The following is a 72,089-nucleotide window of genomic DNA, read 5'->3' on the forward strand; positions in this document are numbered from 1 at the left end:
TATGATAGGTTGTAAGCCCTCTTGTGGTGGTAGGTTTGGGTTTTCTTTGATTGTTGTATTGGCCTTGTGCCTTTTCTGCCCGTCTGGGCCCCCTTTGTATTCCGTTTTATTCTGATTTTAGATATCTGGTTGGGGTCCTGCCTAATCCCTGCTTGCCCATCAAAAAAAAAAAAAGCACAAGTGAGATGGAGAGAGATTTTACCCAAAAATAATGGCCAAATGATTTTCAAGGGTTTACTAGAGTTGGTGTGTGTTCATCAAGTATTTTGGACCCTTTGAATGGGTATATATGAAGTCCCAACTCAATATGACCATTTCAGGGGCAAAACAGTCATTTTCGGGTCAAACAGTCAACTAGCGGTTGGGCCACAACGGCTACTTTTTTTTTGTTCTAGGTTATTTTCTCGGAGTTCCAAGAATAATTCTCGGAATTCCGAGACTGGTTTTCCAGCAATCTGTGTCCGACTTGAAAAATTCATATCTCCTTCGTTTCTTATCGGATTTCGACGTTCTTATACTCTACGGATATGAGAAAAATGAGAGCTATTTGTTGAAAATAGTCTAAAAAATATTTGAAAATATTTTAAACAAGGTTTGATAGGATTTAGTTGCTGGTCCAGGTTATTTCTTCGGAACTCTGTTTTTCTCAATTCTGTGTTGAATGCCATATGGGTCCCAACATGTTGGTACACCACCATGGCCATTCACTTACCATTTAGGTCCTTAAAGGGTGTGTTAGTCTCTTTGAAAAATATATTTTTAAGGGGTTTTTAGATGTGCCTTGATTAAGAGAAAATACAAGAGAGAAAGATGATACATACTACCATTCTAAGTATTGTCTTGAACTCCTCTTGAGCCAATCTTCATTTGATCTTCAATGGTGTGCTTGGCTTGCTTTGGGATCTTCAAGGTTGAGCTTCTTTGCTTGACATCTTCCAAGGATGATGCCACTATTTTGGTTCAAGCTCCTTTGCAAGTTGTTGATCCACAAGCTTTGGCCTTTATTGATCTTCATTTGTTTATTCAATGCTTTGAGATGGTTGATGTTGAGCTTCTCCATGGTTGACCCTCCAAGGCATAATTGATCCATTTATGCTCTAGCTTCTTGGCTCTGTGTATGGTCCATCTTCAAGCATAGGCCATCAATGGTGCGTGCTAGCATGGATCGACCTGTGAATTACATATCTATAGCACAACACTCAAGGCAAGCAATTAGTCCATAAAAGACTAATCAATTTGTGTTTGTTAATCATCAAAACAAGGTGATTGAATTAACCCATGGGGAACCCTTGGGCTAACAAATTCCCTAGTGGGAAGCTTGATGTATGCCATGTTGTGTACAAGGGTGGATATTTGTTTCTTTGTAAGTGTTGTGAGTAAATATCATTCAAACGCAGGGCCATAGCATTGGACGGCAGTTAAGCATATGTTTAAGTACCTCAGAAGAACTAAACATTACTGTTTAGTATTTGGAGGAGACGAATTAGTCATTTCTGGATATATTGATGTGGATTTTCAGTCAGATGTTGACGACATGAAATCCTCATCAGGTTTTGTCTTCACCTTAGCTAATGGAGTAGTTTCATGGAGGAGTTGCGAGCAAGACACCACGGCGGACTCCACAACTACAGAGGAATACATCGCTGCGAGTGATGCGGCGAAGGAGGCGGTATGGCTGCAAAAATTTATAGACGAACTTGGACTCCTGCCTCTGTTGAGAGACCTATTACGATGTATTGTGATAATAGTGGGGTGATCACTCAAGCAAAGGAACCAAGGTCTCATCAGAAGTCAAAGCACGTCCTTCGCAAATATTATGTGATACGAGAGATTATCGACAGAGGGGATGTGACCATAGCTAAAGTAGCTTCAGTGGACAACGTGACAGATCCTTTGATTAAGTCCCTTAGTCAAAAGGTATTTGACAAGCATCTGAAAGGAATGAGTCTAAGATATATTCATGACTGGCTTTGAGGGCAAGTGGGAGATTGTTAAAGTATATGCCCTGGAAAGCCAGTAGAATGACATTTTCTAATCAATAAATATTTATTTCATGACTTGAATTAAGGGTGGCCAACCGGTTCGGTTCTCGCTCCTTGGTTACTTTTTTGTTTGGTTCCCGGTTCCATGAACCGTAGGACCGAACCGAACCGTAGTACATAGTAGGACCGAACTGAACTAGACCGAACATAATCGGTTCCGTCCGGTTCGGCTCTCCTGTTCTAATGGCTAATTACTAATTATAATTTATAAAAACTTTTAATTAAAGTTATAATATAAGTTACTTTCTTATTATACGAATAGTATTAACTATTACTTATTAATATAAAAATATTATAAGTAATTTTTATTAATAAGTATATGTATAATAGAAATATAAAAAATATTATATATATATATATTCAAATAGTTTGGTTCTTCGGTTCCAGAACCGAACCAAGAACATTAGACCCGGAACCGAATAAGTTCGGTTCTTCATCAGTGGAGCCGACCCATACCCAAAGTATTTTCGGTCCGGTCCGGTTCGAGTTTTTTATTCAGTTCTGGTTCGGTTCTTCGGGTCTGATTCGGTTCTGGCCACCCCTAACATGAATGGGTATTTACATTTATGAATGTGTGTGATGTGCTTATTTTATTTACACATGTTCGTCCTTAGGTAGCATACTAGAAACGCCATGCTCAAAGGATTCACAGATCTAAGGCAGCAAGGAGATATGGCATCTCGGTTCTATGCAAGCCTTAATAGTTCCTAGTTGGGAAAGAGACTGGACATCTCTTTTTGTATACAACTAGCACCAATCTTGCCTACATGCGCGTGACGAGAAGTGACTTATCTCGGTCATCTGGGTAGTGGACCCTAAGCAAGAAGAGTGGGTGCAACGATTGGATTGCGTAACTGAACTGGATCAGAAAAAGAACAACTTCTGGACAAGAAAGTATAAAGTTGTTCTTCCAGACAGGACCCTTCATAAGTCCTTAGACCTGAGGGATCTTATTGGTCTGCTGGTCCGTTCTAAGGTCTTAGTCTCTCTTATAGTGATTCTATTTTTAGAGTCACATTCGGATAGAGCCATATCCTAGAGCAAACCCCCGAGACCAATAGTGATACTCAACAAGGGATTCTTCACTCTAAAATTTAGGATTTTTCAGAGCGGTAGGCCTATTAAATAGCTTGGCCAGACGGATTTGATAAACAGTTTATCAGAAAGTTCTATGAAACATTAAATTATTTTCAAAGGATTTTACAGATGCATTTGGAAGCCGAACACCGCTTGACCAAAATGGTATACCAAGAGTGGACCAAGGGGGTAAATGGTGTCCACCTTCCATATGACTCAACTCAGTAGATGTGGTTACGAAGAAAGGACTTGCACATACATGATGTGATTAGAGGACACTGACCTAATGCGAGTGTAGTTTAACTACAGAGCGAGATCGCAGTGGGGCCTACCATAGTGTTCTACGGGATTGATCGTCGGATCCCTGCGACGATCCCACTCACAACTCGAATGACGCGGTAACATCTAAATGGATCAGGATTCCGCATTTTATGTAATTGCACGGACGGATATGATCTGTTAGATTAATGTGGATATTAATTATATATATATATACATGTCTTTGTTAGTGTGGGACCCGATCCCGCGAGAGGGGTGGGGCGCGAGCCGTCACGCTCTCTCTTGGTCTCTCGTACCCACGCGAATGGCGTGTGCTTTTTATTATTGATTTTAATTACCCAACCAAGCAGGCAGCAACCAAGCCATAGGGTGCAAACAAACGTGCAACCCAGTACCCATAAGGGCAGGGGCAAGCCGCCGAGCCTAGCAAGGTGTGATTTAATTCATCTTTTCCGTGAACTTGGGATCACTAAGGCAATCTGAATTCCACGCAAAAGAGAGTGACAGAGTCGCCACCTAGATGAGGGATCTAGGACCCATAATTGACCAGAAATCTAGACTCGTTACCTGGTTACGAGAATGGAAGGTATGGGGAGTTACCACCACATGCACCATTCCTGCCCGATAATCGGTCTTCAATTCCAAAAGTTAACTCTTTTGAATTTCTTTTAAATGGCTCATTTAACTCTATATTAATGTGCGAACTATGTGACATGCATCATAAGATCTAATTTCAATGTAATTCCTAAATGTGTATCTTGATTTTCTTAATTTGTTTGAATTCAATCTAAGTGAAAGTTCTCCTAAACTTCTAATTTCATGGAAAATCCTAAGTGATTTAATTACTTTTAATTTAAGGATTAATGTACAAAACCCCACTTATGTGTGGAGCCGATTCGTGATTGGTATGCCATCAAGCATCCAAGCTGCCTACGTACCCAAGCCTCACTGGGATCAGAGTCGACGTAGTTCGGTGCACCTAAGCTAAGCTACTTATGCCTAACTCATCTAGGACACTGATCTAGACTGGATTGACTGTTTCAACAGTTTTAAGAGAAGTTATTTAATTCAAGTTGAAGATTTTATTATCCTAGGACTTCATCTAAGATGCTATATGATCCTATCTAAGTGCAAGTTGTCCCTTAGACTAATGCAGGTTAACCTACATCCTAGGTAACTAGGCTTATCCTATGAGAAAAGAGGGTAACTAGTGTAACTAGATCTATGGCACGGTTGCTATCCATAGCAAACGCCCGTGATGAGGCTGGACTCCTAACTCTAGGACTCCCTAAAACTTAGGATACAACATGACACAAGTGTTCCTAAATTGGGCTCTAATGGTTCCTACGATGAAAACCGCAATCCAACGGTTCTGAAAGACATGAGGTAAATTGATTCAAGTTGTTGAAGTTAATGATTTTCAGATTTCAGGGATTTTCAGTTCCTAAACATCTAAGGAATACCAAAGGCTCTATGGTTCGCAAGCTTCAGCCTTGAATCGCATCTATAGAAGGGAATCGTGCGCTCTTCCCTTGCGCAATTTAATACTTAAGTTATAGCACCTTATTGCCTGGCATATTTCTCAGGATTTCCGTGGACAGTAGACCTTGGAGCCAATAACATGCTATAATTTAAATACTCAAATTGTCAAGGATCAATTGCAATTGGGATAGGATTATGGATGCGATCTCGGCATCTAAATTATCCTAGCATGGCCATTTTACAAGGGAAATCTAAGACTCCTAAGATTTCTGTTTCAGCGGCTTAAGAAATGAATACGTGACAGAAATTTAAGGTTCCAAGTTTCAATAATGATTTTGGTTAATTTTAATTTTTAATAGATTTTATCAATTTCAGATCACATGAATGATTATACAAATGAACTCATTGCAAAAAAATTCGAAATAAATTGAAATTTCTCCAGTAACAAGATAGGAATGAATATAGCTTACTGGAAAACTTTCATAGATTTTTATATTAAGTTGTTATTAATTTTTGATTTTTCAAAATCCAAATCAGATTATAGATTAACACAGTAACCTATATCATATCACTTTTAAATTACTCCAAAATTTTACAGAATAAAGATATAGATGATTAAAGCTTACTGAAAAATGTGCATGAATTATCATTAAGATTAGATATCAATGTCCGATTTTTCAAAATTCAAATCAGATTATAGATTAACACAGTAACCTATAGCATATCAATTTCATATCAACTTAAACTCTTACAATATAAAGATAATCATGAGATTAGACTACTGTATGACTTTCATGAATTTTTATGACGATTTGATGCCCATTTAAATTCACACAAGAATCAGATAAAACCAAAGAATTACTTAAAAAGCAAACCTAATGGTATCTTAAAATCAAATGAAAAATTTCAGTAGATATATAATAGATTATAGAATTTATTATCAAAATTTCAAAACTTAAAACTTAAATCTCCTCCATAAAATTGGTTTTTAAATATAAGAGATCAATTTGTTTCCTAGGCGTTAAAACCCGTTTATTAAAATAAATTGTAAAACATTATCAAATCTTTGAAAAATTAGTTAAAAATATTTCTCTAACATTCCAGTAACCAAAGTTACTGGTTTGTAAAGAAAAATTTTGAAAATATATTAATTTAATAAGAAAAAGAATTCTGGCACGTAAAACGGAGAAGCGATTATAAAACAGTAAAACCCATATTTGTTTTGAAATATTTTTTAATGGAAACTTTCATTTATTATTAGGCTTTAATTCTGGGAAGTTTCATCAATTTTTAAAATGATTTGATATTTATTAAAAATTGCCAAAATTTAAAATAAATAATAATCCGATTAAACAAACTCCAAAAAATATGAAAATTTTTGGGTGATCTAAAAACCTTGTAAAACTACTGGAAACAAACTTTCACTAAATTTGAACATGATTTGATATACTTTTGGCTCTATTCATCAAGAAATAACCCTTTTCGGGGTTATTCTTTGAAAAATAGAATGAAAAATAAAACGGCCGAACCACGGTTGGAAATTAAGTTTCCAGTAGTATTTAATTTTATAGAAATCCCCAAAAATATCATTTTTTAAATAAACCCACGTTTTCTGACACTTGTTTTGATAATCCAATTGAAATCCATATTGAATAAAAAACGAAAGAAAATCATTATTAAATGGAGGAAGTTTAATTTTTTGGTGAAATTTTGAATTTTGAAAACTTATAATCTATATTATAACATACTGAAATTTCAAGGAAAAATTCATTAATTTGATCTACCAAAAGTAAAACCCTAGCATGCTTTTCTACTTTTGATATTACAAAGATAAAGATCCTACCGTTGATCGCGCTCCTTGTCTCTAGGGTACGTAGATCCGAGGTATACGCTTTGTCGCACCTTTTTATATGATGAAGAAGACCCAAAGAACACCCCAAAGATCCTTGATCTGTGATTTGTTGAAGAGGAAAAAGGAATTCAAGAATTTCTTTTGTGAAGAACTCTCTTGAGCACCGTACAAATACGATATCTCATTCTTCCTTGGTCTATTAAAAAATAGTCTCTTATTCTTCTTTGGGATCCATAAAAATATGGTTGTTCATTCTTTGGGAAACCATACAAAGTCGGTGTCTCATTCTGATATCTCATTCCTTGTGGGCCTGTACAAATACGAGGCCTCATTTTTGTTGAATCCATTCGAAATGATATCTAGTGTCCTTTGAATCCATATATAAATATGTCTGAGCTCATTAAAAAATGATGTATGAACACACTTCAAGAGAGAAAAGAAAAAAAAAATTCTTGAGAGGAGAGAGAAAATGGACGAATTTGGATTTTTTTCCTCTTTTTTTGGATTGTTTGCTTTGATTTTTATACAAAAAAAGTTAGGGTTAAGAGAGAAATAGTAATTTCCAATGTGAGAGCTCCCTTTTTGGCTTGTTTCCAATTTTCCCTTCTTGCTTTCTTTCTTTCTTGTTTCCAAATTGGATTTGATTCCAATCTTAATTTCTTGTCAATCAAGACATGTTATTCTCATTCCACATTGCTTCTTTGGAAGAAAACCTTTTTAAGCAATCATTCATCTTTTCCTTCTTTCCTTCTTTTTATTTTTTATTCTTTTTATTTTTCTTTTAACAAATATGATGTCACCATTGTGACATCATCAAGGTTGGGTGCTCAACTCATGTGGGTCAACCATGTGGGCCGCCCACCATGGTGGTTGACCCATATGGGTGAACCCACATGAGCTCCATCTTTGCGGGCTTTAGCCCAATGGGCCATTTCACACGGGTTTCGGGTTTTTCCGTAAAAAATCAATAAAATCTTTCTAAATTCAACATTCTATATATGGACCCAACCCATTTGACATTTATGGTGCATCCCTCACACATGATCCGACCATCTTTTTTGGGAAATAACTTTTCGGACCAAAATGCCCCGACTTGACTGTTAGACATCCAAATGCGACCAAAATACCCTCGATTGGTCCACCCCTAAAGGGAAAAATTAAAAATGGAAAGTCTTTGTGGTCAAACTTCAAAAATAGAAACTTTTAAAATTGAGTCCTTTCAGTGAGCAATATTAAACATAATCATTTGGTATCCCCTGAAAATACCAAAAATGCCCTCAATACTTAGAATTTCCAAATTAAGTGAAACTCCTAAGTAATTCTAAATTTAGCAGGTTTTCCAAAATTCAGGAAATCATTCATAATCTCTCAGACATATTTCGGGGATCAAAAAAAATACACAGGAAAAGACCAAATTACCTCGAGGTGCTAGAATTTGGCGAGACTAGGGAAAACCCTGAGAAATTCTAAAAATAGCAGATTTTCGAAAATTTATGAACGAACTCAAGATTTCTTAGACACAACTTAGGGACCAAATATGATATGTTTGGAAATGTCTAAAATACCACTGAAGTGCAAGACTAAGAGAAAATCTTGAGAGATCTAAATTTAGCAGGTTTCCCAAAACTTACGAAATTACTCATAATCCATCAGCCGTACCCTCGAGATGGTTTTGGACATATGAGAAATGATTGAAATATCCATAAGATGTTGAAAATGTGGAAGCCCCATGAGTTTCTAAAAATAGCAGCTTTTCCAAAATTTGTAAAATCACTCAAGATTTCTCAAATATAACTAGGGGGTCAAACGAGACACATCGGGAATAACCAAAATACCCCTGCAGTGCAAAATAGGCAAAAATGAGAGAAACTCTGAAAATTCTAAAAATAGCAGGTTTTTTCATTTGCTTGGAAACTTAAACTTTCATCTTCCAGAGGCCAAATGAATCCCCTAGAGACCTTCAGGATCGCGAATCAACTTCAAAACTCCCATAATGAAATGAAATCTACCCTAAAATGCATGGATGCCTAATCTAATGCTGAATACGGATTCAAAACTCGATCATACTACCGAATCTTTTGCTTTTTAATGCGTAGGAAAATGGGGGTGTCTACAGTTAGGAAAGTAACAAAAGACAGTAAGAGAATTTTTCGAAGACAAATTGGAGCCGAAATAACTCCCATTAGATGTGAGTTATTAATCGATTAAATTCTTAATTAATTTATTAATTAATTCTTTAATTATTATACATTATTATGTATTATTAATTTGATTAATAATTATCATAATAATGTGTAATCCAAATGAGGATAGTTATTCCCAAACCGGTTTTGCAAAAGTTGCGGAATTGGAACGAACTTGGGAATTTGGATAGGGCTACATATTTGGATAAGGTTTGGGGGGCCCACAACACTACTAAATCAGTTGGAGAGCTGGGAAAAAGAGTCCCAATTGCTCAAGGATTTTTAGTTGCACTCAAACTCATTATTGGATAAGAATTGCTAAATTGTAGGATCTACAAAGCAAGCAATTTATTTCCAGCACCAACTCTTATGAGATAAGGCCAAAAGGGCTGGAGGGAGGCCTCTATACACGTTCTCCCATTTATCTTTAGTGTCCCCACATAGCCTTGGAGGTTTGGGAGAGTCTCATTCACTCGAGGAGTCTCAATTCAAGTCGGTTTCTCAATTAGATTGGAATTGGAAGAGCGAAACAAGGATTTATGAAACCAAAAAACTCTACTTTATATAAAAGAGAGAGGAGAGAACGAAGTTTCAAGTGTGGGATACTCAAAAATTCGTTCTCCCTTGCTTCCCTCTTTTGGAAAATAGTTTTCCATCTCTCTCTACCTCTCTCTCTCTTTCTATCTCTCTTCCAATTGAAATAGTTTCAAAGAGAAACGCTCCAAATCAATTTCTCTATTCTCTACAACAAAGGTACTGATTAGATCAGACCTTAAATAGGTGAATAAGAGCTATTCACACCCACAATAGTCTAAGCAAAGAAAAAGAATCCATCGATTCAACTTCAGGGTCCGCGGCGTTTAGAACGATCGCAACCGTTCGAGGAGTAGATCAAGCAGCGTGATTCCTTGATTTCTTCTTCAAAGAGGTATTTATTTATGTTTGATTAACTTAATTAACTAATCTAGACTCTAGTATTTTGGGCAAAAGCAAGATCAAAAGAAAATTTTAAAATTCTATGCGATTTTTGTTCCGCTACGCATAGCGATCTTATCGGAAGGGGATAACCTTCCTTCAGGGGGTGTACTCTATTACCGAGACTAGACAAGTCTCCTCGGGTTTGAATGCTAATAAGACTTAAAAAGTCTCCAAGGAGATGACTCCCTAATGAGACTAAGATAGTCTCATAAAGGGATGGGCTCCATGTGTCCATATCGTCGCCCCTACAATGATAAATAGGAATAGAGCATCTAAAAGACTAAGTTAGTCTTTAACTTAGTAGGGGATAATGTTTTAATAATGAGGCTAGGCAAACCTCCTAGGGGTGACTTGCTAATGAGACTATGATAGTCTCCTAAAGGGGTGGGCTCGAGATAACTCTTTCATTGCCCTTGCTATAATAGAGGAACTAATATCTAAGGGTATCTAAGAGACTAAGCAAGTCTCATAAAAGAAAAAAGGAAGAATTGAAGAGATTCATCTATGTCTTAGGAAAATGAATTAAAATACACAAAGGACAAGAGCATACCCCATTCTGGCTCTATCAATATAAAACAAGGGAACTATTTAATCACTTCCTCAACAAATTTATTTCATTTACAAACTCTATTTTTAACAAGTTTATAATGCTCAATATATTAAACATAATGTCTTAATATAATTCATCAATCATAAGACAGAATATCAGGTTCATTTTTATATGATGCATACCTTTTTATCCAGGAATGCAAATAAAATGTAAATAAACATAGGTCACTCGAAAATCAAACACAGCCAAATCACATCATTTAATAACCTAATACTGCAAACCTTCATTGATCCATATCTGAATAATATAGCTTTCATCATCTGTCCATCTCGGTAGAATTAACAACTTAAGAATCATTAGGTATACTTATCTCAGAAAGACTAATTCAAGAACTCAAATTGTAGATTTTGCCAATGAAAAATCAAGAGATGATATCAATACTGCCATGTAATACTTACCAAAATTCATCTTGTTGATGACACAGTGTAAATGTGGTGTGCTACTTGATGACAACGATGGATTTGTTCTTTGAATGAAAAGTAATTGATTATCCTATTTACTAGGCAACACATAATCATGCAAAATAAACTACAAATCCATAGCATGTTTTCTCATGGTACAGTACATAGGCAATTACCCTAATGAATAAAAAAGTATTAGATCAGCTCATCTATTTGGCTATGATTACACATTTATCATTTGAAACATGAATATATCAATTAACCTGAAACATCATCCCTAGAGTCCAAGTAAGTGAAATGACATCCAAGCAGCTGAAGTATATATTTTTTTTTAAAATATCATGTACAGGTTCTGACCTTAATGATTAAGTATATGCTGATCTAATTTTACTAAATATTCATGATGAAATTTACTATGTTGATGGAGAATAAACAAGGATGAATTTGAGAATCTACACAATAATCGGTTCACACAAGAACCTTTAATATTTAAGAGGTGAGAAACAGTTTGAGAAAGCGTTCATCAAAGCATGTAGCGACCATATCTGTATAAAAGCATTTACTATCTTTACTCAATTACTCAATTGTAAAATGATCTAATCCTTAAAAAAAATCATTTTCAATGTATATAACTGTGGGACCCGATCCCGCGAGAGGGGAATGGCCCGCGAGCCGCCTTCCTCTCTCTTGGTCTCTCGTACCCATGCGAATGACGTGTGCTTTTTATTATTGATTTTAATTATCCAACCAAGCAGGCATCAACCAAGCCATAGGGTATAAACAAATGTGCAACTCAGTACCCATAAGGGCAGGGGTAAGCCGCCGAGCCTAGCAAGGTGTGATTTAATTCATCTTTTCCGTGAACTTGGGATCACTAAGGCAATCCGAATTCCACGCAAAAGAGAGTGAGAGAGTCGCCACCTAGATGAGGGATCTATGACCCATAATTGACCAGAAATCTTGACTCGTTACCTGGTTACGAGAATGGAAGGTATGAGTTACCACCAGATGCACCATTCCTGCCCGATAATCGGTCTTCAATTCCAAAAGTTAACTCTTTTGAATTTCTTTTAAATGGCTCATTTAACTCTATATTATTTTGCGAACTACGTGACATGCATCCTACGATCTAATTTCAATGTAATTCCTAAATTTGTATCTTGATTTTCTTAATTTGTTTGAATTCAATCTAAGTGAAAGTTCTCTTAAAATTCTAATTTCATGGAAAGTCCTACGTGACTTAATTACTTTTAATTTAAGGATTAATATACAAAACCCCACCACTTATGTGTGGAGCCGACTCGGGCTTGGTATGCCACTCAAGTATCCAACTTGCCTACGTATCCCAGCCTCACTAGAATCAGAGTCGATCGTAGTTCGGTGGGCCTAACTTATCTAGGACACCGATCTAGACTGGTTTGACTGTTTCAACAGTTTTAAGAGAAATTATTTAGTTCAAGTTGAATATTTTATTATCCTAAGACTTCATGTAAGATGCTATATGATCATAGCTAAGTGCAAGACGCCCCCTTAAACTAATGCAGGTTAACCTACATCCTAGGTAACTAGGCCCCATCCTATGGAAAAGTGGGGTAACTAGTGTGACTAGATCTATGGCACGGTTGCTATCCATAGCAAACGGCCGTAATGAGGCTGGACTCCTAACTCTAGGACTCCCTAAAACTTAGGACACGACATGACGTTAGTGTTCCTAAGGGGGCCCTAAAGGTTTCTACGATGGGAAGCCGTAATCCAACGGTTCCAAAGACATGGAGTGAGCTAGTTCAATTTGTTGAACTTGATGATTTTTTATTTCAAGGATTTTTGGTTCCTAAAAATCTAAGGAATACCAAAGGCTCTATGGTTCGCAAGCTTCAGCCTTGAATCACAACCATGGAAGGGAATCGTGCTCTCAACCCTCGTATAATTTAGCACGTAAGTTATAGTATATTATTACCTGGCATATTTCTCAGGATTTCCGTGGACAGTGAACCTCGGAGCCAACAACATACTATAATTTGTGCACTTCAATTATGAAGGATCGATTGCAATTAGTATACGATTATGGTCGCGATCTCGGCAGCTAAACTATCCTAGCATGGCCATTTTACAAATAAAATCTATGACCCCTAAGATTTATGTTTCAAATGGCTTAATTGTGGAATACATGATGAAAAGTTAGAGTTCTCTAAAAATTTTCAAGGTGCTCTGAATTAATTTGGATTTTTAAATGAATTTATCACAATTGGATCACATTAATGATTTTACAAAGCATCCTATATCTAATTGAGTTATCTGTTCTAGAAATTTTAGGATATGATGTGTTCTTTCAAAATATATTCTTCTTGAATTTTTCATGATTTTAGAGATTGAAATTCAATTTTTAATTGATTTTCCACTTTCGGGTCAGATTGATCACATTACACTAAAACATATAGCCAATAAATTCCATATCCAGCCAAACTTTTCAATAGAACATTCTCGGACGAATAGAAAATTATTAGAAAACTTTCAGACATTATTTCGATAATTTTCTATTTTTAACATAGAGCAATTAAAAACCAATAACAAATATTAAAATATGCCTAAAATTTCCTAGAAATTTACAATATAATTCTGACTGGTCAGTTCATTTTTCTACCAAATTGTAGCTTTTAAAGAGTTTTTTTAATGATATGTCCTTCATATACATGTTAATCAGTGATTTTACCAAAACAATTCGAGTAAAAATAATAAATAAACTCCAAATCTTTTGAAATTTTTTGTATGATATTCAAACATTAATAATCTTCTGAGGACTAAAGTTTAATCAGTTTTGAATTTTTTTGTTATATGAACAATTTTTAGAACCATCAAAATCCTATTTTCGGGTATTATTTAAACGAATTTTTGAGCCATCAAAACAAATGAAATCTATCGGAATTTTTAGATTTTTGGTGTTCTTTTAACCTCATTAAGACTCAGAAAATATAGCTTTGCGAAAAACCCTTGGTTTTAAAACACTCACTTTCTAACAGGATTCAAAAACCACTAGATATCCCAATCGGTTAAACACGCTCCTTCTCATACAACGATTCCTTTTTTTACCAAAACTGAAAATCAAATAAATTGACCGACTAAAATCATATTAGACCATACATGGTAGCTTTTATGAAAATCATGAAGAAAACAAAGAAGAAATGGCCCTAAGCATGCTTTTCTACTTTTGATATTATAAAAATGGAGAAACCTACGGTTGATCGCGCTCCTTGTCTCTAGGGTGTGTAAAATCCGAGGTATACGCTTTATCGCACCCTTTTATACGCTGTAGGAAATCCCTTTGATGAAGTTGCGAACCAAAGCTATGTGCGAAGACTCGCGGAAAGACGGCTTCTTCGTAATAGAGAGAGAGAAGGTTCCTCGGTTGAGTAGGGATGGGGGAGTTTTGAGAGAGGGCTGAGATCTCCAAACCGTGAGAGAGAGAGAGAGAGAGAGAGAGAGAGAGAGAGAGAGAGAGAGAGAGTTAGATGAGGGAGGGCTGCAACGTATCAGAATCGAGATGACAGAGGACTACTTGCAATAAGAAACGAGAGGAGAGAATCTCCCAACATGAGATACTTTTAGGTAGAGAAAGCCCGAAGGGAAAAAAAAGACCGAGAGAGATATGTCTCAAAACCGTCACCCCCTTTTGTATATCTATCTTCCCAAAAGAGAGTGATGATGAGTTGCCTAAGTGAAGAAGGAAATCAAACCTTCTAGACTAAGAATGTATCCAAGTAGGTCCCTCTTGAAATAGCAGCTAGATTTATGCTCCTTACATAAATTCTACCTTTTTTTCGATTCGGTTCATCTTGTAGCCATTAAATTTGGAAGCTTCCTCTTATCATAATGAGACACAGCCATAAAAGAAACTCCTTTTTTTTTATCCCAATGACTATTCTTCTTTCAAAAGAAAAGTCAAAGATAGAATCTTTTTGTCATTATATAGCACATGCTATTATAAACTTAGAATTATTAGAAACCATTCCTACCCAAAGTTGGACGTTTCTCTACTTGAATAATTCCTTTATTTCCTCCTTTCTTTTTTTCTTTGAGGTGGGTAACATTCCTATTTAGAAGTAATGATTGAAGCTAGCCATAGAAGTTTTCCCCAAATTCATAAATTATCTTCCATGTGACCCAAAAACTAAATCAGCAACTCAACATCCTATAACGAGAAGTTGCAAAGTCGCCACTACTCGTCCTACGTAGAATTTATAAGATGTCGATGGCCATCCAAAACAGCCACTCGTTGAACCATAATGCGAATTAATTGCGTCCCGCAACCCACTCCCATGGGATGATCTAAACCGTCCACCTAGAGGACTATCATGCAAATTGATCATATCCCTTACATCAATTCCACGGAATGATCCAAACCGTCCATTCGATGGGCAACTATGTAATTTGGGTTACGTCCCCTTAAATTCATTCCATACATTGATCCAAATCGTCCATTTGATGGGCTAAAACGTAAACCGGTTGCGCCCCCCGCATTGCTTTAGTGGAATGATCTGAACCATTCACTTTGACGGGCCACACAATAAATGGGTTGTGCCTCCTAAAATCTGACCGTACAAGTGATGGGCACAATGCAATTATTCGTACCTGTAAACCATTCTTATAGGATCATCTGAACCGTCCATTTGGTGAGCATAAATGTAATCCGATCGTATCTCTAAATGATCTTCATGGGATGATCCAAGCAATTCATTTGTGCTTCAAATCATTTTCGCCTTGGTTGATCCGAACCACCCAATTGACAGGCTACAACGGATATTGGCCGAAACATATATGGACCTCTAATGCAAAGCGTTTTTATTTGTCGGATCCAAATATATTCAAAAGTCATGTTTCCCATAAAAAAATAATGCGGGGAGCACTTGTTCGAAATCAAATCAAAATGCTCAATGCGGGCCCACCAAATGGATCCAAATCTCTCTTGCTTAAGTTCTTGTGAATAACCCTCCTCAACACTTAGCGGAAAAATGCATATTAGGACGGAAACGACTGAAAAGATTGTAAGAGACGGACACGAAAATAAAAAATAATAGAAAACCGATAGAAAAACACTAACCACTTCATTGATTAAAGCGGAGCAAAATGAGGGTGTCTACAATAACACAACATTCGCCAAATAAGCCATCTCATTTATGAATTTTACCAACACTCAATAACCGTAATCACATGCAAATGGAAACCCCCAAAACACTTTCTATGTGACATTTCTCATAAGTACCGATAAAGTGATGTGAAATCCAAGGATTGACTCGGTTTGGCAACCTAGAGGGGGGGTGAATAGGATGTTTATAATGTAATAATGCAAGCACAAATGATAGAGTGAGAGGGTGAGAGAGAAAAGGGAAATACCAACACAAGTGACACAAGGATTTATAGTGGTTCGGCAAACAGCCTACTCCACTCTTCTCAAGGTTGCACTTGAGGATTTTCAATATTGAGACCTCCACGACGCCCGACTCCGAGGCTTTTACAACCCAAGGGAATTAAACGAGGATGCCCTTGCCACCTTTACAATGTCTCTCCTACACGGCTGAGAACTAAGCCCTTCACCCAAGGAAATTAACACAGGATGCCTTTTCACCTTTCTTGTCTCTCCTACACCACCGAGATCTAAGTGCTTTCCGAAGAAGAAGATAGCTTTGCCTCTAAGTAGGCTACAATGCACAATGAAGCTCTCACAATGTCCTCTGAAAAATACTTACAATTTAAAGCCTAAACCAATCTCAAATGTTTTTTTCTCAAATAAAGGCACAATGAATTTGGTGAGAGAGAAAAATAACCCAAAAATATTTACAAGTGTGTTTCTAGGGTTCTTTAGAGTTGGAACATGTTCTCCTTATGTTTTGAAACCATACAACATGTATATACAGGTTCCCAACTCAATATTACCGTTTCAGAGGCAAACTGGTAATTTTTGGATAAAAAAACCACTAGCCGTTGTAACCGAACGACTATATTTTTTAGACTATTTACCATTCTCGGAGTTCGGAGAACAATTCTTGGAGTTCCGAGAAATCATCTCGGAGTTCCGAGAAAACTGCCAGATAGTGAATTTTCACTTCATGGGCCATTTCTCGGAGTTCCAAGAAAATGTCCAGAGTATGAATTATACTCCCTGGACCGTTTCTCGGAGTTCTGAGCTCGGAGCTTCGACAATAATTCTCGGAGTTCCGAGAAGCCTATGCACAACAGATTTTCCTGTTTTTGTTGCTGAATTCTTTTAGGCTTTTGGAACTCATTTTCTATGAAGGTTGGAATGTCATGAGGGTCCCACAATGATGGAACACCACACGGTCACTCACTAATCCGTTTAGGTTCTAAGGGTGTGTTGTAGTCTCTTTGAAAAATATTATTTTTCACTAGTTTTAGGGGTTTAAAACAATATGCCTTGACAAGAGAAAATGCAAGAGAGATACGAATACATTCTACCCTTGCTATCACTCTCTTGAACTCTTCTCTTGAACTGGAATATTCTATGGTTGATCTTCTATGCTTGACATCTTTAAGTTGTGGTACAAGCTCCTTGGTCCTTTGCATTGGTTCTTGATCTTCCAGCTTTGGCCTTCATGATCTTCTCTGTATGTTCAATGCTTTGAGATGATTGTTGAGCTTCTCCTTGGTAGATCTTCTAATGTGTGGTTTGTCCAACTATGCTCTAGCTCCTTTGTCCATTGGTTGGTTCATCTTCAAGCATTGGCCAACAAGGTGTGTGCGAGTATGATTTGACTTGTGTATGACCTATCTAAAGCACAACACTCAAGGCAAATGATGAGTCCATAAACGACTAATCAATTTGCATTTGTTAATCATCAAAACAAAGTGATTGAATGAACCCATGGGGAACCCTTTGGCTTACAATCTCCCCCTTTTTTATGATGACAAACCAAATTGATTAGATAGGTGGGAGGAACCTCTTATGAGGATTAGAAAATAATTTAATCATGACTACTCCCCCTCAACATATGCATGAGTTACATATTTAACAAGTTATAATACATGAATGCATATGATAATGGATCTAATCAATTATACAAATTCTTTCCCTTTTGGGATTAGCAAAAAGGAAGGATTAAGCATTTAAGCACAATACATAAAGCATCAAAGATATTCAGTGAGACTAGATGCTCCCTCTAACTTCTTATAATGATTTACGAATTAAAATCAAAGTATATATGGCATGATAAGAGCAATAACAACATAGAAAATGAATAAACTAATACAAATCAAACCCATGTTGGAAAAAACAAAGAGACATTCCAATTTTAGCACAAATTTTTAGGGTATGTCATAGTATATGAATAGAACCAATATTAATCTATCCTATGACCCGTAATACAATAATAGATTAGCAAGTTTAAAGCTTATATTTTACTTATCATGAAAGAAAAACAAGCAAGTTTAAAGTTTAGCATGATAAGCCCCTCCTCCTTTTTTGAAATTTCTATTAGAATCTTATCATGAGGTGATGTGTAGTTATAGACTCATCATGATAAGCAAGAATATATATTTTTCAAGCTAAAAATATTCTCTTAAATTGTCATGAATAGAAATGGACATTTGATCCTAATATGACTAACTATTAGGATATATGGCATGACAGTGAAACTTATCATGAAAATACAAATATCCAAGTGAAGGTACACATGATAAGCAATCAAATCCATAGAAACTAAGATTAGCAATTTTAGCTCACTCCTATGAATGTATATCTAGAAAGATATGCAATTTTTAGCACCACTAGTGGGGGAAATATTTGAATGGATAGTGTAAGCATCTTACAAGGATCCATACAAACATAAAGATAACAACAATTAGCTCTCACCCTTAGTATTTGTCATTAGCCTTAGATAAACCTAAGAGTTAAGGCATGACATGACACAACAGGCCAAAGATATGACAATGGAATACGTGGCACCAAAACTTATTCTTGGAATAGATGATATCATATTAGATCATCTAAGATAAGTCAAAAGGCCTAGAAGAATATGGCACTAAGACCTAGGCTATGGGCTTCTTGTCTTAAACTAAAAAACACACATAAAAGCACAAGACAAGCCCGAGCAACCCATATGGAGCAACCATGCTCCAAATGAGTGTACATATAAATGTATACCTATTTATGTTTGAGATATTGGCACAAGGCCACATTGTTAAGTATTTTAATTAAGGTGAATGCATCGTCTCCCTCTTAGAAACTAAAAAGGCTAAGGGTACCAATTGAGTGACTTTTAAGATAAAGGTTTAACATCTCATACGTGTAGATATTATCAAACAAGGGGTAATAACTATAGACTATATATATATACCAATTTGAGTTCAATTCTATAGGACTAAGACATAATAAGAATGGTCAATAAAATACCATGTCTTAGAGAAACATCCATGATTCATGAAGGTGAGAGTATACCTTATGAGAAAGATATGATCCATATCAAGGCCTTCATAGATAGTCAATCATGTTTGGACAAGGTGAACATGACAAATGAAGTACAAAGTCCAAACATCTACTTCCTATATCCACATACCACATATGTAAAGATAAGGCATTAAGCACATAGTGCATAAGCCCATTGAGAACCAAAATGTATGGGAGACATGTGTTCCCATCACAATGTATTGTGTGTAACCACTATATGAGTTTCAATTTTACTCAAGTGAGTAAATGCCCAAATATGATACTAGATTCCTATGAAATTTTTAATTTAACTCAAGTGAGTGTCATTCATTGAATCTAGATTCCTATTTCAACTTCCCTATATAATATATTTTTATGACTGTAGGAAATATCCAAGGATTTTAGAATATATATATATATATATATCAAATGATGCAAACCACCTTGGATACATGTATTCCAATATGAACTTTCATGACTACTTGAAGAGAATACATATAAAATACATATACATTTCAAGGTTCAACTTAGTTATGAGATTATCCAATTTAAAGCTTTTGGAAATACATTAATTTTTAACCCATCTATTATTCTTATTACATTTGATGAAAATCATTAAGTATGTAATAGAATGGGTTTGATAGGACAACTAGGTGCAAAGTAATAAACATGTTTGTTCACCTAGGGCACAAAAAGATGTCTAACAAGGAATTTGAAGTGGTTTCTTAGACATAGCATCTAATATCTTAGTTTCGCTAGAAATGATATTTTAAAATAATTTCAGTATATAATTATCTAGCAAGTGCTATATTTGTCCAAAAATAGAGTTTAAAGAATGATACTTTCATTTTTTCTCAAATATTTGTTCAAGTACTAATTGATTGTCAAAAATTTTCATTTAAGTTCAAGTCTTTATGGGTTTCTTTTCTTTTGGTTTTGCTAGAATGGTGTGATCAGTTAACCTAACTCCTAGCAACTACCAAAATGTTCAATTTAGGTTCAAATTTTAAAGATGTACTTGAAGATTTAATTTTGAACACATGGGCATAAAGGTGTGGTTGATTTTCTTATAAGCACAATTTATGGTTTTCACTTTAAGTTCTCTATAGTGGCTTTCTTTTGTGGATGTTCACTAAGTGCAAGAAGATTTAAATTATGTATGCACTTAGAATGGTGTTTTCAATTATGATAATCATATGTATCAAAGTCTTAAATTAACTAAGTTTGAGCATATAGACTTTGAAATTTAAGGTGATATATAGATATATGTTATTTAAGCAAATATGAGCATATGTTATCTATATACACATGTTTTGAAAGGATCTTCAATTTAAAGAACAACATGTATTGATACAAAGAATTTAAACAAGAACAAGCACAATGTATCAAAAAATTTATTTTCAAATGATATTTCATTTAAGCAAGTTTGAGCATATAGACTTTGAATTCTTAGCTAGTTGATCCTCAAGTTTCTTATGTAATTCTTGGACAATTTCAATTACTTCTTAAAATGTGAATTCAACACTGTCCAAGGTGTTTTCATTAGATAATCCCATTAAGCATATGTTTTGATTTTGAAGATTTTCAATAGAGTCCAAAATATTTTTAGCATTTTTGCAAGAAGATACTTTTTCATAAATGTCAGGTGATAATGCACAACATATTGCAATTAGGGCTTTCGTATTTAGCAAAGATAATTTTGTATTAAATTCATTTAATCCTTTAGATTTAGCATTTAAAACAAATATGTTTTCAATTTTCTTTACCACATCTTTATCTAGACCTTTTAAGTATGTCTTCATATGGATCAGCCATGATCCATAATCCGAACCATCTAAAATATGTAGTCTAAATCCCATCTTTAAAAGTTGCCAAAAATTAGATTATTTAACTCTTAACTGGTTAGGGTCTTAATCAAGGGCCCAAGCTTTGATACCAATTAAAATTCGAGGATTGATTCGGTTTGACAACCTAGAGGGCTGTGAATAGGATGTTTATAATGTAAAAATACAAGCACAAATGATAGAGTGAGAAGGTGAGAGAGAAAAGGGAAATACCAACACAAGTGACACAAGGATTTATAGTGGTTCGGCAAACGGCCTACTCCACTCTTCTCAAGGTCGCACTTTAGGATTTCCACTATTGAGTCCTCCACGACGCCCGACTCCAAGGCTTTTACAACCCAAGAAAATTAAACGAGGATGCCCTTGTCACCTTTACAATGTCTCTCCTACACGGCCGAGAACTAAGCCCTTCACCCAAGGGAATTAACACAGGATGCCTTTCCACCATTCTTGTCTCTCCTACACTACCGAGATCTAAGTGCTTTTCGAAGAAGAAGATAGCTTTGCCTCTAAGTAGGCTACAATGCACAATGAATCTCTAACAATGTTCTCTAAAAAATACTTATAATTTAAAGCCTAAACCAATCTCAAATGTTTTTCTCAAATCAAGGCACAATGAGTTTGGTGAGAGAGAAAAATAACCCAAAAATAGTTGCAAGTGTGTTTCTAGGGTTCTTTAGAGTTGGAACATGTTCTCCTTATGTTTTGAAACAATACAACATGTATATATAGGCTCCCAACTCAATATTACCGTTTCAGGGGCAAACTGGTAATTTTTGGGTCAAAAAGACCACTAGCCGTTGTAGCTGCAACGGCTATATTCTTTTGACTTTTTACCATTCTCGGAGTTCCGAGAAAACAGCCAGATAGTGAATTTTCACTTGTTGGACCATTTCTCGAAGTTCTAAGAAAACGTCCAGAGTACGAATTATACTTCCTGGACCATTTCTCGGAGTTCAGAATGATCTCTCGGAGCTCCTAGAATAATTCTCGGAGTTCCGAGAAGCTTATGAACAACAAATTTTCCTGTTTTTGTTGCTGAATTCTTTTAGGCTTTTGTAAGTCATTTTCTATGAAGGTTGAATGTCATGAGAGTCCCACAAAGATGGAACATCACATGGTCATTCACTAATCCATTTAGGCTCTAAGGGTGTGTTGTAGTCTCTTTGGAAAATATTATTTTTCACTAGTTTTAGGGGTTTAAAACAATGTGCCTTGACAGGAGAAAATTCAAGAGAGATAGGAATACATTCTACCATTTCTATCACTCTCTTGAACTCTTCTCTTGAGCTGGGATCTTCTATGGTTGAGCTTCCATGCTTGACATTTTCAAGTTGTGGTACAAGCTCCTTGGTCCTTTGCATTGGTTCTTAATCTTCCAGCTTTGGCCTTCATGATCTTTTCTATATGTTCAATGCTTTGAGATGATTGTTGAGCTTCTCCTTGGTAGATCCTCCAAGGTGTGGTTTGTCCAAGTATGCTCTATTGTCCATTGGTTGGTTCATCTTCAAGCATAAGCCAACAAGGTGTGTGCTAGTATGATTTGACTTGTGTAGGACATGTCTAAAGCACAACACTCAAGGCAAATGATCAGTCCATAAACGACTAATCGATTTGCGTTTGTTAATCATCAAAACAAGGTGATTGAATGGACCGATGGGGAACCCTTGGGCTTACATGATGTCCACCGACAAAATAAAGAGGATGATGTTCTTCATGACATCGGTTCAATACTAAAAAAAACTGGTATATCTAATGCAAACCTGGTGTATCTAATGCAAGCATTACCATGCTACAACATCAGTACTCATTTCTCCCAATTCTTTTAAGACAATATAAAGATCATTATTATCCGAAGTAAACTAAACACACCAAGACCTTCTTCTATATCTCTTATCAGCATTTTGCACATTTTTAATGATAACTTCTCGGATTATAAGCTACCTTCGATTCCAATCAAATCAAGATTATAGGATTCTGAATATCTATACAATTCAGAAAAAATGAAATTCCAGCCAAATTTTAAAATCAAACACTGACTTCTTTTATGCCTCACGAAGAGCCAACAAATAATAAGATCGATCAACGAATTACTTCTAATTTAAGAGAAGATTAGTAAATACCACTAATGAAACTGAAACATGTAAGATCATCAGTAAAAATCTTCTAATTTTCGTTTTATCAACAATATAACTTAAAAAAAATCACAACCGAGTATGCAATCAGATTCTTAATTACTACTTCATTCTGCATGCTATTAATGCCATAATCAAATGAACTAAAATAAGATAGACAAAAGCACAGAAAAAGATAAGAAAATCAAATCATCACCACATCAATAAAAATTCAGACAAAAAATGTTAATATGATGCTTATAACATCTAAGAGCAAATCATTGATCAATCGATTCATAGAAAAACGCAAAAGTTAAACATCACTTAAAGAAAGATCTAAATATTACTAATTATACATGCAATCCTTGAACTAGAAGTAGAAAGTATAATAAAAACCTGAGTGTTAAATGGATCTGAACCTTTTTCCTTCCTCTTCCTTTTTTTCTTCAATCTCTGGATTTGCAACTGTTAAAATGAATTTCTCTGCTCGATCCAAAGAAAATAACCTTTGAAATAAGGTTTGTGGAGTAAAGTATTAAAATCAAAATGAAAACAAATGGTTCTAGGTGAGATCTACTGGCTTTATATCAAAGGTTCCTGGATGTAACACTTTTATCATGAATCTAATGTTCTAATCTTCATATCTAAACTTTCAAGGTCTACTCTAGCTAAGATGAGATATTCTAGGGTTTCTAGGCTAAAAAAACTACAGATCTAAGGGTCTCAAAGTTAGAAAAAGGTAAAAACTAATCCAAAGATGAAGATATAAATGGAGGATAGGCAAAGAGGATGATAGTAGAAGGAAGAAAAACAAGATTACAAGCCACACTTGGCTGGCCGGAGCTCCAGATTCCGGCAAAATTCGCCGGAGAAGGAAACGGAGGGTTAGGGTTTAAATATTTTCCCCTCTCTTTCTGTCTCTTTCTCTCTCTATAGGGAGAAAATGAAAACCTAAAAAAATGAAGAATAAGGCTTCTAACCTCCTATTTATAGATTCTAATAATTTTTAAACCCCTCTAATTGACTTGGGACAACTCCCTTTAATAGTATTTTCCTTTTGTTTTGTTAAAGAAGATGGTCTATGGTAAATGTATAATGACAAATTAGTCAAGATAACTTACCCCCTTTAAGTTCCTTGACACTCCCTTCATGTAATGCTCACTTCTTGTCCCGCATGCCTACCCCTAATATGGATAATACACTCTCATCTTTACACTATATTGCAAACTAGGCTCGTCCTATTAGGTAATTTTGGCCCAAGTTCAATAAAATTTTGCAGGGACTTTATTAGGATCCTATTCTACCTTAGGGTAAAATTTAGGACACTAATTCTCCTATTTTAAGGATTTTTATTCACGCACATTTATTTAGGGTTCGGTCAAAATGGGGTGTCTGCAGATGCCCCTCTTTGGTACAGTGTGCTTGTCACACAAATGCCAAAACTGACAAGACAACACATTTTGGCCGACCCGAAATTCAAGCAAATCAAATCTTGGATTTTGGTTTTGAAAACAACATTCACAAGGGTAAATTGGTGAAATAACTTTTTATCGGACTCTAACTCTACAAGCATTGGGGAGATAGCCTCTCACAGGACTCTTAACCCGTCAAAACAAATCATATTGGAGAAACTACCTTTCACCGAACACCTAACTTGATAACAAATCTCTTATTGGTGAAATAGCCTCTCACTGGACTCTTATCTCGGTAATCAGAATTAATAAAAATTGTATTCCTGTCAAATCAAGATTATTTCCAAAATCTGTCTGTATCTATAAACAAGGAATTTTATCGAACAAACACACACCCGAAATTTACCTATATCGGTGAACAAGTACTTTATCGACACAAGTGCACTTCAACAAGTACTTTTATCGAAACAAACGGACACTAAACATTCTCTTGTACTGACAAACAAGAACTTTGACAAACAAGGACTATATCAAAGCAAGCATACACTTTTGTCGATAAACAAGAACTTTATCGACTTAGGCATACATCAAAACATTCACCTGTATTCGATAAACCAGAACTTTTATCGAAACCAGCATACTCTAAACACCGGTATACCTGACTCCCGATTTGGGATGCGGTACACAAAAAATGACAATTAGACATACCATTGCTTGCCTAATTATCAGAGTAGTTATACCAACCGCTGCCTAGAATCCATCCGTACTAGCTACACAAGTAAACTTGACTCCCATTTTTCAAGGTAGCGGATCACCTGAGATTTATATGGTCCTGTGAAGAGGCTCCATATAAATCGACGCAGATATACCTGACTCCTAATTCATTAGATAGCGGTACATTGCAGGGCGACAATTAGACAGACCACAGCTTGGCATTTCACTGCTTTTCGCCCAAACACTCAACACCACGGTGAAACTACTTTTCACCAGACTACAGATATACGGACCATTACTCAGAATCCATCCGTACTAACTACCCAGGTAAACATGACTCCTATTTTTCAAGGTAGCGAATCACTGAGATTTATATGGTCCTGTAAAAAGGCTCTATAACCCAATGGTTCCCGCCCTTGACATCTCATTCTTGTTTTGATGATTCCAATCTCAAGTGATTTTGTATTACTAATGAGTTTGATTGTCTAAGTTGTAGATCTCATTAGTGTGCAATCAAGGAAGCTTTGATCAAGGCATTGAAGCTAAATTGGAAAGCATTTGAAGTGACAAAGCTAGGATGATCCAAGAAGCATGGTGGACTTGAAGCCTTGAAGATCAAGAGAAGATTGAAGTGCTTTTTAACTCAATAGAGTTTGTACCTGTCACCTTGTTTGATGAGATGTTAAAGGCACTTAACATACGTTAAAATGTATTTGAAAATGTAGGAATAAATCCCAAATACCAAGGCCCAAAAGCCCCTAAGTTTTTAAAGTAAAAAAAAAATTTCATACAGGGCCGGTCGACCGGCCTATGCCGGGCGACCTCGAGATGGAACCTGGAATTTCAGGCATCTCGAAATTTATTGGGCTGGTCGACCGGGGTAGTCCCAGACGAAAAGTTATCATTTCATGAACATTTGGGGTTACAAGGCTTTTCAAATGTACACGAAACTAATTCTGCTTAAAATTTTCTATCATCTCTACTAGTTGCTGATGCTTCGAATAGGCTTGAGAACCTTCCATTTTCTGAACTCTGTTCTGGTTTTACATTGTCTTCAGGAAACACGATTTCTTACTTTTGTTCCTGTTACCCCAGCTTTGGGAGGAATACTGACTAAACAGGACTTTGAAAGTTGACTTCGACTCGACAAAGAAAGGACTTTGACGGGTGACAGATGAAGGACCTTGACAAGTACAAGACTTGAATTCTAAGATAAACTTAGTGTGCTGCTCAACTTGATAAACGTTTTGAAATGGTAACAGTCTACCACTCTTAGAATCTTTTGAATTCTGTGTTTAAAACTGTTTCATTCATCTTTTCGGTATTTCCGTCATGGTTATTATTCTCTTTGGAATGCCTAGTATTAACCCCCTAGCTTAAGGAATACCAAAGAAGTCTCGCTGGTGCTTACACAGACTTTTGAGCAATGCCAATAATGAGATGAAGTCAAGCTAGCTTTCAGAAGTTCTGTCTTTCTACGAGTCACTGCCATGACCAGCCTTTTCAGGTTCTCAATCTAGTGGACCGTCTGCCTTATTTTTTGCCTGGACCGCCCTTTCGAGTTTTCCCTCCAACAGGCTTTGTACCTTATTTTTGCCTAAGCCGTCCTTTAGTGTTTTCAGCTTAACGGGTGAATGACCCTAACTTTTGCCTAGACTGCCCTTTCGGGTTTTCAGTGTAGCGGGTCTGAGACTCCATCATTTTTCTTTCTTTCTTTCTGTTTCTCCACAAACCTGTGCCTAAACACACCAGAAGGACTTTTAAGTAGGTTAGGGTTCAAAAGATTTGGACTTTGAAACGTTTACATGCATTTCGACTGAATCTGGACCCTCCAGACTGCCTACGTACCCCCGAAGAATTAGGGATCAGGCCTGCGTAGTTCGCCCATTGGGGTTTAGTTGAAAGGATTGTTTTAATTTTGTTTACAAAGGTTGACCGAACCTGAATTGATTAGGCTGCCTACGTACCCTGTAAAAAGGGATCAGGCCATGACGTAGTTCAGGTTTAAAATGCCAGTAGTTTGGGTTTGACAAAGAATTTTGATTTCGCTTTCCGCTCAAAGAGTTTGCAAATGGTTTTTGACTTTTGCGTTGTTGGCTTTGAAGCTTAGATCGTCCAAGGATGGCCTCCTGGTGTTTTAGGCGTAATATTTCTTTAATTGGTCTGGGTTTGTAGGTTCTGTTAGTTTTTCTCCATTTTCATCGAGGAGCCTTACGGCTTTTTCTGGCAAGACTTCATCCACAATATAAGGACCAGACCAGTTTGGTCTGAATTTTTCTCTTGTATCATATACCGGTGCCCTTTAGGACTTCAAGACAGATCTCCTGGCTTTAGGTCTCGGACGCGGACTTTTTTGTTAAAGACCCTTTCGATCCGTCTCTGATATCCTTGAATATGCTATAGAGCTTTCAATCTCTTCTCATCTATCATATGCAGCTCATGATATCGGGCCTTTCCCATTCAGATACTGGCAGGTTTGCTTCCATCATTACTCTCAAAGATGGGATTCTCAATTCAACTTGCAAGACTGCTTCCATTCCATATACTAAAGAGTACGGAGTTACAGCTGTAAAGGATATGATCGATGTTCTATAAGCCCATAAGGAGTCTGGAAGTTTATTCGACCAATCTTTATATGTCTCAGTCATCTTGCTGATGATAACCTTGATATTCTTATTTGCAGCCTCAACAGCTCCATTTGTCTGAGTTCTGTAAGGCGATGACTTCTGATGCTTGATCTTGAATTCCTCACACAGGTGTACCACTTTCTTCTTGAAGTGCGACCCATTGTCTGAGATTAACTCATGTGGTACTCCGTATCTACAGATGATATTTGTACGGATGAACTGCGCAACAAAGGCCGAAGTTAAGGAAGCATAGGAAGCAGCTTCTATCCACTTTGTAAAGTAGTCGATGGCTACAAGAATATATTCATGTCCACTTGATGATCTAGGATAGATTTTCCCAATGATATCAATTGCCCATACTAAGAATGGCAATGGCGAAGTAAGAGAATGCAACTCTGAAGGAGGCACATGGATGAGATTGGCATAGACTTAACACTTGTGACATTTCTTCACAAAGGCAAAACAATCGGCTTCCATTGTCAGCCAATAGAATCCAAGTCTTAAGATTTTCCTGGACAGTATCTTCCCATTCATGTGAGGTCCGCAGACTCCCTCTTGCGTTTGCTGTATAAGCTCAGCTGCTTAATCCTCTTCAACACACAAGAGTTGGATTCCTTCAAATGATCATCTGTACAGCTCTTTGCCACATATGATGAAGTTAGAGGCCAAATTCTGAAGAGTTCTCCGTCCTTTTCCTAAAGCCTCAGGCGGATGCCCCTTGCCTGAAATGAGATTCTTGATGTCTGTATGCCATGGTCTTCCATCTGGACATCTAGTTGATATCTTAGTAGCATTCACATGTGCCAAAGCCCATTGTAACCTTACAGCGAGAGGCTAGACTTCCATTGTTGCAGAAATGTCTAACATTGAAGCAAATATAACCAATGCATCAGCAAAATGATTCCTTGTCCTTAACATATGGCTGAAGGTGATATTTCTGAACTTCTTCACCAGAGATTCTAGATATCTGTTGTATGGGATCAACCTATCTTCCCTTGTTCTCCATCGTCCATTGATTTGACAGATGATTAGGATTGATCCTCCAAACACATCTAGATCTTGAACATATAGAGCTAAAGCTGCTTCTAGTCCTGCGATGCATGCCTCATATTCTGCCATGTTATTGGTACACTTGAACTGCAACTTGATGGATATAGGGATGCACTCTTTCCTTGGAGATACTAACACTGCCCCTACTCCTTGACCTTGGTTATTTACAACTCCATCAAAGTACATAAACTATTTTGTACTAGGATTCTCTTCCTCCACATCCATTATTTCTTCGTCGGGAAACTATCTACCTTCAGGAATTCACTTTCTTCTATGGGGAATCGGCAACTGCTCAGCTATAACTAGCCCTTTGATTGATTTCTGAGTGACGTAAGTGATGTCGAACTTAGATAATAACAACATCCATCTTGTTGTTCTCCATGTGAGTGCGGGTTTCTCAAACAAGTACTTCAACAGATCCATCCGTGAAAGCAAAAGAACCTTGTTTGTCAGCAAATAATGTCTAAGCCTCTGGGTTGCCCAGACTAATGCTAGACAATTGTTTTTCAAAATGGTGTATTACATTTCGTACTCTAGCCTTTTCTTACTAATGTAATAGATGAGTCTCTCCCGCTTAGACTATGGATCCTGCTGAGCTAGCATACAGCCCATTGCCGTATCTGTGATAGATAGCTACAATAGTAATGGTTGGCCTGGAATGACAGGTGATAAGAGAGGAGGCAAAGCTAGACATTGCTTAATTTTCTGAAATGCTTCCCGACATTCCTCATTCCATTTCTTAGAAGAATTCTTCTTCGACAGCTTGACGATCGGTTCACATGTCATAGTCAACTGAGATATGAACCTTCTTAAGTATTGAACTTTTCCTAAGAATCCACAGATCTGCTTTTCAATCTTTGGTCGCTCCATCTCTTGAATAGCTTTGATCTTTTGAGGATCCATCTCAATTCCTCTCTCACTTACCAAGAATCCTAATAGCTTTCCTGAAGTGACCCCAAATACACATTTGCTTGGGTTCAGACGAAGCTGATATTTTCGAATTCTCTCAAAGAATTTCTTCAAAGCCACAGTATGTTCTTGTCAGATCTTAGCCTTTACAATCATGTCATCTACATAGACCTCGACTTCCTTATGAATCATGTCATGAAGTAGGGTAGTCGCAGCTCTCTAGTAGGTGGCCTCGGCACTCTTTAATCCGAAAGGCATCACTCTACAACAATATGTTCCCCACTGAGTGGTGATGCCGTTTTAATCATGTTTTTGGGGGCCATCTTGATCTGGATATACCCTGAGAGTCCATCTATGAATTATAACAAAGCATGGCCAGCAGTATTGTCCACTAGAGTATTGATGTACGGCAATAGGAAATCATCCTTTGGACTTGCCTTGTTCAAGTCTCTAAAGTCGACACACATCCTGACTTTTTCATCCTTTTTGGGCACCGGTACTATATTGGCCAGCCACTCAAGATATTCTACAACTTGGATGAAGCCTACTTTCAATCACTTCTTGACTTCATCATGGACTTTCAACTCCTAATCTGGTTTCAATTTTCCGAGTTTTGCTTCTTTGGCTTGGCGATAGGGCTTAGAGGTAATCGATGCTAGACAATGTCCTCACTCAATCCAGGCATGTCATCGTAAGACCAAGCAAAAACTTCCTTGAACTCCCTAAGCAAGGTGATCAATTATTCGTGCTCCTCAGGGGATGAAGTTTTGCCAATTCATATTTATTGAATCAAAGATTCATCACTTATATTTATTGTTTCAATTTCATCCTCGAGCGGTGTTGCTCGACGCTCCTCCTGTCTAATCGTATGTTTGATTTCAGGGGAAGTTTCATCGGCATCCTCATCAGAGGGGGAGTCTTAATTGTTATTATTAATTTTATCAAATTTAGAAGCATAAATCAGTAATAGAAGCACAGACATGAATATACAAAGAAGAGCCCTTTATTTCATTTGAAGAATCAATGATTACATCAGTAGATAGTAGGCCCACAGCAGGCTCTACATTGGACTCATGAGAAGTATTTACAGACTCAATAGAAAGGTTGACATCAGTGTCAACAGACTTAGTAGAAATATGTACAAATTGGACATCAGATTCATCAATTGAATCATCCTCGGACTCGGCATCACTGGAAGAGGACTCATCATCGACTCCGGAAGTAGACCCAACCTCTACAGTACCTGCATCAAAAGAATCATTAGAAGAGATAGACTTTGTATCAGACTCAGGAATAGACACATACCTAGAGACAACAGACTATTTTGTGAGACTTGGACTATACTGAAGAACTACTTGGGGGATAACTTGTGAAGTCTAGTTTGTGAGAGTCCCTCAGCTGGGGTGATCAAGTCTGCCTGGTACAGGATCAGTGTGTCCTGCCAATCATTGCCACGGTTAATGCCGCAGTTTGGAACATGGTGTTCAGAAGGTTTGGCTCTAAGGTATCTGCCCAATGAACCTCTAATTAAGTTCCTACAATCTGAATGCTCAGCGGTTCATCCAACATATCCATGTCAAAGAAGATTTCCAAACCCGGAAGTTTCTGCCCTGTTAGCTCATTTATCCAAGGCTCGGCAAATCCACAGAATGGGAAGTCCCCTCACTCTTTCCTGAAATGTCCATTCATGGTCAAACTGGTCGGTCCCATTGGCAGCCCTAGACCTCTTCGACGGCACTCAGCACATTTCAACTTGTACTGTTTCATCTCTTTGATCTCCTTTCTGGTTGGCTGATACCCTAGCCGAAATAGCCCATTGAAAGTTCTAATCTCAGGCCATTCGGTTAATACCTGGTGATTCTTTCCCAATCCGGCACCTGGTATATATCCTTGCTTACGAATCATTCTGACAACCTTAGGATTTGTGCTAGTCAAGAAGAGAATCTCTTCATCCATGGTCTCCTCTATGGATATGATTGCCACTTCTAATGAAAAACCAGTCAAAATAACATCGCTGCTTTTCCGACAATAAGCTCCTGAGAAATCTGCCCAATTTCTAAGTCTGGGTCACCCTTTACAGTCACTACCCTATTATTACGAATGAACTTCGGTGTCTGGTGAAGAGCAGATGGGATAACCCCAACTTTATTCAAACATAGGCGACCAAGCAGCAACAGAAATAAGAAGTAACCCTGAAGATAACTGTAGCAGGGATTTAAAGGCCTACAGAACCCACAAGTGGGCCCCACTGCGATTATTGCCCCGTAGATAATGCTACAATCGCATTGAGTCAATGGCCTTCATCGAGAAGTAACCCTGAAGATAACCGTCAAATCATCATACCCCTAATCATAACAAATGTGCAAGTCCTTTCTCCAAGTCCACATCTACCGAATTGAGTCCTATGGTGAGTGGATATTAATTATCCCTTGGGCTCACTCATGGTATACCTTCCAGTCAAGCACTGCTGGCCCGCAAATGCATTTGCTAAAACCATTTCAAAATTTATTTTGTGAAATCCTTTTGATAAACATCTTATCAAATCCACCTAGCCAGGTATTTTTCTATGTACTGCTCTGACCAAAACTTTAGATGTTATCGTATAAAATAGGTGGAGAATTCCATGTTGGGTATCACTATTGACCTCGAAGGTTTGTCAAATACTCCAGTACTACCCTTTGGTGACTCTCAGAGAATCACGGTTAGATAGACAATAATGTGAGACTCGCCAACAGACCAATATGACCCCTCAGGTCAAAGGACATGTAAAGGGTCCTGTCTGGTAGAATAGCTCAACTATCTCATGTCCACAAGTTATTCTAATGTGATCCTATTCAGTACGCAATCTTATTATCGTACCCATTCTATCTTGCTTAGGGTCCACTACCGGAGTAATTGAGATAAGTCACTCCACATCTCGTGCATGTAGGCAAGATAAATGCTAGTTGTGTATAGAAGAGGTGTCCAACCTGAACCCCAATTAGGAACTACTAAGGTCTGCAAAGAACCGGAGTCCCATATCTCCTTGCTCCCAGGATCTATGAATCCATGAGGGTTTCCTACTTTGTTACCTAAGGACAATTACGTGTTAAGGATAAGTAATATATCACACACATTTAACTTTTAGTACCCATAATTTGTCATGAAAAGAAACTTTTGTTGATTAACTTGCAAAATATACTAGGTTTTAGGGCACCAACTTTAATATCATCTTCTTCCTCTGAGTTAGGTTTACTCTACCTTAGGTTCTCTGTAGCTCTCACTGCCTCTGCAATGTTTTTCGCTCACAATTCGGCAGGCTTGAAAACACGCCCTCCGCGTGTGACATGGTGTAGTTCATTGCATTGATCATCCAAGAATAACATGTCATCATCTTCTATTCTTAGGACGTACGGAATTTTGCATTCCTTTTCTCCCTCATAATCATCGGTCCTTAAGACATAAGGGGTTTTGTTTTTATTCTCTCCATCTTCACAATGAAGGATGTATAATTGAGAGGACGATCCTACAAAATCAATATCACTTGCTGAGAGGACATATGGTTTCTTCTCTTCTACTCTTTCAACATCCTCATTGTCAAACCTTAGGACATACTGCTTATCAAATGTTACAGCGCATATAAGGGAAGACGGATCAATAATAGGCTCTTTGAAAAAAATGGTGTTTGTCGAAGGAGGAGGAACAACAAGAGTTGGCAGGGGGTTTCTAGTAACATTTGGCTTTTCAACAATAAGATTTCCTTCCTCAATCATATTTTGGATTTTACGCTTTAAAGCCAGACATCTCTTAGTCAAGTGACCTGTGTTGCGGTGATATTCACAATACTGATCTTGCCTCTAGTACTTAGGCAAGGGGTCAGGCAAAGCTTTAGGTTCTGGTAGTTTTATCTTGTTGTTTCTCAGTAGCTTTTTCAAGACAACAGACAAGGGGTAAGGGAGAGGGTCAAAGTATCTGAGAGGTTTCTTTTCCGCTGGTTTCCCCACTTCTGTCACTGTTTTGGTTACAGGCTCAGCATAGTTCACATTATGCACCTTCTTCTGTACAACCATTGGTCTCTTCCCTTCTCTTATGTCAGAAGAAGATCTGGCCTTCAGGCCCTTTGCCAAAGCATCTTCAGTTTTTGCCCCCGTTTTGATCAAATGATTGAAATCAAAATAATGCTGGGGAGCCATAAAGTGGAAGTACTGGAGGACAAAATTTTGACTACTAGTTTGATCTGGTCCTCCTCAAAGAGTCTCTAGCTCAACTGTGCGAATTTTCTTCTCCACCTGCGGATGAAAGAGGTAAAGGTCTTTTGCGGACCATGTTTCAACATCTTTAGATCTCTCTTGGTTACCTCAATACCCTCTTCCATCGAAAATTGTTCGATGAACCTGTTTGCTATGTCCTCTAAGGTTCTTACTTCCTCAGGTTTCAAGCGCAAGAACCACTTCTTGGCGACTCCCACAAGAGACATTGGGAATAATCTTGCCATATGTTCAGGTGTGAGCCCGTATTGCTGGGAAAGGGTAATATACCACCTTATATGACTCCGGGGGACACCCAGTCCCGTCATATTTGTCAAAGTCAGGAGTTTTGAATTTCGGTGGCGGGGTCATCCCAGGGAACATGATGAATTCGGACATATAGAATTTTTTTGGCCCTTGGAACTTGATATTTTCCATGTCCTGGGCTAACTTCTCCAGTTTTTCAGAAATTTCATTCTCTTTGTTCGATTTGGCCAAATTTGGTAAACAGTATTCTTCAACGTACTGTTCGTCATCTAAATCCACTTCTATAGTGGGCCTGTTTAGATTTGGGGATACAGTCGGAGGAGGTTGGGCTACAGGCTCTCTAGAAGTTGAGGCCTTATCATTGGCTTGGGTTTTCAGATAAGTAATCTCCTCTTTCATACTGGCCATTTCTCGGGTGAGATTTCCCATCATTTCTTGTATATTTGCCAACATATCTGTTGAGTCAGCCATTTGACTCGCTTCAGGAGAAGTAGGTGACACAGGTGAAAAAAGCAAAGCTAGTCTGGGTGTGACTGGGGAATCAAACTGGCAAATAAGTCTAGAAACAGAAGATGGTCTAGACTAAGCAGGCTTGGATAGAGTATCCTTCTTAGGAGCGATGGTTGCTCAACTTTAGAATCCTGAATTGGAAGTTAAAATACTAGATTAAATCAATGATAATTGAGATAAAATATTATGTACAAATAGAAACAAGAGAAAATAAAAACAGATGTCATTGATGATATCAGATTGAAGTACAAAGATGAAATAAGATGACAACTCATAACAGTAAAGATGAAACATCATGTCAATATAGGCCTGAACATCATGCCATATGACAAATGTCAACAATCAAATTTTCAAACTTTCTTCTCCTCCAATCTCGCCTTCTTAGATTTTCGATCTTCCTCCAACTCCCGGATCAGCGATGGAAAATACTCATTTGATACACCACTTGGGACTTGAGTGCGCTTTGGATTCAAGTACTCTATCGTCCTATTTTCCCAATGGTTCATTACGGCCCTAATGGTTGTCGCATCACACTTGATAGGAGGAATGACTGGTATATGAAGGTATATCGTAGTATGAAGAGCTTGATACTGGAGCAGGACACGCTCAAGTATGTAAAAGGAAGTGTGGGTCAAACCAAGAAAGGAAACACACTGATTCTAAGAAGTCTGGAATACCGCCTCGTGGTATCCTGGGTGTCTCCAAGAAATTTGGTCTGCTTAAACGGATCCTAGCCAATCAATCCATTCTTCTTTACTACGAGTACGAAAGTCATAGATCGTACTAAAGCAAAGTGCAATCTTTATCTTTCAAAGGTTGAAAGAATTTGAGTTTCAAACAGAGCCAGACAAAATAGAAGTACAGGAGAACCTTTGAAAGTTGTACTAACATGATCAATAATGTTGTCTAATCCCCTAAAGGTCTCCACTAGGATGGTGGGAACTGGATTGCTTCCCTAGGATATTTGATAAGCTAAATCAAGGAGTACAGGAGAAGCATAGTGAGTTGGCTGAATAATCAACCACCTAGCATAGACACAAAGCACCATATCATGGCGACGACAAATATGATAAAGGTCAGTTGGTTTGCCATGAGAGGAAAAGAGCCCAAAAGTGAAAAACATGGTGTTTTGAGTCCCAAAACTTGACTATTGCATAGAGGAAGTTCCAATCTATGTCAATGTTTATGAAATGGTGGAAAGCGGTAACATTATGTCCTCCATAATTTTTTGGCCAAACCGAATTGGTGTCTCTATAAACCCACTTTCTCAAAACGTCGTTCGACATGATGAATCACCTGGTGATCAAATAAGACAAGGATGATAAGAAAAGGGGTTAACCCTAACATGGAGTTAGAAAGAATGGACTCGACAATAAATCATGCACTCGATGTATACATTGGCAAGGCTAACTTTTCCATCGGTGATCTCGATATGATCCAAGGGTAGATAAATCAATGATAGGTGAACATGGATCAGACTGATTATCGATTGATCAGAGGATAGACCGTGGCCATGATTATGGCAAGCAAGAGCCAATGACCAGATCTAAATCTGAATGATCGACAAATATAATTGATTGAATTAGATAAGGAATCCTCACTAAGAAGTAGGCCCTAATCTAATATTCAATATATACATATAAATGGGTATACATATATAATATCCTAACCGGGGCACCATCCCTACTTCTAATCTAACGGAGTTAAGAAGGTCTCGACTCAAGACTTTGTTTGTGTACTAGAACTGTGATTTGTAGCCACACATGGTGAACCACTCTATTCTATAAATAGGACAAGGCTCCTAATTCTAGGCTTACATGTGTGAGCTACGCATGTTCGTTCCTATATGCATACAAAATTTGAAATAATATAGAGAGGGGGTAAGGCTGAGGTCCTCCTGGCCGGGTGCATAGTTCGATATACACCGAGAGTTTCCTCCGATGTAGTGAACTATGTCCATTTTACACATGAAGTGTCCAGGAGCTGAGTGTACTACTGGTGCGGTGCTGGTGGGGTGCGGGTATAGCCCAGGCAACCCTCCTACTCGTACTACCCCGAATAGGTCATATCATTTCACATCCACCACATCCATAGTAGAAAATAACCACAAAACAAATAATAATATGCAAGGGATGAGAGTGAGTGTGTGCCCTTGTTTTATTACATACCTACTTAGTGCCCCTGGATTCTAACGATAAGGTTCTCATTTTAGCAATTTTCGCCCAAATTTCTTCACAATTAATAATGATGGCATTTTTTTACAGAGTTAGGCAAAATTGAGAAATCCCCAGCAGAGTTGCCAGCCTGTGGGACCCGATCTCGAGGAGGGATGGTGGGATGAGACCCCGCGACCTCTCAATCTCCAGACGAGTTAGAGAGCTCCGTTGCGGCTCTTTCAAAATAGTGCCCTCACAACATGAGTCTATGGCGTATGTGATACCACTTGATTCAGAGTAGAAACTCGGAACCAAGTCGTAAGTGTCCCCACACATATCCAAGGATCTGATGGGAAACTGAAAAAGAAGAGTCGTCATCTAGGATTAAGGCCTGGAACCCATATATGTACTATGTGCAATGGATAACTAGAATTGAACAGGTCTGTGCCTGGTTATGCGTGGGGAAGGTGTTAGGCGCCCCACTCGCCCGGAAAAACTCGGTCTCTTATGCCATTTTTATTATTTTTGAAGAATTTTGGGCAAAAACATGTAATGGGAACAGACATCCCCGAGAAGAATGACCTATCTAAACATGAGTGACCCGGGGATGGGTAATCATATCCACAAAAGAAAGGGAAAAATATCCATGACCTACGAAGTGTTGATATCAGTATCATCCGACATTGGAATGAACACTAGAGTCCACCGTCTCCCCCTCTCAAAAAGAAAATATATACAGGCAATGTGTATATATAGAATATGAATCAACAACCTCACATCACTCATGGGGAGGCGGAGAAGACTAGTACCAATCCAATATCAGCTAATCCTGATACCTGTCTCCACTAATCGTAACTCATCACATCTAATTGTAACTCATCACATCTAAGAAAGCGATAAACATTCACATGCATACTACAGCTAAGAAATAAGCAGGTAAATGAGTATATATCATAAGATAAGATGAGTAGATAAAAGTAAAGAACTACGGCTAAGCAAATAATCAGGAGATAATAAGCAGATAAACGCTACAGCTAAGCATGTGAATGAGCAGGCAATCAAAGCAATAAAGAAATAAATATGCTACAACTAAACATGTGATCAAAGTAATAAAGAAAAGTAATACTACTGCTAAGCATATGATGAAAACAATGAAGCAAATAACACTACATCTAAGTATGTGTAAACATGTAAGACTATGTAAGAGATATGACTAATGAAGAAACAATCTAAACGAAGAAGTAAACACACTAGCATGCCCCTACACAAGAGATAATGATAGGCAATAGACCTCAAATCCTAAAACTCTAAAACCCCACAAAATGTGCATAGGGTTGATATGGACTCGGATGATCGTTCAAGCTGCCTACGTACCCAAGCCTCTTTTGGGATCAAGATTGACATAGTTCGGTGCCATTATTCTAAGCTACAATGCCTAATGTGCCTAGACCCACTAAACTAGACTCAATCAACTAGATCGGACTAGTGATTAAAATTTATTGAAGGTGATTGAATTAGGTTGAAGTTGATTGTGAATTTATGACTTCCTATATGCTCCTAAACTGAATGCAAGTATTATCCTGGACTAATGCAGGTGGGCCATATTCCTATGTGTGACTAAGCTTATCCTAAAGTAAAAGATGAGCTATATAGTGAATAATATTCTAGTCATCAGTCGGCGATGTGTACAACTGACCTGACTGAGGCACTCCTAACTTCTAGGGACTCTCCTATAGATCTTGGACATATTCGTACTGCAAAGAAAGAAATTTTTGTTTTGAAAAAGTTTGGAAATGTTTGTTTAAAAGGTTTTTTAACCACATTAAGACTCAGAAAACATAGCTTCACGAAAAACCCTTGGTTTTAAAACACTTACTTTGTAAAAATGATTCAAAAACCACTAGATATCCCAATCAGTCAAACGCCCAATTTTTTCATATAACGATTCTTTTTTTTACCAAAATTGATAATCAAATAAACTTACCTACCAAAATCATATTAGATCATGCATGGTAGCTTTTATGAAAATCATGAAGAAAACAAAGAAGAAACGGCCCTAAGCATGCTTTTCAACCTTTGATATTATAAGAATGGAGGAACCTACCGTTGATCGCGCTCCTCGTCTCTAGGGTGCGTAAATCCGAGGTATACGCTTTGTCGCACCCTTTTATACGCCAGAGAAAACCCAATCCGCCGAAGTAGATGAATTGCTCTTTCCGATGTTTGTTGTCCATCTCTCGCTTTTTATGAAACCCAATGCGGCTCGATCTTTTGATGAAATTCCACCAAATTGGTGGTGAGATTAGAATGGTTACCCAAGGTAGGAGAGAGAGAGAGAGAGAGAGAGAGAGAGAGAGAGAGAGAGAGAGACTTGCTTATCTTCTTTATGAGTGATGAAGAATTGGTTGGTTTCGAAATAAAGTAAAGGAGACCGGCTTGTGTCGAAGGATCAGAGGAATCACACCCCAAAAAGATCATCACTAATTTCTCCAAGAAAAAATGAGTCTATCAAAGAGAGACAGAGAAAGAGTCTTATGTCAAACGTTAATTCCTTTTTTTTTTTTTTTTAGCATCCGTTCCTCCTCTTCTTATATCAATAAGATTATATCTATTATGAGAAAAAGAGAGAGAACCCACAAAAGCACATTTCCTTTTATAATTAAAGAATTTCTGAAAGTACTAAAAATACCCCCGAAAGTTGCTGGATTGAAAGAGAATGCTTTGATAAAAATCCAACGAGATTTCTTGGGTAGAAAGCATTGCCATTTTTTATCCTAAATAAAGAAGGCCATGCTATAAAATGTATCACTGCAGGTTTGGGTTTTATAAAAAAAAAAGAATGCCAATACTTAATTTGGATGGGTTGCCAAAAAAAATCAAGATTAGCCTCTTCTTTTTTTCATATAACATGCTTGCCCCTCCCCCCAAGAGAGTAACGACCTTAAAATAGAGTTGTTTGCAATGCTTTTAGAAATCAAAAATTCTTTTTCTAATGTCTGCTCAAAGACCTCTTTTCTAAAGATGGAATTCAAATATTAGATTTCCACTTGCTTTTAATAAAATCACTCCAATGAGACCCACCCAAAATCGCATGTGAGAAAGAGAAGGTCGGTGGGAAAGGTCTATCAAATGTAGGGCTCAGATCATCTCATGGTGTGTATCCATCAATCACTGAATGGTTCGGATCTTTCTACGGTGTAGGCAGCACTCACACGGGTGAAGGCTTACCTTGCTTTAGGGATTTGAACGAATTAATTATGGGATCCATCTGGGCACAACTAGGGCTGTTTTTGGGAATTCGGATCGAGTTTCTTTTTTTTTTCTTGAAAGTGAGTTGGGATTGGGCTGATTCTTATTCAATTTTTTAGCAAAAGCCTGACCCCAAATTGCACCCCTAGGCCCATCAAATGGATGGTTCGGGCCATTACCAATATACACAGGTTGTGTCCTCATAAATAATTTCAATGGGCTGATCCGAGCCGTTCCTTTTATTAGGCCAAAACATAAATCAGTTACGATCACTTAATCAATTCTATAGGCTGATCCGAACCACCTAATTGATGGACCATCATATAAAGAAGATGTGCCCCTTAAATCATGTCTATGGGATGATTTGATCCATACAATTGATGGGCTGAAATATAAGTTGGTTGCGCCCTCTAAAATCTCTTCCATGGGATGATCCGAAGCATTTAAATAACTGGCTATCAAGTGATCGGCTTGGATCACTCATAACGTGGGCCCCCTAAGTCTCTCCCATTGGATGATCTAAACCGTCCATTTGGTGAGCTCCCCATAAATGGGTTGTGCCACAAAACTAATTCTAATTAGAATAATCTCAACCATCAATTTGACGATCCACAGCTTCAAAATCATTTTCAGGAATGGCTCGGATCATCCTAATATGATAAACACTAAATGTATAGTGGGCCCCACTACCTCGCCGATCAACTATTCCTTCAAAATTTTGATTTTCCAAACCTTTGTGACCGCACCAAAAGAACTAATTCTATTCAAATTTATTCTCTCTAATATCCAACTCTTGATGTGATTCTATATAATAAGATCAGTGAGTGGCCCCACTTGTATTTGCCGGATTCCAATAAGATTTAATGATTATGAAGAACGAGCCCCACTTGAGTGATCGAATTCCTCTAGAATAATTTTCAGAATTTATTATTGGTGGGCTCAGACAAGACCAAAACTCTCTTGAAATTTGAACTTTTTCTAATCGACAATTATGTTGGCTCACTTGTTCAACCTGAATCACAATTATAAGGCCACGAAATTCGTACAAACTCTTCTAATTCGGAATTTCATGAACACTCTTTCTCAACACTTTGCTGGAAAAGATGGAAAATGCGGTGGAACTGACCGAAAAGATCGAGATAATATAAGAAACTGACCTAGAAAGGGAAAACACTGAAAACCGATAGGAAAACACTAACTTCTTTGTTGATTAAAGCGGAGCAAAATAGGGGTGTCTACACCTAGCTACTCCTAATGACTCGAGATTTTTGAGATTTTTGATTTTTTAGATGTTTTTCAAGTGTTTTTGCTGTTTTTGACACAAGATGACAGAACCCTATCATCATAAAGGTAGGACGGACTCCTGATATCCTGCAAAGGTTGGACAGTATCCTATGCTTTGCGGGGGAATTGGACAGAATCACGACTCTCCAAGGGTTGGACAGCATCATATGCCTTGCAAGAGTGGATAAAAATCAGATGACTTGACGAGAGGTTGGACTGAATCCTAAACCCTATGATGATAAGACTGACTCCTGAAAGAAGGACTGACTCTCTAGCTAAGGATAGACTCCTATGCTAATGGAAAAGACTTTCTAAACTGGTAACTATATGGGAGGGTGCTATCTAGATAAAGCATGTCTTCTTGAAGAAGAGGAGAGAAGAAGGGCGCTAGTGAGACTGGGCAAGTCTCCTAAACACAGAGATGGGCTCCAAGTATCCTTATCATCGCCCCTGCAATGATATATCAGGATATGTATCTAAAAGGCTAAGTTAGCCTCTGACTAATCAGGGTGAAATGTTCTAGCATGAGACTGAGCTAGTCTCCTAGGGCTGCAACTTTGTGAGACTTGAATAGTCTCCTATGGATTGACTCACTGATGAGACAAAGCCTGTCTCCAAATGATTTGACTTTCTACCAAGACATAGCTTGTCTCCTAAAAGGGTGGACTCTAGATGACTCTTTCATTGCCCTTGCAATGATAAGGCTCCTAATGTTTATGGTACACTTCTAAACGACTGGGCAAGTCTCTTAAATAAAAGAGCGGAGTGGTACTTGGACTGAGCAAGTCCCCTAATGGTGGGCTTAGGCTAACGCCTTCATCGCCTTCTGTAATGAAGAAGAATTTCTGGGAAAGAAATGATTTATTGTAAATAACATGATTTCTTATTATTGACACAGCTCAACCCACAAGATCTACTCAAATGTAGTAATCCTATTTATAGATTATTAAGAAAATGAAGGTTTCTTTGAAAAGATAAGTAACTTTCCTTCACATAGATCAGATTCTAGATTTCCTTTTTGACACTCCATTGAATAATAACCAAAATTGACTATTTTACGAGAGGTAAACAAACATATCAAAACACTAGAAAGGAGGTATAATCATACACCATGAACTATCTTGTTTCACGAATTGCACAAAGATCATTTCAAGTCACTTTATATACGAAATCATTAGAATGAGGACAACACATATACATGAAGACAGTGAATAAAGTCATTTAGGTGCTCTTACATTTCTATGTAAAATAACTTAAACCCATTTGTACGAAAGGGATAAAGGGCTAGTTTTGTACAATTCAAAATAAAGCAAACAATAAACAATAACCATAGAACCCACTCTTCGCAACTTATTCTGTTACTGTAAAGAATTAACATTTTTAAAACTGATATTTAAAGAGTTCTGCACAATGCTAAATAAATAAAATTGTGAACTTGCAAATGTAGAAAAATGTGCCAAAACTATAGATATGTGGACAAAATATTTGATGTGAAACAATACTACCATATGGATCAATTGCTATCATGAAGAATTCTACCCTGAATATTATAAGAGGAAAGTGTTGGTGAGCTTAAGCGCCCCAATCACATGGGTCCCACATTTTCTGTGGTGATCCAAACCATTCATTTGCAAGGCCCTATCATAGATAGGGTGTGTACCAAAAATCAGCTCCATAGGATCATCCTAACCCCTCCATTTGTGGAGGACAAAAATGGGCAGATTTGTGGACAAATAATGTCTGTCCATTTTGACCTCCACAAATGGATGGGTTAGGATGATCCTATGGAGCTGATTTTTGGTACACACCCCATCTATGTAAGGGCCTTTCAAATGAATGCTTTGGATCATCCTAACAAAGTAGGCCCCAATGTGATTGGGCGCTTAAGCTCACCATAAGTTTGGTGAGCTTAAGCTCACCAACACTTTCCTCATATTATAATACTAATAAAAGTAAGATTATCAAAATTGACAGTACAACCAGCAAATAGACCTTATTGTTATCTTATAGCCAGAAACAACCAATGTATGTCTAATTAAACCAACACTTAGCTAACACTAACTCTCTGAACCATATGAAATATAAACATTCAACTCTCCTGTGATTAAAATAATAAAGTCTAACCTGTAGAATAACAACTATACATTTCTACACAGACATAAATCAAAACCATAGAGTATAGGAACCTGTAGGACAACAGCTATGAGCTTTTAGATCAATACAGATCACAATTTCAGAATACAGAAAACTGGAGGCAGTAACTAAATGCTTTTAGACCATTACAAATCACAATTTACAACTGCATAAAGATGTGGGACAGCAGCTGTGTGTTTTAAAAATAAATAAATAAATCATGACTGTAGTTGGCATTGTCGTGGTGAATCCAAATTGCAATTACACATTCTTAGCTTTTCCAAATCTATGAACAATGGTAAGCTCATTAAACTACATGAATATGCCTATTTAAAATGGAGCCAAGTTCCTAAATTAACCTCTCAAAGCCCCTTTTTCTTTTTTTCTTCTTTTTTTTTAAAAAAATTCGATGTAAAGCCAGACATTACACTAGCTCTTTCATTACGAGCCTATAGGTATATCTTAAAACCTAAACACCAAAGCATCCTTTTTTATAAAGAACTATAATAGCTTGCGAAAGGAATTGGTGTAACTGACAATGAGGATAATGCCAATATGACTATCTTTCAACTGCCCATGTAAGAATCTAAATCATGTCAAGATGTAAACATTGAAACAAAATTCATGGAACTAACTTAGACATACAGTAGAGAACACAAGCTGTAGCAAATAAAAATGAGAAAAATATTAAAGAGGAATACTTTCTCTTAGCAATGTTGGACCTCTTGATCCCCTCTTATCTTCACTTCTCCCAATTACACTTCAACCTAAGGGTGTCAATTTTGGCTCGGGCTCGTAAGCTCGCTTGAGCTCGGCTCGAAAAAAGCTCGGCTCGAGCTCGGCTCGAATCCTTAACGAGCCGAGCCGAGCCGGCTTGCCAGGCTCGTTAAGCTTAACGAGCCGAGCCCGATTTAGGCCAGGCTCGGCTCGGCTCGGCTCGTTAAAGCTCGTTAATAAAAACCGTATAAAATAATAGTAATAAATATAATAAAGTAGAAACAGCTGAGGCGTAATTATCATAAGTCATAACTTTTTTCCGTAATTTCCGTAATTGTCATAACGTCGGAACTTCTGTTGGTAAATTTTTAGTAATTGTAATAACTTTTTAACTTCAATCGGTAATTTTCCATTTAAAACTATACACATTCAGCTATTCACTTTTTTTTCCGTAATGATTACTTTTTTTCTTTTTTTGCTTTTGCTAGCGGCGTTTGCATGTGCGAGAATCTCTGCAAAAATGATGTTCACATGCCCGAGAAATGCAATAGTAGAAGTTTGCTAGCAAATTTCTTTTTAATATAACGCAACCAGCCAAGCTCGTTAAGGCTCGCGAGCGGCTCGCGAGCCAAGCCGAGCCTGACCGAGCCGAGCCGAGCCGAGCCTAGTTCGAGCCCGAGCCTAACCTTTGACCTTAACGAGCCGAGCCGAGCCTGGCAAAGCTCGGCTCGGCTCGGCTCGTTTACACCCCTACTTCAACCTAAGGATGATGGTGGAAGTCTAGAATACTAGTAAAACTTGATAGGTCTTAGTTGAATCAACAAATCTGATCATGTTTATGGTCTGCTGGAATTATAGGAGCTAGTAAAGGGTCGATTGTGAGATGGAATAGAAGAAACAGATTCAGTAGAATAAGAAAAAAAAGAGGATTGAGATAATCCTGGGTTTCAAGGACCTAACTGATTAAAGGAGGGAAAAGGAATCATTGCTTTTACTGAAATGGATTCTGAAGTGGAGTTCAAAATAGGGTGCTAGATAAACTAAAAAAAAATTGCCAAAGGAGCAAAGGAGAGTGACAAAATGGGTATGAAATGAATGAAACAATAGGTAAGGTAACAAATAGGATCTGTTGGGGACTTTTCTTCTCGGTACACTTATGTACATATTTAATGATTACATACACACATATGCACACGTTCACACATACATACACACACTTGAGTCAAAACAGGTATGAAATAGACATGACCTGAAACAAGATTTTTTTTTTAGAAAAATCCAACCCTCTTGTAAACCAAAATAATGAGTCCTTATCATTTAGATCCAAGTCTTGATCAACCATTTCTTCTTTCCTAACTTTGGACACCAAACAACATAACAGAATAAATTCCATGCTCTGAGCTTCAGAGGGATCAAACCAGAAATACTATTCAAAATGAAAATTTATACTCAGTTTCTACCATTAAATAAAAAAAATTATATTTATCTTTACAAATCTAAAAAAAATGAATTATTAACTTAGAAATGCTACAAAATTAAAATCTTTGTATTATCCCTATCAAAAATTCAGGTAAATCACACAATCACACTAAACACAATAAGTTCAGATTTCTTCACAATAATATCATTAGATATCACACAAAATTGTAGCACCTTATCCTAATTCATACAATTCATGTACTGATTAAAAAGAAAAATTAACTAGAAATATAAAAATTACTTTATAAATACCTGAACTGCTGATGAGATTTGGATTGAAACTATTTGCAACTGTAATTTGAAGAAGCCTGCTTCTTTCTTCGTTAATTTGCCTTTAGTTAGCTTGAACATGAAGGAATTTATGAACAGAACATGTGCTAGCTCCAAATCTTGATAAAAAAATTCAGATCTGAACCAAAAGAGCCAAATTCGAGTACATAATTCTGGAATCTGAGGCCTTAGAGAGTGGATCTAAAGCATCTATAGCTAAGAATGGAAGAAAACAACCGAATCTAAAGCTTTGATCAAATAAAATTCCAGGTTAGGGTTTCTATTAGGTATATCTAGGATTTGGAAAGGAAATTGTTTAACCTAGTGTTTGAGAAGAAGAGAACAAATGAAATCACAGATTGAACAATACACAGAGTGATTATAAGCGAGCAATCTTGCTGGAGATTTGCCGGAGATTCACCGGAGAAGAAGGTATGAAAGGTTAGGGTTTCAGTTTGGTTTTCTCTTCCTCTCTCAGATCTAAGAAATTTGGGCGAAAATGAAAAACTCCTCTCTTTTTCGTTTGAATTTGATATTTATAGGAAACTTGGGGTGCTGATATTGGCACTACCAAATTTGATGGGTGCGCGGTTGTGCGAAAAGTTGATGGGCACAAGACCGAATCGTGTCCTTTTCGGATTCGGATCGACACCGCTCAGGATAATTCACCCCCCTTTTGAAGTTGAACTACGCTCATTGCTCGCCTTGTCTTATTTGGCAATTCTGCTCGGATTCTGACGAAAATTTGCGGGGACTTAGATGTGACCATAAGCTAGCCTAGGGTGAAGTTTGGAACCCTAATTCTTTCATTTGATGGGGTTTTACACAAACATGGAAGGTTTAGGGCACGGTCAAAATGGGGTGTCTACAGATGCCCCTCTTTGGCAAAGCGTGCTTGTCGTACGAATGTCAAAGCTGAACAGACAGAACATTTTGAGTAGCCTAAAATTGAGTGAAAAGAAAGAAGAATGAAGAAAGTGATTTTTGTGAAAGTTAAATTTTTGGGAGGGAGTGATGCCTCAGGGGTCTTGAATGGAAAGAATTTTGATTACTTTCTTAATGCTCTCAGAGATGCCCTCAAAGAGACTTTGGTTTTTTCTACGCTCGGGGCGAATGTTCTCAAGAAGAAATTTTGTTTTACGTTCAGGACGAAAACTCTCAGGAGAAATTGAGTTCTACGTTCAGGAAGAATTTTGGTTTTACGCTTAGAGCGAATGCTTTTTCAAAGAGACAAATTGATTTTACGCTTGGAGCGAATGCCTTCAGGAATAAATTAGGTTCGACGCTTGGAACGACTGTTTGCAGGAAGAATTTTGGTTCTACGCTTGGAGTGAATGCTTTCAGGAAGAATTTGGGTCATACGCTTGGAGCGAATGCTTTCAGGAAGAATTTGGGTTATACGCTCGGAGCGAATGCGTTCAAAGAGAAATAGGTTCTACGCTTGGAGCGGATGCTTTCAGGAAGAATTTGGGTTCTACGCTTGGAACGAATACTTTTAAAGAGAAATTGGTTCTACGCTTGGAGCGAATGCTTTTAGGAAGAATTTGGGTTATACGCTTGGGGCGAATGCTTTTAAGAAGAATTTGGGTTATACGCTTGGAGCGAATGCGTTCAAAGAGAATTTAGGTTCTACGCTTGGAGCGGATGCTTTCAGGAAGAATTTGGGTTCTACGCTTGGAGCGAATACTTTTAAAGAGAAATTGGTTCTACGCTTGGAGCGAATACTTTCAGGAAGAATTTGGGTTATACGCTTGGGGCGAATGCTTTCAAGAAGAATTCAGTTTCTTCTCTCGGGGTGGATGCTCTCAGGAAGAATCAGGTTAGTCCCAAATGCTTGATTTGATTACAAACTTCGTTTGTGAATAAAAGCTCCGTGGGGATAATGAGGCAAACTCTCAATGAAATGATGAGCAAGACTCTAAGAGGAATTTGACTGAGGAATTGAATTCAAAGACTGTGTTCAAGTTCCTCCTATTTGCATTTGTTGAGAATAGCCATCTCAATCATTATTGCTCACTTGATATCTTTTATGATCTGATTGCTCAGGGCATAAAAGATGCCCCTAGTATGATTTTACTTCCATGATAAATTCATAAGAGAGCAAAACACAGGAAAATGGTTAGAAAAGTTTTCATTTCATGAATATTTGAAGTTACAAAGCTTTCAGGTTTACAATAGACTGTATCTGCCCGACAACCTCCTTTCATTGCCGATGATCTCTGCCATTTCAGATGGGCTTGAGAGCCTGCCAGATGGACTTGAAAATCTACCATCTTATGAACTTCCTCTCGCCATGCATTACCTTTGAGGAGACACAACTTCATCATTTTTCACCTTCGCCTTCTTGCTTCTTGTTATCCCAGCTTTGAGAGGGAAATTGGACTACACAGGTTTTCCCACACAAGACTCTGGAACTTGACATTGACTTCACAAAGAAAGAACTTTGACTACCCACAAACGAGGAATTCGACGGACACAACGACTTAGACTTGAGGAGAAACTGCATCTGCTTCTTAGTCTGAAAAGTATTTTAAAATGGTACAGTCCACCACTCTTAGAATCTTTTGAAAGTCGTATTTAAAGGTGTTTCATTTTTCTTTCCGGTATTTCTATCATGGTTATTATCCCTTTGGATTGCTTAGTCTTAACCCCTAGCTTAGAGTGTCAGAAGAATCTCTGCTGGCGCTTACTCAGACTTCGGAGTAATGTCGCTGAAGAAATGAAAGTTTTGCTGGCTTTCAGAGGTTTTGTCCTTTTTGAAGTCACTACCACGACCAAATCGCCTTTTCAGGTTTTCGATTCGGCAGACCACACACCTTAATTTTTGCCTGGACTGCCTGCCCTTGCAGGTTTTCCATCCAGCAGGCTCAGCACCCTAATTTTTGCCTAAACCGCCCTTGCGAGTTTTCAGCTTAGCGGGTGAATGACCCTAACTTTTGCCTAAACCGCCCTTGTGGGTTTTCATCCTAGCGGGTCTAAGACTCCATCATTTTCTTTCTAACTTTCTGTTTCTCTACAAACCTAGGCCTACATACACCAGAAGGACTTTTAGGTAAGCTTGGGTTCAAACAGGTTAAACCTTTGGTAAGTTTTCATGTATTTGACCGAATTTGGCCCTCCAGACTGCCTACGTATCCCCAAAGAAATGGGAATCAGGTCCGCGTAGTTCGCCCATTTGGGTTTCAAGGATTGTTTGTTTTGTTCTTTCTTTCCTTTTTTAAGGATTTGAAAGATTTGAAGGATTTGACCGAACCCGAATTGATCAGGCTACCTACGTATCCTGTAAAAAGGAATCAGGTCATGATGTAGTTCAGGTTCAATATCTTTTATGACTCAAGTCATAAAAGATGCCCCTGGTTTGAGTTTATCAAATAAAGAATTTTTTTTCTTAGGCTCAAAGGGTTTGCAAACGTTTTTAACTTTGAGGTTGTTGGTTTTTAAGCTCTGAACGATCAAAGACGGACTCCTGGTGTATCTAAGCATAATATTTCTTTAGTTGGTCTAGGTTTGTAGGTTCTGTTAATTTTTCTCCATTTCTAATGAGGAGTTTAACGGCTTTTCCAGGCAGGACTTCATCGACGATGTAAGGACCAGACCAGTTTGGTCTGAACTTTCCTCTGGGATCAAACACCGGTGCCCTGTAAGACTTCAAGACGAGATCTCCTGGCTTTAAATCTCTGACCTTGACTTTCTTGTTAAAGGCTCTTTCGATTCTTCTCTGATACCCTTGGATATGATATAAGGCTCTCAACTTCTTTTCATCGAACATCTGTAATTCCTGATGTCTGGCTCTTGCCCACTCAGACTCTGGCAGATTTGCTTCCATCATTACCCTTAAGGATGGAATTCTCAGCTTAACAGGTAGGACTGCTTCCATTCCATATACTAGAGAGTACGGAGTTACACTTTTAGAGGATCTGATCGATGTCTTATAACCCCACATAGCAAAAGGAAGTTTGTTCGACCAATCTTTATAAGTCTCGGTCATCTTACTGATTATGACCTTGATGTTCTTATTTGCTGCCTTTACAGCCCCGTTTGTCTGAGGTCTGTAAGGAGATGACTTGTGATGCTTGATTTTGAATTCTTCGCACAGGTGCACTACCTCCTTCTTGAAGTGAGATCCATTGTCAGAAATCAGCTCATTAGGTACTCCATATCTGCAGATAATATTTGTACGGATAAACTTCGCAACTGTATTGGAAGTTATGGAAGCATATGAAGCCGCCTCTATCCACTTCGTGAAGTAGTCAATGGCTACCAAGATGTACTCATGTCCACTTGATGATTTTGGATAAACTTTGCCAATGATATCCATCCCCCATACTGAGAACGGCCATGGTGAGGTCATAGAGTGTAATTCTAATGGAGGCACATGAATAAGATTTGCATAGACTTGGCATTTATGACATTTCTTCACAAATGCGAAGCAGTCTGCTTCCATTGTGGGCCAATAGAATCCAAGTCTTAGGATTTTCCTTGACAGCATCTTACCATTCAAGTGAGGGCCACAAACACCTTCATGTGTTTTCTCTATGAGCTCTGCAGCCTGATCTTCATCAACACACAGAAGCTGTATCCCGTCAAATGACCTTCTGTACAATTCTTCACCACAAATGATGAAGTTGGCAGTGAACCTCTGAAGAGTTTTCCTCTCTTTGCTGGAAGCGGATGCCCCTTGCTTGAAATGAGATTTCTAATGTCTGTGTACCACGGCTTTTCGTCCTGATATCTTGCTGATATCTCTATGGCATTCATATGTGCGGGAGCCCATTGTAACCTCACAGCTAAAGGTTGAACCTCCATTGTCGGAGAAATGTCTAACATTGACGCTAGAGTAGCCAAAGCGTCGGCAAAGTGATTCCTCGTCCTCAACAGATGAGTAAAGGTGACACTCCTGAACTTCTTGACCAGATTCGAGATAAGTATGATATGAGATCAACCTTGCCTCTTTTATTTTCCAATCCCCATTTATTTGACAAATGATCAGGATTGAATCTCCGAACACATCGATGTCTTGAATTCGCAAAGCCAAAGCTACTTCAAGTTCTGCAATCCATGCTTCATATTCTGCCATATTATTGGTGCATTCAAACAACTTGATGGATATAGGGATATATTCCTTCTTTGGAGATACCAACACTGCCCCTATTCCTTGACCATGATTATTGACAGCTCCATCAAAGTACATAAGCTATTTGGTATTTAGAGTCTCTTCTTCAATGTCTATGATCTCTTCATCAGGAAAGTCAGCCTTCAGAAAAGCATTTTCTTCGACAGGAGCATCAGCCAGCTGTTCAGCGATGACCCGCCCTTTAATTGATTTTTGAGTGACATAAGTGATGTCAAACTCAGACAACAGTAACAACCATCTAGCTGTTCTTCCAGTAAGACCGGATTTTTCGAACAAATACTTCAACGGATCCATCCGTGAGAGCAAAAGTACCTTGTTCGAAAGCAAATAATGTCTAAGCCTTTGAGTTGCCCAAACCAATGCTAAACACGTCTTTTCCAAGACAGTGTATTTGATTTCATACTCTAGCATTTTCTTGCCAATGTAGTAAATGGGCTTTTCCTTCTTAGATCCCGCATCTTGCTGAGCAAGGATACAACTCATTGTCGTATCTGTGATAGATAAACAACAACAGCGGTTGGCCAGGAATGACTGGTGATAAGACAGGAGGCAAAGATAAACATTGCTTGACCTTTTCAAATGCTTCTTGACAATCATTCCACTTCTTGGAAGAATTCTTCTTCAATAACTTGAAGATGGGTTCACATGTCATAGTTAAATGAGATATGAATCTCCTCAAGTATTGCACTTTGCCAAGGAATCTGCGAATCTGCTTTTCCGTCTTTGGTGGCTGCATTTCTTGGATAGCCTTGATCTTCTGAGGTCCACTTCGATTCCTCTCTCGCTGACCATGAATCCAAGCAACTTTCCCGATGTAACCCCAAATACACATTTACTTGGGTTTAAACAGAGTTGATACTTTCAGATTTGCTCGAAGAACTTTCTTAAGGCAACAGTATGCTCTGATCGAGTCTTTCCCGTGACAATCATGTCATCTACATAGACTTCGACCTCTTTATGAATCATGTCATGAAGAAGAGTAGTCGCAACTCTCTAATAGGTGGCACCAGCATTCTTGAGACCAAAAGGCATCACTCTGTAGCAATATGTCCCCCACTGCGTAATGAAGGCTGTCTTCATCATGTCCTCAGGCGCGATTTTAATTCGGTTGTACCTTGAGAATCCATCCATGAAAGATAAGAGTGCATGTCCAGCTGTATTGTCAACCAGGAGATCAATGTTCGGAAGCGAAAAATCATCTTTCGAACTTGCCTTGTTCAAATCTCTGAAATCAACACACATCCTAACTTTTCCGTCCTACTTGGGCACCGGTACGATATTTGCAAGCCATTCGGGGTATTCTACTACTTCGATGAATTTCTCTTTGAGCAGTTTCTTAACCTCATCATGAACTTTCAACTCCCATTCTATTTTAAGTTTCCGGAGTTTTCGCTTATTCGGCTTGATGCCAGGTGTTAGGCCTAAAATCGGTAACAGATACAGCAGTGACGTAAGAGCTGAGCTCAAGGACCCGAGAAGCCGAGTGAAGGAGCTGAGTCCTGCACAAGAGCACACGAGCTCAGAGGACCAACCCAGAGTTGTTACTCTGGACTTGCCCTTCGACACTCAAGTTAGTATGAGCAGGAGTGCAGAGCGAGTTTTTAAGAGTGGTAGCTTAGAAGTTATTACCGATTGATCTGAGCCCTGAAAGGCCTTTTATAGAGGGAAACCTGGGGTGGTTGGATTACCTACCCCAGGATAGGTGTCGACCTTTTACGGGTTTGAGTTTACTTACTTTTAGGTAATTACCAAACTACCCTGGGGCCGACACTGGATTTGCGGCAGGCCATCCTGGGGCCACGTGTCGACAGCTGATTGGCTGCTGTTTTTTATACCCCATCAGTTGCCTCCCAGTTCTCCAAGTTATTGTACTGATTTGGGGAAATGTGGTGAGTTATATTCCTGACCGAGGAGGAGTCTGTCCGAAAAATCTGTCCGGCGAAGCCGTTTGTCCGGCCCGTGGAATCTGTCAGGAAAACTGTCTGTCCGGCCTGGTTATCGGTCCAGAAATTCTGTCTGTCCGGCCTGGGAATCAGTCCGGAAATTCTGTCTGTCCGGCCTGGGAATCAGACCGAAAATTCTGTTTGTCCGGCTTGGGAATCAGTCCGAAAATTCTCTCCGGTAAAGCCATCTGTCCGGCTTGGGCCTGACAGATTTTTGTCGCGAGCGAATGCGCCATATCTTGTCCGGCTTGGGCCGGACTGATTTTTGTCGCGTAGCGAATGCGCCATATCCTGTCCGGCTTGAGCCGGACTGATTTTTGTCGCGTAGCGAACACGCCATATTCTGTACGACTTGGGCCGAATTGATTTTCTTGATGGGCACAATCGCTTAAAAAGTTATCCCGTACACGAGCACCTTACGGATGTCCCTTAGCCCCTTAGAGATACGCGCATATTTACTCACGCCCTTACCTCGAAGTGTGTGTCCGTCATTAATGAAAGACACGTGGCACCATGTAAGGGCCCTCGAAGCGCGTGCCCTTCATTAAATGCGAACCGCCTTAGCCAAGGTCTATAAAAGGAGGTTTTCACTTTTCACATTTCACTTTTACTCTCGCTTTCTCTCCCCTTTTTCTTTCTTTCTTGCTCTGCCTGCTCGGCTCGGGTAGCTCGTGGTTGTGAACGTCCGCGGATTTAGGCGCTCTTCTCTGTTCAGACCGGTAATTTTCTTGAGCACGTCTTTTATTCGTTTCTTTTCGCCTTCTTTATGTCCGGTAGTGCTTCAAGTTCTGAGTCTGGTTCTAGGTCTGATTCAAGGGAGTCCGGATCATCTAGTAGTTCGGCATCTAGGTCGTCGGAGAGGACTCGAACTGATTCGACAAGGGTTCCCGGCCCCTATATGGCGAGTCCTGACGTTAGCGTAGAGGTCATAAATAGTGAGGACGAGGAGATTTTGGATCTGAACAACACCCCGCCCCCAATGGATAGTTACTTTCGAGCAGAGGCGAGCGTTGGTAGCAACGCCGCTGAGGCATCCACAACATTCCTCCCGGGCCGGGCCGTCGAGGTCGTAGCTAGGGCCCGGATGGATACCAATCCCCAGTACAACATCCAGGCTCTTCATGAGGAGAACATCCTTGATGAGTCCAGGCTGGGGGACATTAGGGATAGGTACTGTATTCCCCTAAGGTTTGGGCTGAGGGCCGCGATAGAGGGAGATAGGGCTTGCAACGAAAGCTCCGACGTCTGCATATACGATGAGTCGTTAAGGGCTAGGCTCAGGTTCCCTCTACACCCATTCATCGTCGCGGTCCTTCAATATTACGGGCTGGCTCCGGCTCAGGTCGCTCCGAACTCATGGAGGACGATGATCGGGTTATGTACCTCGTTCAGGGCAGGCTTCAAAGAAGTTTGTCTGTGCCGTTGTTCCGCATGTGTGTGCACCTGAAGAGGCACAAGGACGGGGGTTGGATTTACATTAGCCAGCGCCCTGAGGTGAAAATGATCACTGGTATTCCTTCCTCCATTCATTTATGGAAGAACAGCTTCTTCTATGTCGAGGACAGGGAGTCTACTGAGCCCTGGCCGGTTCCTCTAAAATGGGACACCCCAGACACACAGGCGTTGAGCCGCAAGCCACTCCTCGAGGGCGAGGATATGGGGACGTTCGCCTTAGTCTGTGAGGAGCTGCACCGAGAGGGCCACGTTCATTGGGAGGAATTCTCTGGGGAAGAGGTTCTGGTCGGGCTTGGCATTAGTATTGCGACCCCGGCACATATGTGGCTAGTCTTGCTTTAAACTCTTTTTCCTCCTTTTTACTTCTGACCGGTTTGTTTGTTCATGTTGACTTTCAGAGATGCAGAAACAGTCCAAGTTGGAGAAGGTGAGGCAAGGAGCATTTGGAAGGGCCCAGCAGGGCCAGAAAAGGAAATCCGCAGAGATCTCGAGTCCTGCTCCGACCCAGGACGCGTCGCCCCCAAAGAGCAAGCCTTCAGTGAAACTGGTAGGCGCCTACGGCCGGGGAGCGGGGTCTTCCAAGTCAGGGGAGCATCCACCGGAGCCCGCCCCCCCCTGCGAGGACTGGGGATAATGTTTTTCGGCCCAACTGGGCCGTTCAGAAAAGCGAAACCGGCCTGGGTGAGAGCCGGGTAGCTGTGGGGATCGTCACCAAGGGTCTCCTAAACAGAGACAAGCTCTAGGTTCTAAACGAACCTCCAGTTGCGGCCGACGAGGCCATATTCTCTTTACTTTACCAGGTAAGATGGCCCATGTGTTTGTTTGTTTTGTTTTTTTGTTTTGCTTTCTTGTGTTAACACTTGCCTGCAGATCGGACTGTACTACAATGACTTTCGGCAGAAGAGCCGGAAGTTTTCTGAGGCAATAACTAAGTCCGAGGAGGAGAGCGGCCAACTGATGAAGGAGGCAGAAGAGCTCCAAAGGTCAATCGGGGAGAGGGACGTGGAGAATCAGCGGCTCAAAGATGAGATGGTCGCCCAGAAGCAGAAGGCCGCCGAAGCCCTCAGTGCACAGAGGGAGAGAGCCCGGGAGAGACAGATAGCGGCCTTCGAGGAGGCCGTGCAGAAAAAGGAGGATGAACTTATTAGTTTGTCCAGCGAATCCTATAAGCTAGGATTCTTTGATTGCCTTGAGCAGGTCAAGGAATCCAACCCGGCTATGACCTTGGAGGGCCTAGTTCTCCCTGATCCATTGGTGCCTGGCGACGACGAGCAGGGCACTACCGATGCCGCAGAGGTCCCAGAGGCACATCCATCACAGGGTGGTAGCCACGGGGTGTCTTGAGCTCCCTTTCTTTTTCTTTTTTTTGTAATGGTCCTTGGAGACCCAACTTTTTGTGATGGCCCTTCGAAGCCCTATTTTTTGTAATTGCCCTTCGAGGCCCCACTTTTTCATTAATAGAAATTTCATTTTTTCGTCCACTATCCACTTGTGTCTGCCTCTGGCTAATACTGTTCGATCCTATACTGTGGGCCAAAAATACTCCGGGCAGACTTTCGAGCTTCGGTTCGCCCCCGCATCAACTGAGGTGAACTAACCAGCGAGTACCCAAGTTTTAGTGAACTGGGTTTCTAAGATGGTTTGGTTTTTTTTTGTCCGGGCCCGTCCCTGACCAGGAGTACGCTCCCGGTCTTTGCGTAGACGGGCCGAGGTGAACCAAGCAGCGAGTATCCTAGTTTTAGTAAACTGGGTTTCAAAGTAGCTTTGGTTTTTGCTGTCCGGGCTTGTTCCGGACCAGGAGTGCGCTCCTGGTCTTTGCGGAGGCGAGCCGTGGCGAACCAAGCAGCGAGTACCCTAATTTTAGTGAACTGGGTTTCGAAGTAGCTTTGGTTTTTGCTGTCCGGGCTCGTTTCTGACCAGGAGTGCGCTCCCGGTCTTTGCGGAGACAAGCCGTGGCGAACCAAGCAACGAGTACCCTAGTTTTAGTGAACTGGGTTTCCAAGTAGGTTTGGTTTTTGCTGTCCGGGCTTGTTTCGGACCAAGAGTGCGCTCCCGGTCTTTGAAAAGACGAGCCGTGGCGAACCAAGCAGCGAGTACCCTAATTTCAGTGAACTGGGTTTCCAAGTAGCTTTGGTTTTTGGTGTCCGGGCTCGTTTCTGACCAGGAGTGCGCTCCCGGTCTTTGCGGAGACGAGCCGTGGCGAACCAAGCAGCGAGTACTCTACTTTTAGTGAACTGGGTGATGGCGTCTGGATCTGGGTCGGTAGAGGGCCTCCGCGGGGTCTGCAATCACAAACAAAAGGGGGTCAGGGGGTCAGGGGGTCCGGGGTGGGTCCCGGACGACCACTTCGACACCCAAGTTAGATCCTTCGACCAGTCAATATAAAGAACAGCTAGAAAGGGAGGGGGTTTTGACCAGGGTTACCAGGGCCGGTGCGCGGGGACATTTCTGGGTGCATAAATGAGTGAGTCGGAGGGGACTAGCAGGGAGGGCAGGATGGGATTCCTGGCCTCCTCTGTTGTTGCCTCGCCTCTTTTTCCGGTATTGCGGGGTGGAGGATGGGTGAATTCCCTGCTTTCAGGGGCCAAAAGAAAAAAGGTCCCTTTCTTCTTCCTTTCCCTCCCCTTTTAAAGGGAGGTGTGCGGCCCTTTTCATCATTATGGAGGGAAAAACTTCCTTGGCAGGATTGGGCCGTCCCTCTGCCTCGCCGGCGCGCGTGACTTTGGCGGCCATTTCCTTCCCTAATTTGTGATGATGAGGCCTGGGTGGTGAGAGGGCGACATGTGTCATGAATGTGTGGTCTTTGCCGTTTTCCAACACCCTTCTTCATGATGGTTGGGCTCTGCTCGTGCATGGATGACACGTGGCGATATCTGGGAGCGTAGCCGTATTTGTGCCCCATCATAACTCCCCCTTACTCCTTTGGTCCATTGAATGGGCCAAGGGAGTAACGTTTTGTTCGAGCTAAGTCATGATGAGGATATTTACGAGGGCTCCGGGGTGCGTGGAGACGTGCCGTTTTATCCGGCGGCTGTCCTTGGGAAGCGGCGGCGTCGTTAGGAAGGCTGCGTTGTCTCGAGGCACCAGGATTTCTTTCCCGAGTTTAAAAGAGGGGAATTACCCTGGTGTCTTTTTATGGCTCATCGTCGCTCTTCTTCTTTCCTTTGCGGTAGGGGTTCTGTTCGTATATTCTCCAGCAACATGTCTGGCTCTTCTTCACGAGTTAGGGGCAAGGCCTGTTTCCTCCAGGAGTCGTCGAGCGACCCTGACTTGTCCTCCGATCCGGGGGAGGATCTCGTGGCTCGTCAGAAGAAGGCTAAGAGGGGCCCGGGCGCTTCGTCGGGCTTCCCCCCCCCCCTTCGCCTTTCTTCCCTGCCTAAGAAGGACAGATTGTCCAGGTCCCGCGTTGCCCGGGAGTGGTCATTTTTCTCTCGAGCCTATCGTCAGGGAACGGAATTGCGTGGGCGTGTTTCGAAGATGGGTCAGGAGATCGAGGACTTGAAGCGGGAGAACGAGGTTCTACAGAAGAAAGTTCATCTTCTCAACGAGCAGCTGTTGGAATATTATGAGGTGGACCCTGGGGAGGAGTCGTTCTCCGATTAAGCTTTGGCTTTCTATGTTTTCCTGCGTGTCTATCCCCTTCTCTGGCGGCGATTTCTGAGGCCTGCGTGCCCTGTGCTGTTTTTTGGTTTACCTTTATTTTTGTAGGCCTATGGGCCAGGAGGATGTTAATGCGTAGTTTATGTGTATTTGGGCCATATCTCTTAATGTTGTTCTTGGCTTGTGATGGAGAATCTCTGTGTTTGCAAGGATTTGCGATGCTCCGAGCCTTCCGGGCGCTCTCCCTTTTTTTTTTCTTTTTCTTTTTTTTTTTTTTTTTTTGGGGGACCCGAACCTGCGTGGGGTCGGGATAGCGAGACGTGTCGAATTCGTATGATTTTGCCCTTTACCCTCTACTTCCTTTATGAAGGTTAGGCTTTATGTAGATTTGGGGGCGACACGTGGCGTGCTCCGGTGATAGCGCCGTCTTTGCATGTTATCGTGATATTACCTTTAGTCCATTGATTGGCCTCGGGGAGCGGGCCCGTTGGCATAGTTAAATGATAATGTAGTGAAGGCGTTTATGGGAGCATTGGGGTGTGAGCGGATATTCTGCTCCGTCCGGCGGCTCCTTCCCGAGGCGCCGCTTGGTTGTTCAGTAGGAAACGGACACGCGGGTAGTAAGTGCTTCGTTTTTTCACACCGGGGTTTCCTATAAGGGTTCTATAAGGGGTGAGCTTTCCTGAAGTCAGGAATATCGCCCTTTGTTTGTTCTTTGCCTTTTTGATTTCTCCGGCCTTTCTTCAGGCTTGTCCGAGATGTCGTCGCCTTTCCAGGGTCCCTTTGCGGGCGGCGATCGTAGGCCTGATCGCGACGGGAGTCGTCCGAATAACCCCGAGGCAAATTCTGGCGGGCTGGGGCCTCATCGAGGGGTTCCGGAGGGGGACGTGGATCATCCTCCTCCCCTGCACGAGAGGGAGTCTCATGAAGCGTTTATTCACCGCAACCGTTCCTTCTTTTCCTGCGTCCATCGTAGGGGAATTGAGGTTTTTAGCCGGATGAGGGACATGGATCGGGAGATTGCTGCTTTGCGCGCGGAGAACGATCTGCTGAGGAACCAGGTGCGTTGGTTAAATGACCAGGCCCGTTTGGCTGGGAATCGGCGTTGGGGAAGCTCTTCGGACGGGGAACAGAGTGATAGGGAGATTTCTGATGCGGAAAACTCTTTCAGCGGCCAGTCCCTCTGAGCTGATTGCGGTTGGAGTTCGGAATTTTTGGAGGAAGCCTCTTGTCTTTGTGCTTTCTTTTTTTTTTTGTCTTAGGGATCTTGGGGGCTTCGGGCCTGCGTGCCTATTGTCCTTACTCCCCTTTTTGTAGGCCTTTGGGCCAGGAGGAAGTGGTTTATGAATGGTGCCTTTCTTTTTCTTGTTTCTGATGTGTGTTTTCTCCTTACGTGTTTGCTTTTCTTTTGCATGCTTGCTTTCTCGCGCATTTCTGAGCCCTTGTCGCTGCGTTCGATATTTTCGGCCCGGTGGTATTTTGTATGGGGTATCTAGTCGTACCTTTATGACGGGTTCCGAGCTCTTTGCCATCGAATGTGGTTTTTTTTTTTTTTTTTTTTTATTATCTTGTGGAGGTGTATGTCGGGCCCTTGTGACGGGGTCCGAGCCCTTTCTTTATGAGCGCAGTTTTGTGCATCTGGTGGAGGTGTATGGATGGCTTGCTGGGGAAGTTATGTCGTGGGTAGGGATAGAGACGTCCTTTCCGTATGGCGCTTTGACTTATGGCGGTTCCCTTGGGTTTCTCAATCGGCGCCACGTGTGCGCGTCCCATCGACTTAGAAAGGGCGGGAGATCGAACGACAGATGTCAAAACCCTAGCCCTTTTTAAAGCCTTTTTGGGGATTTCATTTTTTAACTTTATTCCTTCGTCTTCCTCGATTAGAACGGGTTTTTTCTCCGCGGCGATTCTTCTACGTGTTGCTTGTTGTCCACGCTTTGTTCGGTGAGTTCTGTGTCTTTGTTTCATAGCTTACGATGTCTGTTGCGACTGTGCCTCAGAGCCCCTCTTCCGCGTCGGTAGAGGTGGTGGAGAGGGCTCCGGTGAGAAAGAGGAGGCGGTTGTCTGTAGAGGGTGGGAGCGGCATCGCTGAAGATGTGCGGCAGCCCACGGAGTTGAGGGATAGTTCCGGGACCTCCGGGTCGTCGGTAGGGCCGCTGCTTCGGAATCTCCGGCTTGAGTTTCTTATGCTCGTGGGTCGGAGGTTGGGGAAATTCGGCCTGGCGCCGTTATTCGTCCCGGCCGGGTGGCATGTTTCAGGAATACTTTGGAAAAAGGGGCGGCGGAGAAAATTAGGAGGGAGTTCCATATCCCCGACGATTATGGGATTAGAGTCCCCTCCTTTGTAGAAGGGGTGTGTGGGGGTACCACGGAGGAAGAGGTAGCTTTCTACGTGGAAGCTTTTCGGGCGGGGGTTAGGTTTCCGCTCTTGGACATTATAATAGAGGCCCTCGAGTTTTACCAAGTGGCTCCTTCCCAACTGGTGCCTAATAGTTGGCGCACACTCCTGGCCTTTGTGGCCAAGGCGGGTCTTCATAAGGTTCAGCCCACCCTTCCGCTGCTCCGGGCCTGCGTGGCCCTCAGTCCGTTGGTGAAGGGGGAGGACAGCTGGCTTTATCTGACCCAGCGTCCTCAGGTGAAGATTGCAGCGAACTTGCCTTCGTCCATCAAGAAGTGGAAGGAGGAGTATGTGTTTGTTACCCCTCCATCGGACGCTGGCTGGGATTTTCCTCGTTCTTGGAGGCGCTCCGTTGAGTGGCGGAGGAAGTCCCTTCCCGACGAGTCTGACTACAGCAAGTTTGACTTGGGGAAGCTCGCCTCTGGGGAGGCTATTGACGTCTCCGAGTTTAGGTGGGAGAGGAGCCTGAAGAGGTTTGGCTTGGTGGGAGCTGTGTAGAGGAGGGTCCGTTGCACGGGCGAGGGAACGGGGGAGAGTTCAGCCAGCTATCGTGGTGAGCCCCTCCCCTCTTCCTCTCTCTTTTTTTTGTTTTTTTGTTTTTCCTTTACTTTGAGCGATTGTTATTTTCTTGTTTTTGGCAGGAGAGATGTCTTCTTCTGGTGACGTTGGTAAGGGGAAGGAGGTTGCGGCGGTGACAACGGGCTTGTCGAGCCGTAAGAAAATTCCTTCTGACTTTATGGCCGCGGCCAGGCTAGGTCGGTCGCAAGCGAGGCTCGCAACATCTATGCCTTCCATCCCCTCTGGTCGAGCGGTTGGAGAGAAGGGGCCGGTTAGTTCCTCACCCCCGGGGTCTGAGCATCCTGCCAAGAGGGTCGCCGGCCGCGTGGTGTGTCCTTCAATCTTTGCGGAGGACGTGCCAAGTCGGATGGAGGGGGCGGTAATGACCAAGCTTCTTCTGGAGCGGGCGGAGCTTCCCCCGCAAAGTTTCCATATGCGAGGGGAACTGTTTAAGCCTGGCTGGAGGTTTGGTGTTGAGGATAGCGTTCTTGCGAATCCCCGGGTTGGGGTGGAGCTAGGGGTGACAACTGCCCTTCCTTGTGACGAGGCTGAGCTGAAGGGCTATGATCGTAGGGCCCTGGGGGCTCAGTATTTTCAATCAACTTCCTGCGTAAGTAATGGGTGGCCGGTTTTCTGATGGTATTTTTTTCTCCTCGCTGTTTTCGAGATTGTATGTTGGAATTTTCCTGATAACTTGCCTTTTGCAGTCCCAAAGTTATGCCAGGAGGATGGTGCAGTGCCTTCTTGAGGATGAGGCTGAGATAAGTGCTGTGGGGGAGCTAAACCGGCAGTTACGCGAGGAATTGGGCAGAGCCCGGGCGGAGAGAGCGACCTTTGATGACACTGTTGCTCAACTCCGGGAAGATCTCCGGGTAACTGTGGAGGGGAGGAGTCGTGCGTCGGACAAGTTGGCGCTGGCCCGGCGAACTCATGCCCGGGAATTGGCGAAGGCACGGGAGGAATGGCGCGACTCTGCGGAGTTTTTTAAGGCTGCGGCTGCGTTCAGCGTGGATATTGAGATTGATGCGTTTGCTGAATGCCGGCGGCGCGTTTAAGAGGTCGATCCCTCCTTCCCTCTCGATAAACTAATGCATGAGTCTGAGGTTGATCCTTTGCCGGCACCGGCGGAAGTGGTGGAGCCGGTAGGAGAGGAGGTGGCCGCCCCGGTGGATCGCGTAGTTGCCGAGACTTCCGAGGGGGGCCCAGTGATGTTGTGAATGCCTCGGGGGGCTTGCTCTTTTCTTTCAATGTTCCTGGTTATTTGGTCTGTAATAACTTTTGAACTACCTATTTTTTGTTGTTTGGTGTGTAACCGTATTGACATCTCTGCATATATACGATGCGCCGCGAGGTTTTCGAGGTCCTCAGGCCTTTGCGATTTGTGTTGGTGAGAGTATTCTTAGTGCACCCCGTAGGGCGTCTGTTTATGGGAGGACTATCTTCCCCTCGAATGATCAGTTCGGGGTTAATGGGTCCCGCCTGCCCTTAAAGGGGGAGGTCTTTTTTTTCATGGGGAGCGTTTTAGGGTATTCTCGGGGGGATCGGCCCCGATGTTACCTCTGTCTCACTCCCTGTTTTCTTTCGGGTCCCTCATTTATCGTGGGCCGGAAAGTGGAGATGTACACTGCTTTTGTAGAAGTGCTTTTCCATTAATTTGTTGACAAGAATACATCTTTGCTTCTAGAACACAAAAAGGAAACCAAAACACTTGTCATATTTTTAAAAGAAAGGCACGGAACTTACCCTGTCGTTTTACTGATAGAACTTTCGGAGGTTGTCCATGCTCCAACTGCGAGGGACCGGGGTCCCATCGAGGCGTTCTAGTTGGTAGGCCCCAGGTCGAAGTGCTCGAATGACTTTGTACGGTCCTTCCCATTTGGGTGCGAGCTTACCCGTGTTGCGGGGGTTTGATACCTCTGCACGCCGTAGCACCAGATCTCCGGGCTTTACCGAACGCTTTTTTACCCGGGCATCGTAGTATCGTGCCACCTTTTGCTGGTAGGAGGCGGTTCGGAGGAGGGCTTGCTCTCTTTTCTCGAGCACGAGATCGAGGTTGTTCCGGAGGAGTTCGGAATTTCCCTGCTCATCGTAATTCGCGGTGCGGAAGCTGGGGAGGCCAATTTCTAGCAGAATGACCGCTTCGGTCCCAAAGGTTAAGCTAAAAGGGGATTCTCCAGTTGCGGTCCGTGGTGTTGTTCGATAGGCCCAGAGGACGCTAGGGAGTGCGTCCAGCCAGTTTTTTCCGGCTTCTCCCAATCTCTTCTTGAGACTTTGTAGCAAAATCCTGTTGGTTACCTCGACCTGCCCGTTGGCCTGCGGGTGTGCTACGGAGGCGAAACGGTGTTCGATGCTTAGGCTATCACAGAATCTGCCAAATTCGGCGCTTGCGAACTGGGGACCGTTGTCTGTTACAAGGGTCTTTGGAATGCCGAAACGGCAAATGACGTCGTGATAGAAGAACTTCTCCGTCGCTTTGGAATTGGGTTTCACCACGGCTTTGACCTCAACCCACTTGGTGAAGTAGTTGATGGCGACGTATAACATTGTATGCCCCCCGGGGACCTTGGGGAATGGTCCGAGTAGATCCATGCCCCACATGGCGAAAGGCAGGGGTCCTGCTATCGCGGTGTACGGTGTAGCCGGTTGGTGGGGGGTGGTTACGTACCTTTGGCAGGGGATGCATTTTTTGACGAATTCCTTGGCGTCCCTAAGGCCCGTGGGCCAGAAGTAGCCGTGCCTTACGATTTTCTGGGCTAGGGTCCTGCCACCTCCATGGTCTCCGCAGATCCCTTCATGTACTTCTCGTAGCGCGTAGTCTGATTCGGAGGGTACCAGGCATCGGAGGTACGGCCATGTGTACGACCGTTTGTAGAGCCTGGGCCCGTGGACCACGTAATGGGCGGCTCTTGCAGTTAGGCGCCGGGCTTCCAGCTTATCTGCGGGTAGTATACCGTCTTTCAGGTATCGTATGATGGGGTCCATCCAGTTTGGCCCCGGTGGAATCTCCAGAACTCGTATCTCGTCGATGCTGGGGTGGGGCAGGATTTCTGTGAGCACGGTGCCGAAGTCATGGGTCTCTTCGGCGGCCATTCTTGATAATGCATCCGCTCGGTTGTTCATGTCTCGCGGCACCTGGAGGATCTCTACCTCTCCCATCCCCTGCAGTTTCTCTTTTACCTTGTGGACGTATTTTTTCATTCTGAAGCCCTTGGCTTCGTATATTCAGTTTACTTGGTTAACGACAAGCTGTGAGTCGCTATAGACTTTCAACTTGCCCGCGCCGAGCTCCGCGGCTAGACTTAGTCCTGCTAGTAAGGCTTCGTATTCGGCCTCGTTATTGGAGGCTTTGAAATCCAACCTGAGGGCATATTCCAGTGTGAACTCTTCTGGGCCGTGGAGGACCACTCCCGCTCCGTGTCCTTTATTGCCGGCGGAGCCATCAACGTGCAGGATCCAAGGGGTTTCGTTGTTCTGTTCCGAGGGGTCCTGCATCCCGTCGTCGCAAACCGTGTGCGCAGTGGGGCCCTCGCTGCTCCCCATTGTTGCTGGTTCTTCGGCCGGGGCCGTGAATTCCACTATAAAGTCAGCGAGGGCTTGAGATTTGATAGCCGGCCTTGGGTGGACTTGTATGTCGAACTCGCCCAGCTCGACGGCCCAACTTACCATCCTACCCGAGGTCTCTGGTTTTTGGAGAATCTTCCTGAGGGGCTGGTCGGTTAGCAGGACTATGGGGTGGGCCTGGAAGTAGGGGCGGAGCTTTCGAGCGGCACTGACGACTGCGAGGGCGAATTTCTCTATGTTCGAATATCGGATTTCTGCACCGTGGAGAGTCTTGCTCACGTAGTACACAGGGTGTTCCTTTTTGTCGCTTTGTTTGGCCAACACTGCGCTTACTGCCGTGGGGCTGACAGCCAGATATAAAAATAGCTCTTCCCCCGGCTCGGGTTTGGCGAGTACGGGCGGTGTCTGAAGGTATTGCTTCAGAGAGTCGAAGGCCTCTTGGCAGGCCGGGGTCCATTCGAATTCCCGTATGTTTTTTAATTGTTTGAAGAAGGGTTGGCACTTCTCTGCTGATTTGGGCATGAATCGGCCGAGGGCCGTGATCCGTCCTGCGAGCCTCTGTACTTCTACTGCTGTCGTCGGGGGTTCCATGTCTAGGATGGCCTGGATTTTTTCTGGGTTGGCCTCGATCCCTCTTTGGCTGACCATGAACCCCAAGAACTTTCCGGAAGTTACCCCAAAGGCACATTTCGCGGGGTTCAGCTTCATTCGGGCTCGTCGTAAGGTGTCGAAAGTTTCCTGAAGGTCGGAGATGTGTCTGGCGGCTTCCAGGCTTTTTACAAGCATATCGTCGACATACAGCTCCACGTTCCTTCCAATATGCGTTTGGAATTGCTTATTCACGAGCCGCTGGTAGGTGGCGCCTGCGTTTTTTAACCCGAAGGGCATGACAGTGTAGCAGTAGACGCCCTGATCGGTGATAAACGCTGTTTTCGGGATGTCTGGCTCGTGCTTTTTTATCTGATTGTAGCCTGAGAATGCGTCTAAGAAGGTGAGAAGTTCGTGTCCGGAGGTGGCGTCGATGAGTTGGTCAATGCGCGGGAGGGGATATGGGTCTTTTGGGCAGGCCCGGTTGAGGTCGGTGAAGTCTATACAGGCCCGCCATCCTCCGCTAGCTTTCTTGACCATCACGACGTTTGACAGCCACTCGGGATACCGGATTTCCCTGACGAATCCGGCTTGTAGCAGTTTTTCCACTTCGGCCTTTATGTGAGTTTGGCGCTCTACTGCGAAGTTCCTCTTTTTCTGCCGGACGGGTTTAAGGGCGGGGTTCACATTCAACTTGTGGACGGCCATTTCCTTGGGTATCCCGGGCATGTCCTTGGCGGACCATGCGAACATGTCTTTGTTTATTCTGAGGAAGTTGATCATCTGGTCTCGCAGGGGGCCTGTTAACATGGAACTTATCCGGACTTGTCTCTCCGGCTGATCTTGGGTCAGGGGGATGGAGTCTAGCTCCTCGGCGGGCTCTCCTCTGATTGCACGAGCCCGCTGCCGAGGATCTTCACTGCCGATTGTGAAGTTTTCGGCTGGGGCGTTGGTTCCTTTCAGGCTTGCCGCGTAGCACTGGCGTGCTATCATTTGCTGTCCCCTGACCTCTCCCACTCCGTCCGGAGTGGGGAATTTCATCTTGAGATGGGGGGTGGAGACTACGGCTCCCAAGTCTCTGAGAGCAGGGCGTCCAATGATGGCGCTGTAGGTGAACGGTATGTCTACGACCAGGAAGGTGGTCAGGATGGTTTTCTGCAAGGGGTACGCTCCGAAAGTCACGGGCAAGTCAATCTTGCCGTCTACCTGTACGGATGCCCTGGAGAAACCGTAGATGGAGTATTCCGCGGGTCCCAGCCTTTCCCTGCCCAGCTTCATTTCTTCGAACGTTTCGAGGTGTAGCACATTGACGGAGCTTCCTGTGTCCACCAAGATTTTTCCTATATCGAAGTTGGCGACGACTAGCCTGATGACCAGTGCATCGTCATGCGGGACTTGCAGCCCGTCGAGGTCTTTGTTGGAAAAAGTGATGATCTGGTTTTCATGGGGTGGATTTGTTCGGGCCTTCTTGGAAGGTATATCCATGGAGAATACCCGTTCCGCGTATGCCCGCCGACCGGCTGTTGTCGGCCCTCCCGCCGCGGGCCCGCCTGCGATGATATTGATTTTTCCTATGATGGTAGGCGGTTGCTCGCGAGCCTGTGGCTATTCGGGGGGCTCCCCCTTTCGGGGGCGCTGGTGGCGGCTCGTGTCGTGTCTGCTGCGGGATCGGCGTCGGCTTCGTGAGTGATGCCTACCGGGGGATCGGTGTCGGCTTGTGGACCGGCGGCGGTTTGGTGACCGATGCCTACCTCTGGGTTCGTCGAGCGGGCGCTGGGCCTCGCATGGGCTTTTGTCAGGACTCCTGAGGTATTGGTTTAGGTGTCCTTCCTCGGCCAGCCTTTCCAGCTGGAGGCGGAGGTGGAAGCAGTGGTCAGTTTCGTGGCCGTGGTCCCCGTGGAATTCGCAGAATTTCCTGGCGGACCTCTTCTTTGGATCTGTGGCCATTTTCTTGGGGGGGTCAGGAGACCCTGATCCCTAATAGCCGATAGAACGTGGGAGAGGGGGAACTTTAGTGGGGCGGTTCCCAGCCTTTCGAAGACAGGGATGGGGTTGCGGCCCGTCTGTCTTTCATCGGTTCGTGGCCTTATGGCCCTTCGGCCGTCGTTTTTTCTCTCGTAGGGGCCGGGCCGATTCTGTTCTCGAGCGCAGGCTTCTTCTGCTCGGACGAACTTATCAGCCTTTGATTCAAGCTCCTGTAGGTCCCGCGGGGGCTTGAGGGTGAGGTGCAGCTTAAGATTCGGATCGGTGGTGGCATGCTTTAGTGTGGCGACCGCTATCTGGACGTCCATGTTGGAGAGTTGGGCCAATTCGGCGTTGAACTTCAACATGAAGTCTCTTAGGGTCTCGTTTCTGCCTTGGCGGAGGGCTAGGAGGGCGTCCGCAGGATCATGGCGGAGGCGGTTGTTGGCGAACCTCGTGCTGAACTTTCGCCCGAATTCGTGGAAGGATGCGATGGAGTCGGGCTCCAATCTCATGTACCAGTCGTTGGCAGTTTTTCTTAGTAGGGATGCAAAGGCTCTGCACATGAATCCATCCGACGCGCCTCGAAGCGTCATTACTCTCTTGAAAGTCTGGAGGAACTCGAGGGGATCCGTGCTCCCGTCGTATAGACCGAAGCGGGAGAGGTCTATGCCTGCTTCTACGGGGGTCTTTAAGACCTCTGAGGTGAACGGGGATGTCGTTTCCCTTTCCCACTCATCGAGGATGTCGTGGGCGTAGGGTTTTTTCATTTCTAGTTTTACCTCTCGGATTTGCCTTTGCAGGTCCGCTATTGGATCCAAGCTGGGCGGTTGCGCCGAGGTTGCAACTTCTTCTGCCCGAGCCAAGGGCGGTTCCCGGAGACGGGTATCTTGGACAGGGGGGCGCGGCTGTTAGTAACCTATCCCCTACTGCCTCGCTGATGTCCCCCGGCTGCGTGGGGCAAGGGGCTATTTGTTGATGGGGACGGCGTTCTGCGAGTCGGTGCTCGCTTTCGCCGGGGATGTCGTTCCCCTGATTGTTCCTCGTTGCCTTCGTCGTAGGCTTCTGTCTGGTCCTGTGTCGTCCCGGGCTTTTTCGAAGCCGGGAGAGGCAAACGCTGGAGTAGTTCGTTGCGAAGTTCGTTGAACATCTCCATGGTGGGGACCATCTGCGGCGTGCTAGAGGAGGGTCGGGGTTGGTCCGAAGGCGGTGAGTTTCGCTCTTGGGAGCTTGAGGAGCTGGCTTGTGCGCGCTGGGCCTGACTCCTGGTTATTACCCCTGTTTTTGGCTGTTGGGTGTGGTTTCTCATCGCCATAAGGCGTTCAGTTACTCGACGAGTCCCACGGATGGCGCCAATATGATGGCGTCTGGATCCGGGTCTGCGATCGCGCGGTCGGTAGAGGGCCTCCGCGGGGTCTGCAATCACAAACAAAAGGGGGTCAGGGGGTCCGGGGTGGGTCCCGGACGACCACTTCGACACCCAAGTCAGATCCTTCGACCAGTCAATATAAAGAACAGCTAGAGAGGGAGGGGGTTTTGACCAGGGTTACCAGGGCCGGTGCGCGGGGACATTTCTGGGTGCATAAATGAGTGAGTCGGAGGGGACTAGCAGGGAGGGCATGATGGGATTCCTGGCCTCCTATGTTGTTGCCTCGCCTCTTTTTCCGGTGTTGCGGGGTGGAGGATGGGTGAATTCCCTGCTTTCCGGGGTCAAAAGAAAAAAAAGGTCCCCCTCTTCTTCCTTTCCCTCCCCTTTTAAAGGGAGGTGTGCGGCCCTTTTCATCATTATGTAGGGAAAAACTTCCTTTGCAGGATTGGGCCGTCCCTCTGCCTCGCCGGCGCGCGTGGCTTTGGCGGCCATTTCCTTCCCTAATTTGTGATGATGAGGCCTGGGTGGTGAGAAGAACTTCCTTTGCAGGATTGGGCCGTCCCTCTGCCTCGCCGGCGCGCGTGGCTTTGGCGGCCATTTCCTTCCCTAATTTGTGATGATGAGGCCTGGGTGGTGAGAGGGCGACATGTGTCATGAATGTGTGGTCTTTGCCGTTTTCCAACACCCTTCTTCATGATGGTTGGGCTCTGCTCGTGCATGGATGACACGTGGCGATATTTGGGAGCGTAGCCGTATTTGTGCCCCATCACTGGGTTTCTAAGTAGCTTTTGTTTTTGCTATTCGGGCTTGTTCCGGATCAGGAGTGCGCTCCCGGTCTTTACGGAGACGAGCCGTGGCGAACCAAGCAACGAGTACCCTAGTTTTAGTGAACTGGGTTTCCAATTAGGTTTGGTTTTTGCTGTCCGGGCTCGTTTCCGACCAGGAGTGCGCTCCTGGTCTTTGCGGAGACGAGCCGTGGCGAACCAAGCAGCGAGTACCCTAGTTTTAGTGAACTGGGTTTCCAAGTAGTGCAAGGAGATTTGCAAAAGAGTTTCTATCATTCACATTCAATATATATTTACAAAGTCACTTTCACGCCGGGTGGTCTAGTACTGATAGTATTTTCGGAGGTTCTTTGAGTTCCAAGCATGGGGTAGTAGGTGCTCCTCCAGCGTCTCCAGCTTATAACTCCCCGGGCGAATCACCTCTTTTATTCGGTACGGCCCCTCCCAGGTCGGGGAGAGTTTTCTGACCTTCTTCGGTTGGGAGATAGCAGCTTTCCTTAGGACTAGATCCCCTGCTCAAAATTCTCTGGGGCGTATCTTCAAATCATGATAGTTGGACACTTTCTGCTTGTAGGCGGCGACCCTGATTCGGGACTCTTCCCGGGCTTCTTCCAGTAAGTGGAGGTTTGCGCGGAGCCCATCTCCATTGAGCTGTTCATTGAAGTTGGTGACTCTGGGAGACGGGGCGCCCACATCGACGGGTATTACGGCCTCCGTCCCAAAGGACAAGTTGAATGGTGACTCCCCCGTTGATGTGCGGGGGGTGGTACGATACGCCCATAGGACATGATAAAGTTCATCTGCTCATCGGCCAGCCTTCTCGTCCAGCCTCTTTTTAATTCCTTGAAGCAGGATTCTGTTCGTTACTTCGGTCTGCCCATTCGTTTGAGGGTGTGCTACTGAAGTGAATCTCTGTTCGATCTTCAAGTTGGAGGAGAATTTTCAAAGGTTCCGGCAGTCGAATTGCCTACCGTTGTCTGTTATCAAGACGTGTGGGATCCTGAATCTGCAACCACCGACTTCCAAAAGAAGTTCTGCACATTTTACTCTGTGATCTGGGCTAGAGGTTCGGCCTCCACCCACTTGGTGAAATAATCAATGGCCACTACTATGAATGCGCGCCTTCCGGAGGCTGGTGGAAAGGGGCCCAAGATGTCCATCCCCCATACCGTGAAGGGGAGTGGGCTGATGATCGAGACCATAGACACAGTAGGTTGGTGGATGGTGGGAGAGAACTTTTGGCATCTCTCGCACTTCTTGACTAGGTCCAGAGCGTCTTGCCTTAAGGTTGGCCAGTACAGGCCTCTCAGTAGCACTTTGATTGCCAGGGCCTTGCCCCCTAGGTGCTCGCCACAAATCCCTTCGTGCGTCTCTTGTAGGGTATGCGGCGTTGCTGGGCCAGAGACATTTTAGGTATGGGAGGGTGTACAACCTTTTGTATAGGCTCTCACCATCGAGGGAAAACCTGGCTGCTCTCTGTATCACCTTGCGAGCTGCCTTCTTGGCTTCGGGAAGCTTCCCGCTACGTAGGTATTCAATGATTTCGTCCATCCAACAGGACTCGTGCTCCACCTGCATTACTTTGGCGGCCTCATTTTCGATTCTTGATTTCTGTAGAAACTCCATACATATACTCCCGAGGGTGGTGTATCCGGATGTGATGGCGTCTGGATCCGGGTCTGCGATCGCGCGGTCGGTAGAGGGCCTCCGCGGGGTCTGCAATCACAAACAAAAGGGGGTCAGGGGGTCCGGGGTGGGTCCCGGACGACCACTTCGACACCCAAGTCAGATCCTTCGACCAATTAATATAAAGAACAGCTAGAAAGGGAGGGGGTTTTGATCAGGGTTACCAGGGCTGGTGCGCGGGGACATTTCTGGGTGCATAAATGAGTGAGTCGGAGGGGACTAGCAGGGAGGGCAGGATGGGATTCCTGGCCTCCTCTGTTGTTGCCTCGCCTCTTTTTCCGGTATTGCGGGGTGGAGGATGGGTGAATTCCCTGCTTTCAGGGGCCAAAAGAAAAAAGGTCCCTTTCTTCTTCCTTTCCCTCCCCTTTTAAAGGGAGGTGTGCGGCCCTTTTCATCATTATGGAGGGAAAAACTTCCTTGGCAGGATTGGGCCGTCCCTCTGCCTCCCCGGCGCGCGTGGCTTTGGCGGCCATTTCCTTCCCTAATTTGTGATGATGAGGCCTGGGTGGTGAGAGGGCGACATGTGTCATGAATGTGTGGTCTTTGCCATTTTCCAACACCCTTCTTCATGATGGTTGGGCTCTGCTCGTGCATGGATGACACATGGCGATATCTGGGAGCGTAGCCGTATTTGTGTCCCATCATAACTCCCCCTTACTCCTTTGGTCCATTGAATGGGCCAAGGGAGTAACATTTTGTTCGAGCTAAGTCATGATGAGGATATTTACGAGGGCTCCGGGGTGCGAGGAGA

At 42.1% G+C, this 72,089-nt stretch overlaps 1 long non-coding RNA gene across 1 annotated transcript; it reads right to left on the minus strand.

The window, feature by feature from the left end:
- Positions 1-30,993: 30,993 nt before the first annotated feature.
- On the minus strand, positions 30,994-46,789 carry LOC143847392 (uncharacterized). The gene is made up of 2 exons (XR_013235036.1): positions 46,282-46,789; positions 30,994-31,251 (listed from the first exon to the last, which is right to left on the minus strand). It is a non-coding gene; the product is annotated as an uncharacterized LOC143847392 (long non-coding RNA).
- Between the last annotated feature and the right edge of the window lie 25,300 nt (positions 46,790-72,089).

Source organism: Tasmannia lanceolata, unplaced genomic scaffold, assembly GCF_043159265.1.
Source record: "Tasmannia lanceolata isolate RefF3 unplaced genomic scaffold, GAP_Taslan_0.1 ptg000015l, whole genome shotgun sequence".
Lineage (NCBI taxonomy): Eukaryota > Viridiplantae > Streptophyta > Magnoliopsida > Canellales > Winteraceae > Tasmannia > Tasmannia lanceolata.